Source organism: Gymnoscopelus microlampas, assembly GCF_963454915.1.
Source record: "Gymnoscopelus microlampas genome assembly, chromosome: 17".
Taxonomy (NCBI): Eukaryota; Metazoa; Chordata; class Actinopteri; order Myctophiformes; family Myctophidae; genus Gymnoscopelus; species Gymnoscopelus microlampas.
The window spans coordinates 27,308,097-27,380,185 of record NC_139954.1 but is presented as its reverse complement, the minus strand read 5'-3'; the positions used below and the strand labels follow the sequence as shown (position 1 = coordinate 27,380,185).

The 72,089-nt window shown below is 41.1% G+C and overlaps 3 protein-coding genes across 20 annotated transcripts in view; 1 reads left to right on the top strand and 2 right to left on the bottom strand.

The window, feature by feature from the left end:
* Positions 1-19,968, bottom strand: part of LOC311064980 (leucine-rich repeat flightless-interacting protein 2-like) — a 52,411-nt gene extending 32,443 nt beyond the window's left edge. For all 15 annotated transcript variants that reach the window (XM_084085093.1, XM_084085094.1, XM_084085091.1 and 12 more), the window contains exons 1-2: positions 19,288-19,968; positions 2,867-2,953 (exon numbers count right to left, since the gene is read on the bottom strand). In XM_084085093.1, coding sequence (XP_083941219.1) covers positions 2,867-2,953; positions 19,288-19,380 — 180 coding nt within the window. In that variant the 5' untranslated portion in view covers positions 19,381-19,968. The remainder of the gene's footprint in view (positions 1-2,866; positions 2,954-19,287) is intronic.
* Positions 19,969-26,246: 6,278 nt separating this feature from the next.
* Positions 26,247-29,510, top strand: LOC311065273 (ras-related protein Rab-17-like). Its single transcript, XM_084085530.1, has 5 exons — positions 26,247-26,818; positions 27,612-27,763; positions 28,090-28,215; positions 28,465-28,558; positions 28,933-29,510. The coding sequence occupies exons 1-5, from the start codon at positions 26,545-26,547 to the stop codon at positions 29,064-29,066; spliced, it is 780 nt and encodes a 259-aa protein (XP_083941656.1). The 5' UTR covers positions 26,247-26,544; the 3' UTR covers positions 29,067-29,510.
* Positions 29,511-31,409: 1,899 nt separating this feature from the next.
* mlphb (melanophilin b) lies at positions 31,410-69,694 on the bottom strand. 4 transcript variants are annotated; one of them, XM_084085245.1, is made up of 17 exons: positions 69,560-69,694; positions 66,034-66,204; positions 55,133-55,354; positions 54,417-54,550; positions 51,706-51,747; positions 49,002-49,066; positions 44,238-44,333; positions 43,876-44,047; positions 42,273-42,508; positions 40,426-40,509; positions 40,020-40,064; positions 37,405-37,785; positions 35,956-36,108; positions 34,707-34,775; positions 34,228-34,276; positions 33,687-33,781; positions 31,410-32,218 (listed from the first exon to the last, which is right to left on the bottom strand). In XM_084085245.1, exons 1-17 carry the CDS (start codon positions 69,565-69,567, stop codon positions 32,192-32,194), a joined length of 2,049 nt encoding a protein of 682 aa, XP_083941371.1. In that variant the 5' UTR covers positions 69,568-69,694; the 3' UTR covers positions 31,410-32,191. The 4 variants fall into 4 exon arrangements, with proteins under 4 accessions (XP_083941371.1, XP_083941370.1, XP_083941373.1 ...); XM_084085244.1 differs by lacking the exon at positions 40,020-40,064 and having other exon boundaries at positions 44,238-44,393; positions 69,560-69,693; XM_084085247.1 differs by lacking the exon at positions 44,238-44,333 and having other exon boundaries at positions 69,560-69,691.
* Positions 69,695-72,089: the final 2,395 nt, after the last annotated feature.

Sequence of the window (72,089 nt, the reverse complement as noted above, 5' to 3'; positions counted from 1 at the left end):
ATATTATGTCTGGTCAACCAATTAGTAAATGAACGATAAGCCATGGCATGTTCATCTCTCAGTCTCAACAGGTTTCACAATTGCCCTAAACATGTCCATGTAGGCTACTGCTTAACTCACCGAGACTCCCTTTTTCAGCGGAGGGTTTTGCGGGCACCCATTGAAGGCTGCTCTCCCCCACCTACATCCCCGCCAACTGTCGCCCAGCCTTTGTTGCCCTCACGAGGTGTCTCACCCACGGCCCGAAACACTGTGACTCTCAACCTCAGAGCTTGAGAGGTGAGTGACACCGCTGATGATACTGTCTCAGGTCCTGTCTTCAGCATGCATGCTTACATTAACATCAAGATGATATTTTCTCAGACCCTGTCTTCAGCATGCATGCTTACATTAACATCAAGATGATATTTTCTCAAACCCTGTCTTCAGCATGCATCCTGACATTACCATCCAGATGATACAGTCTCAGATCCTGTCCTCTGCATGCATCCATACGTTAATAATATCAACACAGCATTGAAGCTTGGTGTTGTGAACAGAAGCCTCCCCACTGGTCTATGACACACAGCTGACCAGAGAAAGCTGCCTGCTAAGCTACTTTGGAAGTTAAAACACGCACGCATGCACACGCTCGCACACACACACACACACACACACACACACACACACACAGGCCTGACTCCTGACCAGACTCAGATTAACACTGACCATCCAGTAATCCAGTAAGTATGACACTGTGTGTGTGTGTGTGTGTGTGTGTGTGTGTGTGTGTGTGTGTGTGTGTGTGTGTGTGTGTGTGTGTGTGTGTGTGTGTGTGTGTGTGTGTGTGTGTGCGCGCGCACCTGTGTTTTCATTGTAAAATAATTGTGGCACAGAGAAGGAGGTAATCCTGATTAATCTTAATGAGAGAGTAGTCTGCTATTTTGCCAACAGGCTGATTACAGCAGCTAGAGATCCAGTAGATGAAAACCTCAGATAAACTGTAGGTACTCAGTAGCCTACAATGACAAAGCAACGTCATTGTACGTCCCACTACAGGATAGTATCTATTTTGGCTAGTACACCATTTTCACATGCTGTCCAAAAATAGATCCATACATATGGTAGACTGGAGAGTAATGACTCTTTATCCTATTCTGATCTTCTAGGATCACAGAAACATTGTCCGAGCGCTATGGGTCTGACCTTACTACTTGATGATAGCAGCTTATAATGTTTAATTGATTCTACAGTTGCACCTGTTCCAAGTTAATCTGGATGAGACAACATCAGCTAAATGAAAGAACATGTAAGAGCTCTTAATATCACACAGTACAGTAGTTTGTATGCGTTGTGAGGTTAGTTAGTTTGTACAGTGAGAATCAGACATGTGTTTCTATGTTCAGGATTAAGGCAAGCCAAGAATAGAGAGGTCTGGACACAAGAGACTTCCCGGTGTAGAGAAGATCAGACGTGTTAACCCAGAGAGCACAGGAAAACACAAGCAACACTGCTGACCAGCAGTCCAAACACACACACACACACACACAAGCTGGCTGACACACACGCACGTACACACTTTCACCTCACCACCTGTTTCAACATACTGTAGGCTAGATAAGAATGCAGTGCTGATGCCAGCGGTGTGCTTGCAGCTGTGTGTGTTACAGTTTACCTTGTGATATACCACTGACCTGAACATGAATGATGCCTGGTCACTCACAGTACAGTCACTACTGATTTCAGGCCAGAAACGGGTAAAGTCACTACTGATATTGGGTCAGGGTCAGATACTATAGTCAATACTGACCATGATGACACTTAATGCTATGGGGACTCAATCTAATCCATATCAAACAAATGCATCATGGAGGGCCCCATGGATTGATTACTTACTCTTTGATGATGATTGAAATGTCAGTTTTATAGGTTTCTATTTTTCAGAAATAATGCATCATTTGGCTGAAGAAACACCTGCAGTTCCTCCCTGCCACTGAAATGCCACCAGTGACCCATAACTCATTCTGAGGGAGATCAAAGCCTTCGAGCTTAAGAACATAAAGTAATGTTGACAGGAAATGCCTTTGTTCCTATTAGCCAACACAATGTGACCCCAAGTAAAATCCACCAATTTGTGTTGTATTATTATGTTGTGAAACACTGCAAGTTCACTAGTCTGACAAAAGGAAGTTAATTATGCAAATATCTACTGTAGATATGTAACCGGGAAGCAGAATATCAAAGATTTCAGAAAAAAACTGAGGTATATTCCTGGGCTCTGAAGTTCAGCTGAATTTGTATGTAGTACTGCATGTACGAGGTTCAGAAAATGTGGTTTGCTTTTGCGTGTGTAGAGATAAACGAATAGTAAACAACACTCACAGGACTACCGACAGTATATGGACATAGGTCATTTTCGTTTGTTGATTAGGGTTCTTGCCATTTAAATTGATCTCGCACTTGTACGTTGCTCTGGAGAAGAGCCTCAACTAAATGCCTATATAGTGAATTGTAAACATATACGTTTACACAATGTACTGTATGTTAAAGTTGCTCTGCACATCACTGCTTTAAGTATGAGTGTGTTATAGGGGCCAATTCATACTGTACTTCATCAAATGTTTAGCGTTGACATTTTCTTTTTTCAATTGATGTGTGTGTGTGTGTGTGTGTGTGTGTTTATATATATATATATATATATATATATATATATATATATATATATATATGTATGTGCCCGCCATGGTGGTTGCCCACTTCAAGCCACCGTTGGACCAATGTGGCCCTCAACCCAAAATGAGCCTGACGAGCCTGCTATAGATAGATATATGCAGTAGATAGATAGATAGATAGTTTTTGTAGACGTTTAAGAAGCATTGAGTTGTACCTCTTTCTGTTGTCTCTCCAGTTCCTTCATGCGGATCTCTCTGGCTTCTGCCCTCGCTGCCCTCTTTGCTGCCAGCCTGGCCTCCGCCTGAGAGTGAGAGAGAGGGAATGTGAGAGAAAGTGAGAAGTGTGTGTGTGTGTGTGTGTGTGTGTGTGTGTGTGTGTGTGTGTGTGTGTGTGTGTGTGTGTGTGTGTGTGTGTGTGTGTGTGTGTGTGAGCGAGAGAGAGAGAGAGAGAGAGAGAGAGAGAGAGAGAGAGAGAGAGAGAGAGAGAGAGAGAGAGAGAGAGAGAGATGGGAGAAGTGAGAGAGAGAAGTTAATTTAGTTCAATTCAAGTAACACACATCTATAAATGGTGAAGACACATGTGACCAGAAATCCTGTTCCTATTCCTAGACAGTTACAATGAATGATGGGAAAGTTGCAAGTCAAGAGAGAAGTCAGCAGTTTTGTTTGGTTGTCAACATGACAGCAGTGAAAACGCTGAGTCATTTGAAAGTCGCAGGGTCTCATTGGGTGCATTTCATATCATGGTCAAGGTCCCGAGACAACATGAATCCCTTAGACAAAAATGATCAACACTATCCAAATGACAATCAAACACAGGATAATAATAATTATTAATGTATGTGTACGTGTGTGCGTTTATGCATATAGTATATTTATGAGTATTGACTAGGCTGTACTCAGCAAAAACAGGCCCTTTTCCTTAAAAGGACCTCTCTCAGTGTGTGTGTGTGAGAGAGAGAGAGAGAGAGGGAACTTCCTTCCTGCCTTCTGCATCTGTCAGAATGTGTCTGGGCTGGGGAATGCTGTACTGTGGGTGGGGTCACTGTGCTGTGGGTGGGGTAACTGCTCATGAAACCCCTCCTACTATCATCATTGGTTGAGCTAGAGGAAAAGCCACGGGGCCACCAAAATCACTATGGTTCATCCTAGAATGTGCCTGTAAGATTGTAAGTTTGGTCCGGTGCTACTGGAAAGGCCATAGGGTCACCATCAATAGAGGTCATCCTCTGGGGTTCATGATGTAGCACAGAAAGAATCATGACAATCCAGTAAGTAGTTTTAAAGATATGATGTTTGGGACCAAATTGGAGGACCAGAGGCACCATCCTTAGTGCCATGCCACTGGTAAGGCTAAAATGAACTCGCCTCGCTCAGCAGACCTACTATTAAATACTCTTGGCATTTAACTCCCAACTGCCTCAACTGAGCCGTTATAGTAATACACTCAGAGAGTAGGATCACTGATGGGTTTGACTGTGACTTTGCTACCCAACCTCGAGTTATTTTGTATTATTTCCTCTGCAATCGCACATTCTTTTACATTTCATAAATATCAAGATTAAAAAAACAATACTGAAAATATACAGAAGGAACACAGGAAGTGTATAAAGCCTCACTGATTGTGACTTCCTTTGGCCCATTCACTGATTCATTAAATGGCATTTCCTCTAAGCCAATGACTGGCCATTGTCCTCGGATTGTTAAAGTTTATTCCTAAATGTCTATGTGCTCAGCCAGCATCCTAGTATTCAAACATAATGAATAACCCTGTGTCTGTTTCATGTTATGTCTCGGCTGTAATGGAATGGTAAATGGTGCACTTTTTATCCAAGGCACTTTGCAATGTGCATTACATTCACACACACATTCACGCAATGATAGCGGGGGAAACCATGCAAGGCACCATCCTGCCCATTTGGAGCTGTTAGGGGTTCGTTCATTGTCTTACTCAAGGACACTTTGACACGATGCTAGGAGGAGCCCGGGATTGAACAAGGAACCTTCGGCTCCCATAAGGCTGCTCTACCTCTAGAACCAGCCTGTGCCTACACTAGGGTGGCAGAACGGTGGTGCCTAAACTTCTATTTGATGATCTTCTGTTATGTTGCTGTCCTGTCTGTTGTTGTGTTGCTGTCCTGTCTGTTGTTGTGTTGCTGTCCTGTCTGTTGTTGTGTTGCTGTCCTGTCTGTTGTTGTGTTGCTGTCCTGTCTGTTGTTGTGTTGCTGTCCTGTCTGTTGTTGTGTTTCTGTCCTGTCTGTTGTTGTGTTGCTGTCCTGTCTGTTGTTGTGTTGCTGTCCTGTCTGTTGTTGTGTTACTGTCCTGTCTGTTGTTGTGTTGCTGTCCTGTCTGTTGTGTTGCTGTCCTGTCTGTTGTTGTGTTTCTGTCCTGTCTGTTGTTGTGTTGCTGTCCTGTCTGTTGTGTTGCTGTCCTGTCTGTTGTTGTGTTGCTGTCCTGTCTGTTGTTGTGTTACTGTCCTGTCTGTTGTTGCGTTGCTGTCCTGTCTGATGTTGTGTTACTGTCCTGTCTGTTGTTGTGTTACTGTCCTGTCTGTTGTTGTGTTGCTGTCCTGTCTGTTGTGTTGCTGTCCTGTCGGTGGTTGTGTTTCTGTCCTGTCTGCTGTGTTGCTGTCCGGTCTGTTGTGTTGCTGTCCTGTCTGTTGTTGTGTTGCTGTCCTGTCTGTTGTGTTACTGTTCTGTCTGTTGTTGTGTTTCTGTCCTGTCTGTTGTGTTGCTGTCCTGTCTGTTGTTGTATTACCGTCTTGTCCGTTATTATTCTGTTATCTGTTTGTTGTGGCATTGGGCTGAGTCTTAGAGTGAGAGTCAGTGTGACATGTTCCAGCACTCTGAACAGAACATAACCAGAGGTCCTCAACAACATAATTAATAACATAATATTGATATGTTGAATAAATATAAATGAGTATTTTCAATCTCCAATTCATTCAATAACGTGTAGGCTGTGCACAGGAGACTGAATGCTCTTTCAGCAAATTTAAACTGACTTAAACTTAGGTCAACTCCAGGCATGCTGATGAATTTGCAAAGATGAAATATAAAAGAATGAATTTGTGGCACGGTGCAGTATGGATGGATCAATCAAATATTTAGACAATCAATGCCAACTATGTTGTTATATAAGCCATATTTTGGCTACTACACTGTCGTTGTTGCACTTATTAATGTAGACTATCAGCACGTTTTTGATCTATTGCATAATAGGCCTTGTTGAGATTATTTACCGTAATATCACTATGGTTGGTACATGACTTATTGACTTCAGTGGCTTGCACCCATATGCCAGAAAGGCAAGCTCCGCCCCTGGTGTTCAACCAATCCATTCAATGACATTATGTGTCTCAGGGGTTTCAAATTATGAGCCACAGAGCTTAGCAGCTTGTCACTGGTTTTCATCAAGTTTGTACCTAGCCTGGTTAATAACACAGAGATAAGAACAAAGGCAAGCAGAACACCAGTCCAGTCATCTTAATGTCAAGTGAAAGTGGTTGCATAGAATGACAAGCGGTGTCATTAAATCGAGAGCAGAACTAGGTCACATAACTCTGCTGAGGTGACAGATGGCTGGGTTTGCCACACAAGCCCATGCAGTGAACGGTAGGATATGCAGACAATGACAGGAAACTTTTTTAAAGTAAATGTAGTTTCTGCGTATGATCAAATATAAGACAAACTCTGAATCCTCCTGGTGAATTGAATACCACCCATCTGGTAGGTACTAAACGCAGACAAATATTATGATCAACCAGGCATCTAGGGCATAAAAGTACAAATGTTAAGGCCACGATTCCATTGTGGATCTCAGACTTCATGTCCAGCCTGTGATGTCAGTTATCTATGATATCCGTCGTTTATGTCATAATCGATGACGTATTATTCAAAATTCGTGGAAGGTTTCAGCCTGATCTGATTGACTGCTACTGTAAAATTATTTTCATTTTGGCACTGATCGGACCAGCGGTTTGCTAGATCTCTCACACACACACACACACACACACACACACACACACACACACACACACACACACACACACACACACACACACACACACACACACACACACACACACACACACACACACACACACACACACACACACACACACACACACACACACACTTACAGAGCCACGCCTTAAAAATACATAATTGATAATCATCACCTCAACCTCATAACCCAGAGTTGAGCCCAGTTAACAGAGCAGTTAGTACATACTCACCCTCAACCTTCTAGGAACTTAGGAAGGGTCCATTTACTGAGGCAGGTGCTAAACCGCATGTATAACCGCAAGTTAAACCATGAGGAAGAATGAGGACTCTACTGCTAATTCAACTACGTCCCATTCAGCAATTTGCTACCTGGCATTCACTCTAATGGATTGACAACTAGAAAAAGTGCTCCTCGGAGCACAGGTCTCCGCCAGGTGAGGTACGTTATTCTGGCGGCGCTATAATAGGCTTATGTGAAAAGGGTGCCATTTATTCTTAGGTCTTTCACGGCAATCGGACACTGCATTCATGATTTGAGGCATTTTGTTGCAAAAATGTGTTTTGCTAAATTAGACCTGCTGGTGGCGCTATAACAGGCCAATGTGAAAAGGGTGGCATTTCTTCCTCGGCCTAGTGGGAATGTGCGTGTGAAATTCCACGGAAATCGCAAGCTGCGTGCATAGTTTGAGGCTTTTTGTTCAAAACGGACCAATCCTGCAAACTTTGGAAGCCAACCATAGGCAATGAGGATGGAAATCGGACAGATCCGTGTTGATCACATGACTATCGAGATACTGTGTACCGATTTGCATGACGTTTGGATAAAATCTGTAGGAGTAATGTAAAAAAATGGGTTTTGCACTAATCGGCCTCCTGGTGGCGCTATAACAGGCCCATGTGAAAACATTGGGGCAGAGGTTCTGAATTGGCATCCAGGGAGTGTGTGTGCACAGTTTGGGAGCGAACGGGCCAACGGTGCCAGAGATTAGCTGGTAACACACAGACAGGACGGACGGATGGACACACACACGGACGGACGGACGGGGTGGAAAACATACTCTCTCGCCATGCCTTTCGGCCTGGCGGAGACAACAACTGTTTAATCCAGGGGTATTCAACTAGATTAGGCAGGGGGCCACAACTGCAAAATAATTTGGAGTTGGGGGCCACACAGTGCGCAAACAAATTTTGCGCGTGTGCGCTTTACACGCGGGTCTAATTCGGGTCTAATTCGGGTCTAATTCGGTCTAATTCGGGTCTAATTCGGTTCTATTTGACCAATATAAATCAACCTTTTTTCGGGTCTAATTCGGTCTAATTCGGTTCTATTTAAGGTTCTAAGTTAAGTTCCAATGAAAGATGGCCTTTAAAGAACTAATGAAGGATAAATCATTTGTACTGTTTTAACTTTGATAACATAAATCAAAGTTAAAATAAATAATAATTATGAAAAAAAAAAAAAAGAAAAAAAAAATGTTTTAATATGGCCAGGGTCCACAAGTAAGCTCCTCGCGGGCCGCACGTGGCCCGCGGGCCGCCAGTTGAATATCTATGGTTTAATCTGTGCAGCTCACTGCTGATAGGGGGGTGCCCACCTACCTGTGGTATGGTGGGCATTACATGGGACACAAGGAACCTTTTGAAGGGAAGTGATGTGCTGGACGCACCATGGACGACACTCATGGTGGCAAACCTCGCACCGGAAGTTCAATAAATACATTGCAGTGAATGGAGCCGGGTGGACCAGCTTGTGAACAAACACTATTTCTGAAGGATTGAGACCTTTGTTATATAATCGGTTCAGGAATATAAAAGAGGACATATCACAGGTTGTTTTCTAATCACTTGCTTTTTGATGTGCACAGACTGCACACTGTATAATTTTATTGAGGCATCTAACAGCGGCAACAAAGCAGAGCGGAGAGAAGCAGAGAAAAATGTGTGAAATGTCTTCTTTTATTTTCCTGGGCCGGGTATTTTATAAAGGTCTCAGTCATTCAGAAATAGTGATTATTTATAAGCTGGTCCACCTGGCTCTCATTGACTCCAATGTATTCCTTCGAAGTCCGGCTGCATTTTGCCACCCAGTGCGACAAATCTGCTGACTGGAATTGCTGGATAGAGAAATTGACGTCGACGACCTTTCCTTAATTTAGCTTCCTTGCTGCAGGTGTAATGCAGGTAATCAGCAGTGTTGCCAGATTTTGCATGAGAAACAAGCGGCTTGGGCTATGAAAACAAGCCCAAAAGAAGCGACTAGGCTAAGTTTGACCACTTTACAGCTATTTGAAAATATCAGAACTACAAGCTCACAACGTGTCATGATCTGCTTTTTTTTTTATATATTGAGGAAAAATAAGTGAAATATTTTGAATATTTTTTAACACAAATCTTGTATGGGGGTCCCTGGCACAGTATGTCTCTTGTGAGGACCAGGAAAACTGTCCTCACAATTTCTATTTCTCAAATGCTACTACTGTATACTTCGCCGTACTATGGAGCACTAAGCAGTGGTTCTCCAAACCAATTCTTAACAACAGCATTTATTGTACAACTTCATTTAAAGTGAGTCCTACAGTAGGAGGACAGGATGTTGTCACTAGTCTGAGAACAATAATCAATTTGCACACACTTAAGAGGAAGTGACAGAGCTGAGTCATACACAAGAGGTCACGTAGCCCTGTCGACACGTCTACCCACCCAATTCTTGCGTGAGAGAGCTGTGGGAATAAATGTTATAAGTTCCCACCTTTTGCTTGAGGTTTCCCCACCAATCAATTGCGTTCCAGTCCGTCTACAAAAACCTCTATATTGTTAATGCCCAGAATCAATATTTGAGCATCCACACAGACATGGATCAAACAGTATTACATACTGCTTGCATCAATGAGTGCCTGAAGGTTATCTGAAGGACTGATGACATGGCCAACACCAAACTGTCTGGAAGAAAAAACGTTTTATTCCTCCGACACTATTTCAACCGGATCTGTCACACACACACAATATAAGGTCACAAGCTGTATGCGTCGCCTACCATATTAATTATAAAGCTAATTCTTATAAAACCTTATAAACCGGTTGTCAAAACACACCATGATGTATTGTCGGTCACAGTGAGTATGTGGAATCCTGGGTCGTCTTGCTTTCTCACACATCATGGTGTACCTGTGTTTATGTACGGCACCTCTTCTCAAACACAACCAGCAGCACTCTAAGTGGGCCAAAAGACAGAACCTCACCTCACTTCCTCCTCGGTACGACTATTTATAATGACCTACATGGACTGCACTTCTACCAGAACCGTTCTAATTCTGCACAATTGCAACAGTGTCACCGTCCTCCCGAGAGTGAATGAGCTAGTTCGTTTCAACTGGGGGGGGAAATAAGACAAAAGATGGAAATTGATACAAAAACACAATTTAAACATTGTAAATAAAGTCAGTCTTAGTGCTGTCCAAATTAGGATGGGACAGTGTGTGTGTGTGTGGGTAGAAGGAAAATCCATTGGGACATTGGTTGACAGGAGGCCTCAATGTTGCTATTGTATAGTTTAAAGATTATTTTATTATATTACTAGATGGCTCTATTGTCCACTTATCCAGAAATAACTGACATAAAATAAAAAATAAAAAAAACTGCTCGAATTAAAGAATCTCCGTCAACTGAGAGGTCTCTGGCTAACTATTTCAGTCTTTGAATTTCAGGGGGCAGCCCTACCAAAATCTGTCGGGCCATCCTCTGGGGAGCGTATGAATGTGCAGATTGTGCACAGCATGTTTTCTAACAATTCAACCAATAGTGTCTGATTATGTGAATGGCCTGCATTTATATAAATATACAGCACCTTTCTAGTATTTTCGGCCCTTCAAACCGCTTTACAATGTAGCTTCAATATGTTGGTATTGTACATCACACTAACAGCTCAGAGGTATTGGCATGGTTCCTTAAAAACTGATCCTTTGTCTGCTGCTGACAACTCTCTGAGGACACCAGGTCTTTATCAGAGCTCCCAGCACCACCAGACCTAAATACCAGTCTAGCCTTTCCGTACCACCACTCCCATACCCCACAACGCCTGGATTAAACAACAAAATTTGTCGGCCATTTTAATGAACACAAGTGCTGAAAGACAGGACAAAGAGGGGGGACAGAAATAACTCTGAACTCAGAGCAAGCAGAGGTTAGGTCATTCTTCAGATGAGGTGGAACCATGAAGTGGATTCACACTTCAGGCCATGTTGAGAGAAACATATTGTTAATTTTACTATTACCCAGTCAAAGCCTACTAATCGTTTGCATTATGCATCTTATGAGTAGGCGAAAGTCTAACTGAACTAGTACTGGTATTTCCTCTTTTCATAACCGTCATCAGCTTTTGAATGTGCATGTGTAAACTGTGGCACTGGCCCTGCAGGGCCAACAGACACAGCATCACTTCAAGACACACAAACCACTAAAGCACAGATGCAAACTGTGAAAAGTCAAATAAATAAATCCAGTTTAAACTATAGGTTACCTTTAAAATACAATGAATATGTAAGTGTACAGGTACAGTAAAGAACAGTAGACAATAAAGTCAGTAATAACAGTAATAAACATAAATATTTGTAATAAATACATTAATACAACTTTTTGACATCCTTTAACGCAGAGAGCAGACCACTTCAATGACAGAAAGTGGGAAACAGACAGCTGCCCTCCTTGCCTTCTCTGATGAGGTGTCTGTCACCTGTGCAGGCCAGGAGTGAAATAAATGCTGCTTCAGAATTTCACTGGGGAAAGGCAACTGTTTTAACTGCGAACATCAAACAAACACAAATCCACAAAAGACAATGTATCACTTTGGTATTTTATTGGGAAGAAACTAATTATTCCTGAACTTTTAATTAAATTGCTCCAGCATTCAACCATGATGGAAGCCACATTGGTACCAACAACTTACTATTGTTATACAATGATGGCACACGCATTTTCAATCAGAAAAGCTTAATTTATTTGAGAGGAATGAACCACACAGGCACCACACTGGCATGTTGAATGCTGTGTGGTGATAACTTCACAGACTGTGACGTACACAAGTGTCACTTGGGGAATAAAAATAGTCATGTTGAGGTCACCCAGATGTTTCCCATTGGTTCTGGAAGGACTTCCTTGGTTTGTTTTTTTCAAAGGAAGAAACATGGAGCAGCTTGTGGTCAAAAGACAAGATGTTTCTCTCAGAACAGTTTATGTAGCATGATGCAGCTGTCACTATACCACCACCAACACTACTACTACTACTGCTGCTGCTGCTTCTAGTATTACTACTGTCACTACAACCACTATTATTAACTACTACTGCTGCTGCTGCTTCTTCTAGAAACATCCACTGTCATCTATAACGTTGCCTGGGGTTTGTGCTGATGTCATAACTATGCTTACTCTTTCTTGTTCTGAATCAAGATTGTATTGGGTGTATATGCCTAGGTTTGTATACTTTTTTGTTGTTGGTATTTTCTATGTTACAGTTCCTAGATGATAGATGTTTCTTTCTGTAATTCTAATACTATGTATCTGTAACTGCATCTTAAAACTGCTGTGCTGCCTGATGCCTACATTTCCCTCACAGGATCAATAAAAGGTATCTATCTCTATCTAGTACTACTACTTCTAGTAGTAGTAGTAGTGTCGCTGTTGTTGCTGTATAATGGCAGTAAGTATGTACTCACAGGAAGTTACACAATGTGGTTGTGAGCGTATTGTGAATAACAGGCGGTTAGCTTCAGGAAGGAATTTCTCAGAGGGGCAGTGGTCATGTTTAGTTCCTTTTGTTGATTTATGTCTTATTGGTTCTCTCACTTTAGTCACTTCATCCTTCTACAGTTATTTACCCTTCTAACTGTGCCAGCCAACCTGTGATTCATATACGACGTAGTCGTATACATTACATTTGGGAGTTGTACAGTAAAACCACACATTTATGATGTCACTGGACACTTTCATTCAGGGCTCTTATGTGGAGATCTACTGTACATAGGGAAATATGATTATTATTGTGTGTGTGTGTGTGTGTGTGTGTGTGTGTGTGTGTGTGTGTGTGTGTGTGTGTGTGTGTGTGTGTGTGTGTGTGTGTGTGTGTGTGTGTGTGTGTGTGTGTGTGTGTGTGTGTGTGTGTGTGTGTGTGTGTCTGTCTCTGTGCGCGTGTGTTAAAAGGGCTTCCAAACGCCTGTGTTTAGCTCTCAGCAAGCAGAGAAAAACACCACATCTACTAGACTAGACGTACAGCTACTTTTGTTCAACATTATTAAAGGTAGACGTGCTCATTCTAATCTATTCACTAAAATGAAACAAGGACACATTCCTTCGGGTAACAAATAAAGGTCTTCAACAGAATGTTTGTATAGTTCTCTTTCTTCCAGTGTGGCTGTCTGTAATTATTGGTAAGAACATAACGAATTCCTGTGCAGTGGTAGAGCAGGTACAACACTTGAAAAGCATTAAATTGTGTCCTACTCTGTGACTTGTTTACAGGATCCAGTAATCAACACCAAATCATTACATTTGATTTAATATACAGTATATCTCAATAGGAGTCCCAATTCAGGGGCTTCAGCCTACATAGGCTGCATAGCCTGGTCCTACGAAGGACACATAGGCCGGAACAGCCTTGTGAAATGGGAAAGGCCTTGGCGTACCGCTGGGATGTAATCAGCCTTCAAATGCACAATTAAAAGTGTGTGCATGGCCCCTGAATTTGAAGCGTTGTTTCTTCCAACAGGATAAATGGGCATTCTAAGCATTCTGTGAAAGGACTCTTATCACCATGGCAACACTGTGACCTTGCACACTGTGATGGCATGACGAGGATTTGCTTTCTTTTTCGTTTTTATTTGAGAGATTCACATTCACTGTACATAAGACACACCTAACCTTGAACAGGACTACTTGAATCCTTATTCTAAACACTGAGTTCACACCCTGCATATCTGAAGCCATCCAGATATTGCAGAAGCAATAAATTAATCTTGAATTGATTAGACATCATCGCCAGCCTGACTTTACTGTCTCCAGCCCTCAAGTAAAGTTACATAAGCACTGCAAGACCTTTGGGACACATTGTGTATCACTGTTGCTTTAATCACAAAATGACCTAAGGTCTCACTTTGTTGCCCTCTACACAAAATTCCCATACACAGCAGCATATCACAGTCCTAACTGGACCTCATTTGGTAACATTGAATATCAGCTCACGCCTCAAACTCCACCCATCACTGTTCCTATGCTCCGCTGCATGGAGCTCCACACTGGTGAATAAACAGGAAGGCGTTTGTGATAACAATCTCTACTGGTCTTGCATGGGATGATGTCATCACCCACACACACACCCCCACCCACACAGTCCTCATGTCCTTTTATGGAGACTTGTCTTGTACAGGGGGTCTAGGGAGGGATATTAACTGAATCCAGTGGGCTGTGCATTTCCACATGTGTTTACATGTGGAAATATGAGGATATGTTGGGATTATTAATGTTTGTTTAAGAGTATAATCAGTGTTTCCTGGAGTATGTCAACCTGATATTGAACTCAGGGTTATTTAGCCTCTGGACTGGTCTTAATAGAAGTCTAAAAACGCGGGGCAAACTGGGAAAGTCAGGCGTAAAATATAGTGTATTGGTGACATACTGTACTGAAGGTATGAAATCAAGATTTTATTGGTGAACAAACCAGTCAATTAGAACTATATATATTCTATATTGAGTTTTTTTTATTCTCTACCCTTTATTTTTTATTGTGTATTTATTTTATGTTAATCAAGTTACATTTTAAGTGTAATGTAATAGTGAGGTTCTCTTATATGCCCACCTAGGGTTTCTTACCTCACCTGCACAACACTTATACTGTGTAGTACAGTACACTGTGCGCGTGCGTGCGTGCGTGCGTGCAGACACACACTGTATGCCAGTCACATATAATTTGACAGTAGGTGGTTGAAGTTTATCTATTGAAAGTTATTATTGTGACTTCATGTGGCCCCTTGGAGAAGACAAGACTGTGTGGTTTTAACCACAGCAGACTGTCTGTCTCCAAGCTGCAGACTAATCCTCACAACTTGATTCTCCACAATGCTCCTCTGACTATCAACCTGCCTCAGAGGGGACAATGACCTAGTCGGGGTTCTGGGTTGGATGCTGCCGACGTCATGAGCTTTTCTCAACCAGCGGGGTTGGGACGTATGCATGGGTCGAGGGGCCCTTCAAGATGCCAACCAAGATGTCATGCTATTACAGGTTTATAGATTTGGTTGATAAATTATGGAGGTTCAGGGTAACACAGGGTGTTATCAAGTGATCTCAAAGTTCAGTCTGCACCTATGCTCAAAGCACCTAGGATAGATAGAACAGGACAATCCCAGATCTCACTGCATAGTTTATTAAAATGGAGAAATACTTTTAATAAGGTCAGCAAGCAGTAGCGCCCCTATTCCGGGGCAAGCAGTCGCCGAAAATAGCCAATCTACAAGCTCTAATGCGTTGTACCTCAATGTGTTGAGAGCTTGTGGATCGACTATTTTCGGCGAAGAGATTGAAATAATAGCAGACCTAGTATAGAGCCCTGGGGGACCCCGGTCCACAAAGTATACTATACAGTGTTCATGTTGTTAAAAGGGGAAATAGTAACAACACAGAATGAACAGTTAAAACAAGCAGCCATACGGTCCCTGGTGAAGCTGCTCTGTTGACTGCACATGGCTGCTGAGCGACAAGGACTATGCACTGCATGTTGTTCCACTTCAACGTAACAGCATTCACACAGGTCAAATGTGTGTTCACAAACAGATGCAGCTGGAACTGTAACATCAACATGACACTTAAATCCACAGGATGATCTTTCACTACATAGTGGGACTTGCAGTTACTCTTTAACCAGAACCTTCCAAGAAAGCCACTGTGTTTGCTTCAGGACAAATTCCAGGCCTGTCGTCATTATGGTGGCGGTTGATATCCAACACCATCCTGGAGGTCAAACTGGTGTTCTGTTCACAGAGCCGGAAGGCCACAACACAGCCACATACAACTGGTGACACTCAAGTAGACTAGACACAAGGTGACTTAACAAGAATTCCATTGTGGCGCAGAACATGTGATTATGTACAGTTCAATGGAATGGATAGAGCATTGCAACAACAATGCCAGCCAGGGTTGTGGGTTCCATTCCTTGTGTAGCTCAATGGGTAAAACATGGCAACAATACTGCCAGCCAAGGGAGTTAATGTTCAACTATGGTGACAAATATTATAGTACTATGGACGCTGTCGCTGCGGTTTCGGACCGTTATAGAAAGTTATAGAAAGACGGCAGATTTGAAATGGCTGAAAAATAGGCTTCATTTACGGTCTGTAGAAACCAATGGCATCACTGTCCTTTCATTTTCACAGTCTATGGCTTAATCTCAATAATCTGGGGGCAGCAGCAGGATTTAAACTAAAGAGTATGGCAGATGTTTGGAAACAGTACGCAGAATCCCAAACGTTCTTGTTTCCAGAGCTGCAATTCTATCCAGTGTGTGTGGTCTTCTTCCATTTGGTTCATACACTATATTGAACGCTTCCCTGAACTCCTTTGAACCAGCTCCAGAAAATACATGTACAGTAACGTGACACTAATAGACCACCTCAGCAGTTCAGTGTCCCACCGTGGCTCCTGTACAGTTGCTCCCAAAAAGCCCCATTAAAGAGAGAAAAAAACAAATATGCCCTCTACGGACCAACTGGCCTTTTCCACATTTTCAAGTTGGCAGGTTGGCCAGTTAGTGCAGATCATCTGTCATTTATAACCCCACCTACCCTCTACCTACCCCACCACCCACCCTCTGAACACAGGAGGGGGGTGTGTACTGTGTAGACAGTAACAGCTGATATGTCAGTAGGGTCTATTTTTGAAGCTCTCGTTGCAGAGAGGGCCAGCTCATCAGACCTGACATACCGTCCTGTCAGAGGGACTGCCAGTGAGGGATTTGACCCAGCCGTCACTTAAAGGCACAGGGCACCAGACCCCAACTGATGCCAGATTTTTGGGTGCGATGCCTATCCTGATTCCTAGACCACCGATTACCAAAGTTTTGACCAATATTTTGTAATATAACAAATGCAAAATCTTGACATCAATTAGGAAAACTTGACTTATAAGTTAACAAAACATAAAGACAAATAAATACATGTTTTAAAGATAAAACAATGTGTTAAGAAAATGTATTTGTGTAAACTTCAATATATGAAAAGAATATTTCACTTTAATTATAACATGAATGAACAAGCAAACAAGCAAATAATAATAATTAATAATAATGATAAAATACACATAAACTGAACTTAATTTTATTTATCCACTATCCGCTTTATTCAAAAGATTCAATCTACAAACTCAAAACACGTTGCATCGCATCATCGGGAGCTTGTAGATCTGCTATTTTTGAACATTTTTGAAAACTTTTGAAAATTCTCACCTACTGTACAATGACATGCCCAAAATAGGGACATGAGGTTGAAAGTGGTTATAAATGCATACAGTAATTGCTGATGTCGGCAAAGAAACGTCTAAAAATGACCGATATATCGGTCAGACTTTACAGGTCACATCTCTTTGCCTCACAGAGGTTCACGGAATAAGCTGACTGTGAAGATGTTCTCTGGCTGTCCAGGGCGGGTGCCAAGATACTGTTAGAAAAGAATGATTCAGAGGAAAACGTATGGGAAGAGTTGAGTGGCTGCTGGTTCAGCTACTGCTGACCAATTCTGCAAGAACTACTTTCTCAAAAGCATAATGTATCTCAGCAAACTTTGGTCAGAGAACATTCCAGCCACATTTTACCATCAATAGGAATGTGCAATGTCAGACAAACTGCAGTCAACCCACAGTTCAAACAAGATAACATTTAAATATCCACGCTCTGTCTGCAGGTTTGAATCAGGAAGCAGGAAGGGGTGTGTGTGTGTGTGTGTGTGTGTGTGTGTGTGTGTGTGTGTGTGTGTGTGTGTGTGTGTGTGTGTGTGTGTGTGTGTGTGTGTGTGTGTGTGTGTGTGTGTGTGTGTGTGTGTGTGTGCTTGCGTGTATGTAGTGATGCAAATTGAATGCAACATCCGGCTTGGGTCTTTGCACACACCAAACTTCCCGTCAACTAACTTTTTATACCCGGAATGATGCGGGGACAACATGACTCAAGGTATGACTGCAGAACACGTGTGTTGAGTGCAGCTTTTTCTTCACGTCACTGTATCACACTGAGCTGTGTCCACATATTCACTATTCACCATGATAAAAAGTAAGGTCTCACTTTGAAGCAGAACTTCATCTTGTGTCAGATGAGTGTCCATCATTCATATCTGATGTCATTATTCAAAATGTCATGACTATTAGCTGATTAAATCCACTAGATATTTACATCAATTAGATTTGAGTAATTTTCCGGTCTGGATAAGTATGGAAAAAAGAATTGCCCCATTCTGTTTTCTAAAATGTTACTTCAGTCTCTAATAACTGAGTGTGAAAACAGAACGCTGTCATTTTCATCTCAGTGTGTTCACACTTCAAGTACAAGCTAAACCCTAAAAACCAGCACTCCTCAACACCTTTCTGACAGGGACGTGAAATGTCAATGAAAATGAAGCTGAAACCCAATATCTTCTATTCATCAAGTTCTTTGTCCACAACCTGGTTAGGACATCTCTTGGCACAGTTTCAGCCCCTGACCCACTGATTGAGAAACTCAACCGCTCTCTACACACACAAGACATTGTTCTTAATGCAAAACAGCCATTTATGCTGCAAGTGTCTCATCACAACAGTTAATTACAGGAATTGGACACTGTGAGGAGGCACACAACCAACATAAAGAGATTAGGGTGGGTGCGGGGTCTCCCTTGAAGGAGTGTGAACCAGTCAAAACACGACTTCACCACCTGTTGGAAGCAAACACCTGTGACTCAGTTAATGTCCCTCCTGCCAACTCCAGCCCTCCATTGTTAGGCGAGTAAAACATCTTTGCAAGTTTGCACATGAAGGGAATTACAATGAATTTTGCTGTTTTTTTTTTCAACTAGCCAGGAGGCATGAATCTTAGCAGTTAATACACCACACTCTGTCAATGCAGTACAGCATGGTTTGACTGAGATTATTTTGGGAAGGTGGTAGGGTAGATGCTTTGGCCTGCATCCAACTGGGCCATATGGCCTGGTGGTTAATAATATAAGGTGTGTGCACTGGGCACAGTCTCTGTGCAGCTAAGGAATGTCTTAAATGATCATGGTGAAGAAGATGATGATGGTGGTGGGCGTATGCAGGTTTTGGGGTCACATCTTGGCTGGTAGGGTGCATTCAGGGGGTGTGCAATTAATTCCCTTACATCCTCTGTACCTCATGGAGGGGGGGGGGTGATGTTGAGGGAGGAGAGGACTAGACAATTAAGTGGTAATGGAGGGGGGGGGGGGGTCGTGATGGTAAGGCGGAGAAGAATAGTCAGTGAAGTGGTCATGGACTCTTCCAGAGTCAGTCAGTCAGTCAGTCAGTCATTCACAGACAGACAGACAGACAGACAGACAGACAATGAGTTAATGTTGATCAAACAGTACTATAGTAGGTGAAAGTCAACTCACCTCTCTTGCGATGAGGTTCAAGGCATCATCCTCGGCCGTAGATTTCTCCTTGTTGCTGCCTCTCTTCCGTCCTGTGCCCCCCTGGGTGCCCATGATGTCTTTAAAACTAAAGTCACTGTCTGTCACACACCGACCGACGGGATCGAGCAGCAGTAAAGAACCCCGGCACTCTAGAAACGGTTCTTCTAGAGAAGCGCGTGTGTTGACAACATGACAAAGTGTTTTACAACACGAGGGTGATGATGGTACTGTAGATAAACTTACATCCGTCTTCACACGTCTTCCTCTTGTGTGTGTTTTCTAGCGACGCACTAACGCAACTCGGCAAAAAAAAAAAAAAAGATCTTTATAAAAAAAAAAGTATTACCTATGAATTTTTAACTGTGCTGGCACAAACAAACAAAAAGACTGACCTTTGTCCCAACTTCTGTAATTCTAAGCCGCAGCAATAAGTGGCAACAATGTGACATGTGCGTCCTTTAGTGCGCTCTGACAAATACACAAGTCTACAGCATAGGTCGTTAAATTACCTCTCTGTCACGTTTAAACGGCAGAATATGATATGTTAAATCAAAATATCCCATAATATCATGTTGAGGTTGCGTGCAACTATCTCCACCTGGTAATAACGCACAAACGGACGGACTAACAACTGGCAGGGAAGAAGTTTGGGACCATGGGACCCACTATTGAGCTCTTAGGGTAATCTTTTGCCTCGAACTGTCTGTTGTTGGAGGCAGTGGTGGAAAAAGTACTACTTTTTTTTTTACTTAAGTAAAAGTATCAAGTAAAAGTATTCTACAATGTAGAAATACATACTCTGTTACGAGTAAAAGTCCGGAATTCAAAATGTACTTGAGTAAAAGTAGGCTACGAAAGTATTGGCATCAAAAAGTACCAAAAGTAGAAAGTAGGCCTACTTATGTCCCATTACACTTTACAAATGTATAAACATCTTTTGATAATAGAACATCTACAAGCCCACATTGTGAGCTTGTAGATCTGCTATTTTCAAATGGCCAAAATGTTGAGTGGTCAATGTATGTTTTGTAATAATAATCAACATCTACAAAGTAACTAGTGACTAAGTTTTCAAATCATTGTAGTGGATTAAAAGTACAATATTTGCCTCTGCGATGTATTGGAGTAGATCGTAAAAGTACTGAAAATTGGAAATACTATAACTCCAGTAGGCCTAAAGTAAAACAAAGTACATTACGGTAAAAAATACATTACGGTATTGATACTTTTACTTATTGTAACAAATGTGAGTACTTTTTCCACCAACAACGTGATTTACAAATTCCTACAACTCCATGTAAGGCACAAAATTACCTTAGGCCATAGTCTCGAATGTGGGACTGTATACATGTTCCGGGGTTCAGCCTGTCTCTATTTATAATGATGACCAGCGGCTCTAAAAACAGATCTTATCATTCACGTCTTAAAGCTACATGGACAAAGTATCAAAAACTACACCCCTTTATAATTAGACGAACCACACGTGTTGTTTTAGACTGAAGTAGGAGGTTCATGTTTAAAATAGTTCAAGGTATTCTTACAGGACCTTTTAAGGCAAAAGGTTGCAGCTTATAACTTTCTCCCTTTCAACTAAATGGAAATGTTTCAAATGCGTTTTATTTGATATTTTAAGTGTTGCATTGCATTCACTGAGTTCAGAAAATAATGAGAATCATCATTGCCCCTAAAATAATGTAGGACCCCAACGGAAACAAGTCCGCAAGGACGTTTTTGGTCGGACCTTTTAGACATAACATAAGTATTATAAATATAAATGTGTTGTTTTACATTCTTTTGCCTAATAAACATTTCAATCAATCAATCAATCAATCAATTGTGCAAAAAAAATATTGATTGTTGTGGGGGGTTATTCTAGAGAAATTAAACAACAGACGCCAAGTAAAAACATACCGGAATTTGAGTTTTATAGACTTTTTAATGTATTGTTTATAGGACAATAAATCAGCAGTAGGCTGCCATGCATGGCATTTGTTAACATACAGTACAATGTCTCCTCCCTGTGGTTGTATAGTGCAGTTCAGTACAGTACAATACAATACAATACAATACAATACAAGACAGTACAGTACAGGTGGTGTGATGACCATGCTTATGGTTCTGCATGCTGGTCCATATGTGACATGCATGGCGGTCACTGTGGGGTCTGTGGCCCCTGGGAGCCCTGATTTTATACTCCATAGCAGTGGTTCTCAATTCTCAAAGTGGGGTCCGGCAACCCCCAGGGGTCCTTGAGGGGTTTCCTGCGGGGGGGCTGCAAAATTGGTTAATACAGCATGAAAATCAGTTCAACCGCTTAATCCTATTTAATACTTCAGCTATTTGAAAATAGCAGATACACAAGATCACGATGCATCGCGATGTGACACAAATCTCATACGGGGGTACCTAGCACAATCTTTCAGATGGGGGTCAGCGGTCAAATACAGTGCAAAATAATGTGTGGGTCCTTGAAAAGGTTTGAGGACCACTGCACCATAGTGTGACGATGTGTCAGGAGGATGATGATCTGTGTGTGTGTGTGTGTGTGTGTGTGTGTGTGTGTGTGTGTGTGTGTGTGTGTGTGCGCGCGCGCGCGCGCGTGCGTGCGTGCGTGCGTGCGTGTGTGTGTGTGAGAGAGCGTGCGTGTGTACGTGCGTGCGTGCGTGTGTACAGTGGTCACCTATTCACATACGCACCAGAGTCTCTGAAAGGTACCCACCATAACCCACCATAACCTTAGGTTGTGAAAGGTTGGGGGTGTGGCTATGCCTTGGGGGTGTGTTTTAAGTTTTTCATTTTAGGTGGACAGTAGGTGGCAGAAGAGAGCAGAGGAAAGCAATTACTCTACTTGCAGTTTATTTCTTAAAAGCAGAAGTCATTAGAGAACTTATGAATGCAGACAATTTATCATTGAATTCATAAAACAAACTTATGTACTAGAGTATTTCCAATTTCCAGTACTTTTACTTTATTTTATACATAGGCTATTTGAAAATAGCTGATCTACAAGCTCACAATTTTCACAATGCTATTTTGAAACATTTTACACAACAGTGTATTTTCAAACATTTTACAGTGGTGTAAAGTAACAAATTACATTACACAAGTACTGTACATAAGTAAAGATTTTAGGGTTTTTTTTTTCTTTACTGGACTATTTCCCTCTCTCTCTCTTTCTCTTGTTATGCAGAAAGTCCTCTTTCACACGTTATGTCAAAATCGTCACCTTATTAAACTAATGGCCTAAGTCATTTTTTGAGGAAATTATATTTTTGCCTAAGTCAGGTCCTCATGACACTAGCCTTATATAAACGTTGGCTATTTAAAAATAGCCATGTGATGCGTTGTGAGCTTATAGATCTGCTATTTTCAAAGGATTTTTATATATTTTGATAACCTGTGAAACGGGACATTCTACATGTATTTTTATGTGGTATATGTGGTGGCTTTTACTTTAAGTAAAATATCTGAGTACTTCTTCCACCACTGAAGAACAACAATTAAAGAACAGAGGATAAGCCAGTGTTTTTCTCATTCTTTTTTTTTCTCTCTCTCTCAGTCATAGGAGACAGCTGTTGCGACCAGTGTTGCCAGAGTTTACGAGAGAAATAAGCAAACAGGTCTATGAAAACAAGCCCAAAAGAGATTGATTATTATAGGCCACATGAGCACATTAAACCTATATGCACCTCAAGTTCTCAAATAAAAAGCAGCAAGCTTCTACCAATATTTACAAGCAACTTTACAGAAAAACAGGTTGCTTATAATAAGCAAACATGGCAACGCTGGTCGCGACCCCTTCCTTTCATTCAGTGAGAGAGGATCATGGTTAACATATGCTAATAGACAGACAGTGGCTTCAAGCTTGGCCATTGTTGTCACAAAACAAGTTTGGCCACCTTCACACACAGTTAGGTAGGCTACAGTCAGCAGGGAGAGGGGGTTGGGGGAGAATTTAGCTTTTTTTGAAATCATGTTCTCAGTGGTGGAAAAAATGCTCACATTAGCTCAAGCACCCCTCTCTCTCTGTCTTCAGTATTAACTGGGTATCAACTGCCTTTTAAGGTCAACCCTAAATGCATCAAATGTTCTCTGATGTGATGTTTTAAGTTGTATGTATCTTTCTGATGCTTAAGTAAGAGTCCCTCTTGTGGTTAAAGCTGATGTCCAGTGATTTTGCGGCCCGGGTTTAAATCCCACGCTATGAGCTTGCAAATTCCATGCGGAATGTCCAGTTTTTGTTACCACAATATAAAAATACTCTGTTACAAGTAAAAGGCCTGTGTTAAAAATGTTACTGAGTAAAACTACAAAGTACTGGCATCAAAATATTTTCAAACATTTTACACAACAATGAATTTTCAAACATTTTACTGTGGTGTAAAGTAACACATTACATTACACAAGTACTGTACATAAGTAAAGATTTTAGGTTTTTTTTTTTCTTTACTGGACTATTTCCCTCTCTCTCTCTTTCTCTCTACTTGTTATGCAGAAAGTCCTCTTTCAACGTTATGTCAAAATCGTCACCTTATTAAACTAATGGCCTAAGTCATTTTTTGAGGAAATTATATTTTTGCCTAAGTCAGGTCCTCATGACACTGGCCACCTCTGGTAAAATCGCCTATCTCCTAATTGAAAAGGATCATGCTGTTCACGCCCCTTTTAGTATAATGGCCTAACTCCCTAGTGTGACTTAGGACAAAATAGGCCTTTTGTTTGGCCTAAGTCACATGTTTTTGTGACTTAAGCCAAATTATTTACTGATTTAGGCCATTTTGTAATTTGTTTTGCTTTTTATTTTGGCCTAAGTCAGATTTAATCCTATTTAAACCTATTTAAATCTCTTATGTTACATAACTGACAGACAGTGTTATTTCTATTTAAATAGTCATAATTTGTTATAAACATTTTGGGTGAAATGATTAAGAAATATCATATAGTTTTGTTCTGGATCAGTTTTTTATTTTTCCTGAAAACCTTGAAAAAATGACTTAGGCCATTAGTTTAATAAGGTGACGAAATGTAAAATAGCAGATCTACAAGCTCACAACGTGTAGCTTAGTTCTGCTATTTTTAAATAGACAACTTTATATAAGGTTAATGGTTAATGTATGTTTTGTAATAATAATCAAAATCTACAAAGTAACTAAAGTTTTCAAACACTTGCACATCGTGTGTGTGTGTGTGTGTGTGTGTGTGTGTGTGTGTGTGTGTGTGTGTGTGTGTGTGTGTGTGTGTGTGTGTGTGTGTGTGTGTGTGTGTGTGTGTGTGTGTGTGTGTGTGTGTGTGTGTGTGTGTGTGTGTGTGTGTGTGTGTGTCTGACTGTGCAGTGTGTGGGCACAGACAGAGAGACAGACAGTAGGGGGAGGTAGGTAGCAGATAGCAAAACCGGTTATGTTAATGATATACTGTGTAGCCTACACTACAGTATTCCAAATAAGCTGAGGAACTCTGCTATCAGGTTCCCCTCCCCCCTACAGTACCTCTGTCCCCACCACACCGTGGAACCACACATTACTGCCGGACCCCCGGCAGTAACTCTGAGGACCCTCTAGGGGTCTCGGACCTCCTGTCGAAGACCCCTGATTTAACACTCTCTCTCTCTCTCTCTCTCTCTCTCTCTCTCTCTCTCTCTCTCTCTCTCTCTCTCTCTCTCTCTCTCTCTCTCTCTCTCAAAATGGGGGTCCGCGGGCTAATAAGTGTCAATTTGGAGGTCCTTCACATGAAAAAGTTTGAGAACCACTGCTCTATATCTCCCCCCCTTGCACTTTGGCTAATTAATATTGACTGTTGTAAGTGAAAAGGTTAAGAAATGTTCAAAAAGTTTACTTTATTGTTTCAGTTTCTGAGAGGCTGCAGCCAGTGTGTGCAGTTCAGATTTATGTTGTTCCTGTAAGGATAATTATTGTTCCAATTCCAAATATGGAATCTGTAGCAGCAAAATACTTAAAAAGATAAAAACTGTTTTCTATTGTTCCATTAAATTGGATTCAGTTCTAAAAGGCTAAAAACTGTACACGTCTTTTTTTTGAGGGGGGGGGGCACAGGGAAAGTAATATAAAGTAATATGTAATATATTACTCTTGATTCCAAGTAATACGTTATATAATATTATTACTTTTCAAAGGAGTAATAAGTAATACAAGTAGGTAACATATTACTCTCCTAAGTAATATAGCCCAACACTGATTATAAAACATATACATTAACCACTTTAGCCCTATATTATACCACGGCCATTAGAAAATAGACGATCTACAAGCTCGTAGATCGGCTACTTTCAAACATTTCAGTACTTTTACTTTTGGTACTTTAAGTATATTTTGATGCCAATACTTTGTACTTTTACTCAAGTAACATTTTGAACACATGCCTTACTTACTTTTTTAAAATACATTTTGATACCAAGCGCCATCTCGTGGCTGGACGGCCACACTACACTTTCTAATCATTTCAATGGGAGGTGCCAAGAATCTGTGGGCGTCAACTTTGAAAGGAACCTAAAGAAACCTTTGAAAACCTCTGATGTCCAATAGGTGGCCGTTTGAAGATCGTGCATGAATGAACAGGTGACCACTGTACGTGCGTGCATGTGTATGTGCGTGTGTGCGTATGTACGTGTGTTTGTTCTGCTTTCACACCATGACCACAATGCAGAACAGATCCTTGAATGGAGACATACGGTTGCGTAGTGTCACAGCAAAGGAAGTCGTCCTCCTTGCACTTAACTGTGACTTAGTAATAAAAACATAAAACCGTAACCCAGCTTCAGGTCCACACACTCACAGCCATTAGGAGCAGCAAAACAAGAGAGTTGTATCGGTAGGGAGGCGTCAAAGACATTCAATCAGAGCAAACATTGTCGACATTTACTTCTAGTTTCTGTTTGAAACACTGTAAAATCCCCCTGTTCTTCTACTGTAAATGTGAACCAGAACAGTGACACATGCATTGTTGGAAGTGTTGGTTTGACCAGATTGCATACAGTCAGGAGTGCATCCTCCTTGTGCATGTGATTTCTGGGTTATATGAGCACTTTATAGGTTGGCAGCATGGGGGTGTAAATGAGGAAGTGATATTGTTTTCTCACTTCTCACTCATTTACAATTCAGGTTTGGACTTTGCTTGGATCTTTTAGTTTGGATTTCTTCAAACAAATGTCAAACAGGGACAACTATCGCTTGGACTTGAGCTTCTAACAACAAATACAAAAATCATTTTAAGCACTATGGAATGCATGACACTTCTCAATGGACACACTGCTGTGAGATTTGGACTGTAGAGAGCTTTTACTTTGGAGGTTTGCAGAGTTTATTTACACTTTTCATGGGTGAACGGTCTTCAGGGGCTCCAGCAGGGGCCCAAGTCCACGGAGACACTCTGAGGAGAGATTTCAGGACCCTGAGGGTGAAGATGGTGCTTCTTGGGAGCTCAGGGGTTGGAAAATCTAGCCTGGCTCTGAGATTTAGCAAGGATGAATTCAAGAACACATCACCTACTGTTGGCTGTAAGTTCACAATACTTTCTGTATAGCCAGGGTTTACTGTTGTATATACAGGAGTAAAACTATACCCCTTTTAACCACATTAACAATAGTGTTCCTATTCTTTGGTAAATATTTAGCAAAAATAGCTAATCTACAAGCTCATAACGCATCGCAATGTGAGCCGGTATGAGCTTGTAGTTCCATTTTTTTTTTTCAACAAAGATTATTTAGTGTTGAGGGAAAACAGGAGAGGGCCTAGCATAGAGCCCTGGGAGACTTCGGCCAATGAAGTATAGGGTTTAAGTGGTTAACTCTTGACTTGTTGTATGTGTTCACTTATATCTGATCTTCTGGGATCACAAACATCCTCTAACCCCTATCTGTCTGACATGGCAGTAGGCTACTTGTAATGATTGGGGTCAAAGAAATGCAGCTTGTTCTACAGTTACACTTGAGAGTTGCTCTGTCAGCTAAATGCCTACACTTTGAATGTCTACACTTTGACTTTGTAAATGTAGTTATTATCATGAATAATGAGCCATAAGATACTCATTACACCTTACAAAAATCAATGTAACATCTGTCTTACCTGGTTTAACTATGGTGTAGCATCTGTCTTACCTGGTTTTCACTGTAATGTTACATCTGTCTCACCTGGTTTAACTGTAGCATAACATCTGTCTCACCTGGTCTCAATGTAGTGTGACATCTGTCTCACCTGGTTTCAATGTAGCATCTGTCTTGCCTGGTTTTCACTGTAATGTTACATCTGTCTCACCTGGTTTAACTGTAGTGTAACATCTGTGTGTACCAGGTGCCTACCTGACCCAGGTGGTCTACCTGGGTGATGTCACTCTTCGTTTTGAGATCTGGGACACAGCAGGACAGGAAAAGTACCACAGTGTCACCCCACTGTACTACAGAGGTGCCCACGCGGCACTGGTCGTCTATGACATCACTAAGAGAGTAAAGTCAACGCATCACACATTTACATAAATAGACACAATAGTGCACAGGCACAAGCACATGTACACACTCATATACGCTGTGAATGTGTCTATGAATGCAAAGTATATACCATATAATTACACACAGTATGCATCTCTGTGTTCAATAATCTCTATCTGCACTGTGTGTGTGTGTGTGTGTGTGTGTGTGTGTGTGTGTGTGTGTGTGTGTGTGTGTGTGTGTGTGTGTGTGTGTGTGTGTGTGTGTGTGTGTGTGTGTGTGTGTGTGTGTGTGTGTGTGCGTGCGTGCGTGCGTGCGTGTGTGTGGGGGGCGTGTGTGTTAAGGACACGTTTATGAGAGCTCAGCTGTGGCTCAGGGAGCTGCAGAAACAATATATCCCAGGATCTACTGTGATCGTCCTGGTTGCTAACAAAGGAGACCTCGATGACGAGAGACAAGTCTCCAAGGAGGTACTTCAACACACACACACACACACACACACACACACACACACACACACACACACACACACACACACACACACACACACACACACACACACACACACACACACACACACTGCTATCATGGTGCACATAACTGACTGTAAATCAGGCATAAATCTGACCCCAACTCCTAACCAACCTCTAAATGTAGCCCATATTATAAACCTAAATCTATAACTCCAATTTAAACCTTGCCACCATGCCACCATACAGGAGGGACAGAGTTTATCTGTGGACAAGGGTCTGCTTTTCATGGAGACATCAGCCCTGTCAGGACACCAAGTCAGTGAGCTGCTACTGGTAATAGGTATAAAACATGACTTCAATGTTTTATCAGTTGGAAATATTTACCACTGTCATATTTTGTTGTTGCATTTTTTTTGTATGTGTAACAGGTTCTCTTGTGAACAAAATAAACCAAAGTAAACCATCCTGTAACGAAGGATCCGATGCCCATCTATCGTTACTTACAACATAATCCTTCTTTACACATCCAGTTCATTTGCGGTTGAATAAGTGATTCTTTGAAACTTCTAAATCTAAACGTCTAAAACAGGGTCATCTTCTGACCACTAGAGGGCAGCAAATATCAGTGCAGAGAGCAACGGCGTTACAGTTTATTTAATTTCTCCTTCTCACCATAGAGTTAGGTTCTCACTTCTCACCCAGAACATCTCTCAGCCCACAGAGTGAAGCAGAGCGTTGGTGAACAGCAGGGGGCGCTGACGGAGTGGAACGACACATCACTGGTGGACCTTAACAGAAGAACCTTCAACAACCCCTTTACATCCTGCTGCTTCAACGCTCCACCCTGATCTCTCTCTCTCTCTCTCTCTCTCTCTCTCTCTCTCTCTCTCTCTCTCTCTCTCTCTCTCACATGCTGTATGTAGGCCGCATAAAAAACATGCAAATATGCTTTCACTTGTTTTATATCAAATTGTAAGTCACTTTTCCTTTTACTATAAGAATCAATCAACCTGTCTGTCTGACCAAATGGATGCGTACGGTCAGTATAATGCAAATATAGACCAATGTAAGAGTTTAATAAAATGCTTATGATTATGTGCGTTCAGTGCATGTTGTGCTAGACCTAGATCCCATACATTTCATGTATGGAATACATGAAAAGTATGGAACATCACAGCCATTATAGGGCTATGCAAGTGCATGTTTGGTATTTTGTTTGTATGGAATACATGAAATGTAGGTAACATCACAGCCATTCTAGAGCCGTGCGTGTTTGATATTTTGTTGGAAAATAAATGCTTGACTTAACCACACCATCAATTTAGATTAATCATGGATGAAAATGACAAGCATCTCCCAGAATATTTATGCTTCCATAAACCACAGCAGTCCACTCTGCTTAGATTATGTACAGTACACATGACACAGGCTTTCTGTAAATGTTTGTATTTGGCCCACTACACTGTGCATCTAACCTCTAATGTTTACCTCGCCACATTCTCTTTATGTCTCTTGGACACACACAGGCTGTTACTCTGCATCAGCATGTTCCACTTACTGATTGAAAACACACGTAGCAGAGAGCCTGGCTCATTTACTATCAATGGAAACGATGCTTAGACTGATGATTGGAGCCGAGCTTCTGAAGATTGTTTGAATACATCTACTGTTGGACACTAGACAATATATACAGTAGGTATGAGAGGGAGGGAGAGAGACAGAGAGAGAGAGAGAGAGAGAGAGAGAGAGAGAATAATACTGTGTACTTGAAGGCAAGGATAAAGGGGGAAATAGTGGATTGTTTGTAATGATGGGTAAAAAAAACCCGAAACATTCTTCAGTGTTTGCAGATGTAGACTGAAGCTCTTGGGTGATCACTGCACTGTTCTTACTTAGGAACCGTTAAACTGTCTCAGAGCATTTGAAGACATTAAATACATGTACAAATAAGTTTCAACATTCACATGTAAGGAAACCTGTAGTGTAGACAATCTAAAATCTGTGGTGACAAGACTCATAAATAGCCGTTTATTATTCAAATGGAGTGAGAACTCGAGAACAGCCAGATACAGTATTCAGTGTATGATATCTGATAGCACAGCAGAGAAGACATTCGGTAGACATATAATAAGATTCTGGATTTTGAACCTGGGATTACAGGACGTGATCAGTACATTCACCACCTGAGCCAGGGGTGCCACAAATACATTATTCATCTGAACAATGTAGGTCAATGCAAAGGTGCATTTCAAATACTCCTGCTCCCTTCTCATATACATTGTATGCAATCATGCAAAAATGTTTTCACAGTAGATTAATAGACACTCTCTGAATATTATCCAGCGTTCCAAGCCCCTGAAAACATGAAATATGACATTTCTTTACGTAGACTACATAAAAGGATCCTATTGAGCTCAACTCTGAACATATTATACATAAACAGTACCATACTGTAAGTATACCAACACAAATGTTGGTAAAGAGATGACAATAGCATATAACAATGGTTCTCAAACTGTTCTGGACCAGGGCCCAGTTGAAATTTGCAAAAGTGTTGCGTGCATTGGGCCTGTCGTGGATTCTGGATCAATCAGTAAAAAAAGAAAGGGCCTTTCTGTGTGGAGTTTGCATGTTCTCCCTGTGTCCCCTAGGGTAGGTACCCTCACAAAAACATGCAGTAATCCTGGCCTCTGTACTGCCTCCCCCTGGTCAGCCGGGGCCCCTGATGGAGGGGAAAGGAATAACGTGTTCCTTCCATGCGCTACGTCCTACCGGGGAAACTCCCCCCTGTCAGGTAATAAGAAGTGGCCTGCTCACTGCTCACGCATTGAAGGAGGCATGAGCTCAGTTCGGGGCTCTCCCCAGGCTGGCAGAGGCAGAGTAGCACCCAGGATTAGGCATTGGCACTCGGTGAAAAAATGGGTTACAAAATTGTGGGATAAAAATTTAAGTAAAAAAGGAGTCGAGACAATATTCGAGGTGGTGATGGTTATGCTTTAATGTATATATGATATCATGGGGAGAAGTGCACACTCAGGTTGGTGGTACGGTAGCTCTGCCAACGAGCACAGGGATCAGACAATACTAGCTGCTAAACTACTAAATACCTGTAACATTAGTTGTGTCACAAGTTCACAGCACTACATTAGTAGTTGAATGCTAAATAAAAAAAGACAAACTGACCATCATAATGTAGTTTGTAAACAATTTAATGAGCATGACAACTTGACAATGATCTATGTGATATTACATTATTAAAATGAAAATCATACAGTAGATGAAGAGATTTGAAGCAGTTAGTGGTGGGAAATGGACATGCTTGGCTCCTATTGACTCTTTAATGGCTAAAAACACAGTTCAACTGGTTAATTACAAATGAAGGTTATAAAAGCAAAAAAAAACTAAACACAACCTCGAATAAATTAATGACATCTTTCATGCAGAATTATGAAATGACTGAAGATTCATAGTTCGGATATACATTATCAATGTGGGATAATATTGAAGAAAACCACTCTTTCAGATGGACATGCTAAAAATATATAAAAGATATATTTTTTAACATTAGCAAGGCCTGCTTATTAAGATCTGTGCATTTATCCACATAACAAATGACCAAAATATTGTATTGCAGCAGAAAATGAATCTCTGCCTGAAAATAAAGGCTGAGTAAATTCCATAATGTCAATAGTTTCACATAGAGATATGGTTATGGCCCTATGGCATAATATATGATAATAACACCAAATGTTACCATGACATTAAGTTAGTCACATTCCAGGTGACAGCCACTGAAAATCCTATAGTCTCCTGTCTTGGAATTGGATTACAATCTATGTCAAGAAACTGAGTGCACATCAGTTGATACTATTGGTCCAGAAGCTGCCATTACATGCTTTAATAAAGTGAGATGAAAGGATAAAAGCTCTTGACACAGAACATGCTGCCTCTCAGATAATGCTCAACTTCCTCCTCATGGGAACTGTGTCATTACTGGCTTCTGCAGAGACAGACAGACAGATAGACAGACAGGTAGACAGACAGGTAGAGAGAAACAGATAGACAGACAGATAAATAAATGGTCAAATGATAGACAGACAAAAGGATGGATGGACATAGAGACAATGACAAAGTGTTTGTTAATTGATTGAATGAGTGGGTGAATAAAATCATGTGCAGAGTGAACAGAGAATGACAGGATGAATCTGGAATTCATTAAATTGGAAAAACAAAGTTGAATTGACGTGACAGATCAATGTGAAGTATGACATGCTGAGGACGAGGAATTCGTCTATCAATTGTTAGCCCATAAGAAGTCGAAGAGAAAATGTGCAGAATTAAATTGAGATCATTTCATCAGAATGAATATAAGATAGAACAATCATGAATTGAAGCATATTATTGATCTTTCAAACGGCACAGCAGTGTGCGTCAGCACACTGTTTGGCATCCACTGCCCTAGAGGAGAGAGTGACTAATGATCCTATGCAACCCTTTGGTTGGAAAACCTTGGAAACCAGAAAGCAGAAGCATGTTTATCATGTGAGTGGCCTCACCTCTAATGAAGCATCCCTGGAGGTCATAGAACATAATTACTTGATAGCTTTCCAGAGACCTTTATACAAACTCATGAAATATACAGTGAAATATTTGGCACTGTGGTACAGTAAGATAATCTTCCAATAATGACACCCTCCTATATGAAACAGCTCTGTGTGATGCAATCACATGTGTTTCAAATCCTCAGAAACAAGAAACACATTGGGGTGTTTAAGATCACCAAACAAATATATTTTTATTATTTTCTTCTCATTCTCCTCTCTTTCCTCATCTTTCCTCTCTGTTTCGTTTTTCTCACAGTTCTCTTTCCAGCTTCCAAATATTTTGTATTTTTATGGTGGCACTACAAAAAACACATCATTCATAATGATGTAGCCAAAATGCTTGCACACATTGAATCTGCTTTGAATTCTATGTTCCCACCCAGGCACCATAACATAGTGGATAATGAATTATATTTATTAAACTATAGAGCTTATTAACTGTGGCATCTTAGGACCCATGGCAGCCCCAGGGCCCCTGGTATCTCACTAACCTTGAATACCCGGGCCTATTCCAATGTCTAAATGAGCCAGGAGGGACATCTTTAGATTGGGAGCTAACTCTGCTGAGCTACGCAAGAACCACACAGTGTGCTGGTTCTGATGTGCAAGAACCACACACTGTACTGGTCCTGACCTTCTCAAAAACCACACAGCGTACTGGTTCTGATGTGCAAGAACCATACAGCGTACTGGTTCTGACCACATTGGCCAGTTTCCTTGAAATATTGAAAAGTTCCTAAATAAAAGAACGGAGACTCAAAGGGAGCCCCAAACCACCGTGACGTCAAACCAGGAGCCCACCACCAGACAAACTACACCGTTAATTTACCCAGCACCCAACACCACAGGATGGGGAGGTCATACCGCACACGGTGCCCGTTTTTTGGGCTTGGCGACTGGGTTCCTCTGGGTTAGTGAACCCCTGTAAAGAGAGTTCCTCACAAAGCTGTCCACCTGACCTGGAAGTAATATGCGATAGCCACAATGTACAGTACATTCATGCTCCATCAGCTTAGTGAAACAAAGTTGCTGCGAGGCTAGCTATGGTTTCAGCTAACTCCCTCCCGCCACACACTGGGGCAGTTCCTCGTTGACAGGATTGTAAATCTAAAGTGTCACACAATTTTTTCGTTGTCTTTCGGAATAAATGAGGCTATTGTTATATTATAAACAAATTATCGTCCAGCATTTGTTGGTCCCCTTGTGTGCAACTTTGGGCATGGCTGCTAACCCAGTGAGAAAATAGGAACGGTAACACAATCCAGCACACCACTCGTCGTTTGACGTAATTACGGCCAGAGATGACATCATTGTGTTCTCTAAGTGTAACAAGGTTAAGATGTTTGATTCCAGCAGTCAGGAGCCCCCCAGGGGGAATTGCTCAAAGGCAGCAGTTTGTTCTTACTTGTGGGAAAGTCATGGGAGAGCCTTCGCGCTTGGATCGGAATAGCAGACTAGGAATAGAGAAAAGAGAAAATACAAAGAAGAGAATCATGTCAACAACAAATGCCGCAAGCGGCACCTCAAACTGACCACCAAGAGCAGAGGATGTCAAATGATCATGGGAGGAAATAACAAATGCAGTTAATATGTCTAAGACTGGTCAGGCACAGCGTGTCTTCAAAATATCAAACACACTCAGGTGAACAAAAAATGCCACTTGGCCTCTGGAAATTGTCAATTCACCTGTTTACTGCATGCCTCATGCCAATGCACCTGCCCCAAAATAGGACCCCATATGTCAGATATGGAGATCCAATACATGAAGTTTAATGGCCTTGTGTGGTGGTTTGATGATGCTACAGTGTGTTACAGTGAGTTATTGCAGACAGACTTATCATTACAATAGTGGCTCAACTAATAACTCAACTAAATGGACCTCACCTTTCTTCCTTTATTTAATGACATCCCTGCTGCATTCAGAGCTGTGATACGATTTTGTATGTAAGAAACCTTGGAGGAGAGAAAATTAGTATTTATTTATTTATTTTCTAAGACGAAAAACCTTGTGGGCACATAAAGCATTTAAGTCAAACCTTGATGTTAACAACCTGCATTGCTTTGGTTCTGCTATGTTTATACCTGTATGCCATGCCATGCCAAGTGTTGGCTCTCTGATGAAAGTGTTGCACTAAAGCAAAATTACACTTTGGTAGCGTTTGGGTTGTGTAAGGCAAACCACGAAAATAGCAAATATGTAACATCTCAGAATAAGAAATTATTATAAAACTCAGCATGGCATTACATTTTTTTAAAAGGTCATCTTCCTGTTGATTTTATTATGTAAAATCAACACAAAGTTGACATTTTTATAAACAAGCAAACAAAAAAAACAAAAAAGCAATGTTACATACCGTCAGAATATGCTTTGTTTGCGATTGTAAACATTGATCTGTCACGCCAATTAAACTTTGTTGTTTCCAATTTAATGAATTCCAGATCTAAATCTGTCTTGAGAGATTTGCGATTGTGTAATGTGATAAAACAGTTACATTGAGACCTGTTTCAGTCAATGAGGAGAATATTTTTGAATATCAACTTCTAATCAGTGGAGCAACTATTGAAAATATCTCACCAATATTTGGAGTTACATCATGACAAGATAACTACACAATCCAAATCTCTACCAAAGTGTTGAGAGCTTTGGATCTTTAAATCTAGAATGTGAATGTGGAAACATGTAACTGCCAGGGTCAGACTTTGTTGATCATAGCTGAAAAGTGAAAACAATGCAATAATGTTCTGAAAGCAATTTTTCCACTTGTGGTTCAAGTGAAACAGAGCCTGGCTCATGAGGCATGATTTATCCAAACTGTACTTATAACAGGGTTATAACTAGTAGTGTTAGGGTTAATTTAACAGCTCATTTAACAGTTGTATTACTGTACTTCACAATGATATTATGTAAGAGTTAGCTACTGTATGTTAAAGTTGCAGGATAATAGATTAAGATTTTGTATGACAAGTAGCCTACAGTATGCATGTTCTATTATGATTTTGAGCAACATCTCCAACATTTTAAACTATGTTCAAACAGACAAGACCTCACACTCCCGTGTGGTCTTTGGCGCCCCCCCAAGGGGGCCCAGACCCCAGGTTGGGAAACATTGATCAAGGGGAAGGTCATAATTACCTCACTCTTTGTGTTTTGGACACTGGCAGTTGCTTGAGCTATCTTGTTCTCCAACTCACTCAGTAGGGCTGTTGAACCCCGGCGGATACTTTTCTGAGGTCCCTCCTCTGCGGTGCGCCATTTCCCGTCCGGGCTCTCCGTTGAATAGTTGACCTATGACAGAAGTGTTATCTGGGCTGACTAATTCAATATATTTCCAAATAAATTCAGAGCCAAACTGGAACAAAGAAGATTGTTTGAACATAAGTAACCAATATCGTATTGATACCCCAAACAATCAGTTCGGTTAGAGACTACAATAGCAGCCTCATCTAAGGAGATGCGTAATGCTTTCCAGGGAAGCCAAAGGGCATAGAGGAAACAGGAATCAGTGTGTGAGAATCACATCAGTTTGATTTATTTGATGACATCGGTATTGGCAATTATGCAGCAGATGTGCCCCAATTGTAATCACTATATCTGCTAAGGGTTTAAGTGGCTAATTAAAATTATCATCAGTTTACAGTATACAGTATGTGTATTTGTGAACAATGGCTTTTTCATTGTATAGTTATTTGTGTACATTATTTATTTATTTATATTTATTTGTTTGCTTATAAGTTAAAAGTGTTAGAAATAGAATAGAAAGTAAACTTGTATTTAATCAAATTTAAGTTTTTCAAATTGATAAGATGACAAAATATTGGTCAGAAAAACAGTAATCAGTGGTCTAAGACTCTCCAAAATCAGGATCAGCACTGGACCTAAAAATCTGGCATCAGTCGGGCTATAAAAACGACCCAAACCGTACATTGGCATTTTGCCATTCATCGCTCACTATTAATCAAGTTCAACATGTGAAAATAATGGTGGCTGGATAAGGACAAAAAATGTATTAAAACTTGACCTTTGACTAGTATATACCTACAGAGAACAAACACAGTGTAATTTCCTGACAGTAGACACCAGGTTTTATTCAAGTCCTCAGGGACTGTCCATTCAGGTGACTGAGCAGGGAAACCAAGCAGGAATTATTTTTCTAGCCTGTTCTCCGTCTCAAGAAATCTGGAACTCAAGAAACGGTCAAAAAGGGAGTATAAACAATAAGGCTGAGTGATGTGATTTATTACTTTGCGCTTGAGCTGGGTTCCAACTGAAGTGGCAGAAATAAAGCTTTGGTGAGCCAGGGGAAGCTTTTTTTCTTTCTCTGTGTTACAGTATGTGCAGTAGGGCGGAGAGGATTGTGAGAAACTCGCTGGCAAGTAAGCAAATACATTATAGATTGAAGTACAGTATGCTTGTGTGTTAAGCTCTATTCAGAACGTTTCATCCTGACGACAAAACTATATAGTTAATAATGTTATCATCATAATTGAATGTGTCGTTGTTCTGCAGATTATGAATTTGGTCTGGTTGAGTTGACTTTGCTTTGCTTTGCTTTACTTTACTTTTTGATGGGGAAAGACAGACCTGTACCATCTGGTTTTCAGGTTGCTCCAGCACATCTTCTAGTGGTGCGGTGGCCAAGGGGCCTGGCCTGGTGGAGGGTCTGGAGGGGGATTTGGTGGGGCTGGTGTCCCCCTCATGGCTGCTCCAGCCTGTAGCCTTCCGGGATGAGTTGGGTTCATCCTCGTCAGAGGTGAGGCCGTGGTCACTGATGTTTCCTGTCAGTTCATCCAGTTTCTGTCTCAGCTGCATCACCTCCAGATCCATCACACTGGTCTGGGGCGGATTCACCTCATCGCTTTGGGGCAGATTCATCACATTGCTCTGGGGATTGTTCACCCCATCGCTCAGGGGCAGGCCCACCCCATCACTCGGGGGCAAGTCCACCCCATCGCTCTGGGACACCTGAAATAATAAAGAGGAGAGGTTATGGGCTGCAGAAAAACAAATAATCAAATGAATAATGATAAACTATTTATGGAGCCCTTTTCTTCATGATGAATACAAACATACAAAGATGAATAAAAACTCACTGACACATTTTCTTGTTATAAAAATACAGACATGTTTTGTATGCATTTATTCAGATCACCCTTTGACAAAAACCTTCAAAACATTTGACACAGTAGACGTAAAATAGTTCACCACAAGAGAGCCAAAACATGAGTCAATGAAATATTGTCCTCATTTGAAAACCAACAGTCACTAATTACCAATCAAGCTTAAAACTTCTGCTGATAACATGGATTGCAGATCTGTCTCTGTTATTGTTGTTGCTGTGGTTCTCTGCTCGATATCAACTCGATATCATTGGTGAGAGAAGGCTACAACTTAAGACCTGATTGTTGTGATAAGAAATACACTGGCTAGCAAGCTGATTTTATTGACTTTATTATGACCCTTAATATAATGAAAGCACTAACACACACGCACGCATGCACGCACACATACACCACACAACACATTTTATTTTATCACAGAGCCAATTTTAAGCTTTGCCAACTAAAAAAGCTCAGTCTCAAACTCAAACAAGCTTGGTTTCCACAGACTGCTCTTCATATGATAGCAAATAGGTCCCTGAAGAAGCTGCTCCAGCAGGTACATGAAGATACATGCCGTAGTTGGGTGTGTAGAGGCCATATTATGGGAATTGGAACTGCCTAGTAGGGCTGGGCAATTAGCCGAAAATATATCTTAACTGATACTTAGAATCAATAATGACCTAATCTTGCTCATGTAGGTTAATCGAGTAACAGAGAAGTAGGCTTAAAAAAGAAAAAACCTTTAGAATTGACGAAATTGATTAGTCTGATTAACCACTTAAGGCTTAAGCCCTGTAATATGACAATAGCCGATCTACAAGCTCACAACTCTTGTTTTTAAAATGATCGTTCATTAATCATAATCGAGGCATAATCGAAGCGTCCCTGAGCAAGACACTTAACCACTAACTGCTCCCCGGGTGCTCTTCCCCACGGCTCCTAATAGTTAGGATGGCTAAACGGAACGCTAAACATTTCATGTACAGTGCAAATATTCAATGACAAATAACCCAGTACTCTCCAAAATCGGGAACGGCATCTGGAATCAATCAGGCTCTTATAACAGTTCTCAAATCAATGATAAAACAAAATAAAGATGTGCTGAGAGAGTGTGCATTAATGGTGAGAGCTTCATTATCTGCTATTTGCACAAATGTTCCAGATGAGACCCTCAAGATGAACATCATTTGTGCGTTTGTGTCATAGAGATGCTTTAGGACAAATAGCGACTTACAGTATTCTTACAGTGCTAATAATTATGCTAAAACAATACTGTCCTTGTGAATTATTTATGACCTGGTAATACTCCAGATATACTCAGCAAATAGCTGTCCAGTAACCTTGTAGACAATGTTGGTAACATCCAGTATGACAACTATTACGTATCTGTGACACTGGAATACATTTCTAGTTAGAGAGTTCTAATTAATGCACCATCCCAGTTATTGTCATCTACTGCCCAATTGATATTCCCTTTTTGTTTCTTTTTAAATCAGTACTGGCTTCTGTGTCAACTAGAAAAAGTTTTTTTTTTTTTTGATTTTCGGACAGATCCGTGTTAATCTCATACTATAAAGATTAGCGCATACGATTTGCGTAATGTTTCGACAAAAACTGTAGGAGTTATATAAAAAATGTGTTTTGCAAAAATCGTCCTCCTGGTGGCGCTATAACAGGCCAATCTGAAAAATGGAGGGCAGAGGTTCTGCTCTGGCATCCAGGGAGTGTCCGTGCACAGGATGGACGGACAGACAGGGTGCAAAACATAGTCTCTGCCACGCCTTCGGCCTGGCGGAAACAATTATGGTGTACTGTACTTTTTGTAATGAGGCTTTTCTGATTCATGGAAATGTCCAAGATTGTGTCAATTACCGAGTTTGGAAGAATATTGTGGAAGGAGTTATTGTTGAGTTTAACAAAGTTAATGGACCCGGAAGTAATATAGATTTTGGACGATTACATTTCACTGAAAATACAGAAGACATTGCCAATATAAATGTCCATTAGCCTGACAAGGCCTGACCTATTTCATTAGAAAATACTATATCAGTGGTGGGTGGAGACAGAGATGGTTATTGTTAATGGGACTGTGCTTACGCAATCGCTGGAGTCCAAAAGAAAGTCTGAATTGGGACCAGATTCCTAAAGTGGAAACAACATTTGGGTTACATAAAAATTGGGTTGGCAGAAGGAACAGTTTAGATGAAAGCAAAGCCAAAAATGAAGTAGAAAGGCATGTTTTGGCTTCAAATTCACACCGGCTCAATGTCGGTTAACTATTAGATAGAGTGCAAACTCCACCCAGCCGGTATGTCAATGCATGTTCAGGAGTGCATGGTGCACCCATTCATCTAACAACACCCACAGCGACCTGCCACGTACAAACCCACTTTTCCAAAGATTGATGTGACAGTGACAGGGAGGTCCATGCAGTCATCATTCTGACTCTACTGTGCAAAAGGATGATGATATTTAGAGGATGCGTTGTGTGACAATGACATACCTGTGTTAATGGAGACGTGACCTTCTGTTCCAAACGGTTCAACAGTTTCTCAATAGCTGACATACGTCTGTTCAGTTCATTGATCTGGAGATTTTCATATATATATACCGGTATATATATATATATATGTATATATAGACACACACACACAAATAGCATAAGGGAGTGGTCAAACATATAGTTCATATGATAGCCCTGAAATCAATCAAGCTGTGGTATCAGTTTATCAGTATCTTTCATCCATCATGATGAGCTGATCAACAGTCTAATTAGTACAGAGTTTCTGTCAAATACAAATGGTCTGCAATTTATTTTTTACTTGATAAACTTCATGCTGTTCTCCATGATACAAGACCTAATCTGTATGTGGACGCTCTGAGCTCACAGCTGAACGCAATTTCACAATAATTGAGAGTTTCCTGTGGAAAATGAACCTGGCCAAGTCATAACAGCTTCCTGGTATCAGATTATAATGTTTACAAGAAGCAAGAACATACTTTATTGTTCTTCTCTGGGGTTTTTTTCATTTCATATTCAACATGTTTATATTTCTTAAGTGTGGATACAAAATAGATGCTTCTGTCTGGAAATGCTTCATAATACAGTGGATATTAGATTTGTTGGGAAACAATAGTTTCCTTGCTTACACAGAGATAACAGAATCGCTCCGATTTCACACCTGCTCGCTTCCTTGCCTCAACAGGTTTCGAAGAAGATCCTACAGTACATGCAGGTGGACATACTGTAAACACACTTCTGAGACAGAAGACCACAAGCAAGCAGCCTTGCAGAGCACATCCCCATATGTCACAGCTATCCTTGATGTCAGACAAGTCATGTCTGTCTGGTCTGTCCACACTATTATTTTTGTTACCATCTAGTGGTGGATAGTAACAAAGTACCTTTACTTCAATATTTGAATTTTACTCCACTACATTTCAAAGACATTATGAATGAACCTTTTTCAAATAGTAAAAAAAAGCGAATCTACACACTCACAATGTGTCGCATAGCAACGTGTTGTGAGCTTGTAGATCTGCTATTTTCACTTATATTATTCCAAAAATTATGGAAAATTTGGTGAGAATTGGCAGTACAGCATTGATGTAGGGAAAATGTACTTTGTAATTTATTCTTTTGAATACTTAAGTATTTTTAAAAGCATGACCTAAGGGTACTTTAACTCAAGTACAACTTTCACTTGTAGTGGAGTAATATATGACTAGAGGAGTATACTTTGACTCAAGTACTGGGGTTGAGTACTTTGTCCACCACTGTCCACTTCACCCCCGCTGTCACCCAGCTGGTGTGAGACAAATTTAGCACAGCACTCAATATTGACAGGTGGCAGGCAGCCGGGAGCCAGCTGGGAGCGATAATATCAGGGCTTTGATGCCATGACAGGCGAAAATCATCTGGCCAAATCACTTCCTGTGTTTTCATTGGGTCTTATCTTGAGGAAGTACAAAGGGTGTGTTTTTAGATTGTTATTTAACGTTATCCAAAATGAAATGATTGAAGATTAGCCAAACTGTGGAAATCACACACTGTGCATTTCACATTATGTACTTGACGTCACTGGGATGACGTTAAGAAAGGACATTTAGTTGTTAAAATGACACCTGGAGGTTCTGCAAGTGAGTCAGACTTAATGGCGTAATGAATGAAGTGAAACCAAAGTGATGGTACTGTACACAGCAAGCACAGCAAGGCCTCTGAACTGCCAGCACTGTACTCGTTCCATAACTCAGTAAGGTAACTCACAGCAACTATTGTGTGAGGTTAACTTGTGCGTGTGTAGTGTACACGTGGGTGTGTATGTACAGGTATGTGTGTATATACTCTACCTCTGGTGGTTGCAGGGCCTGTGCGTTGAGACTCTCGTGGCTCTGCAGGCGAGAGTGGTTCTGATACAGTGGGTAGCGAAGATACTCGTCCTCTTCCATCTCAAAGTCATCTGGGCCCGGCAGGTAGCTGCTGTGGCGGAGACCCCCGGCGCTCCCGCTGCCACATGAGGAGTGACTGAGCCGGGAGAGCGAGCGAGACCTCATATATGGTTTGTCTGTGTACAGCATTATATCGTCTGTGTAGAGACAGAATCAGAACCACTTTTACAGGTGTAATTCCCCCCGCACCAAAAAAATATTTCTGCGCTCACTCCATCGTTTTGTAGTATTCCGTGAGAAGGATAAATAGACAATGCATCGCTGATAAATTGTCAGACCTCCAGAATTATGCCATGTACCTGGTAGGGATGTTTGCACTATCATTTGGAATCAGGTCAGCATGTTTAAAATTAGCGTCAGTGAAAGAACTAGATCAATACATGAGCCTTTTCAGGCTGAGAGAAGCACTTTGGTGACATTTGGCTCTAACTTGTTCCCAGTACATTCTGAGTGGCTGCTGGCTGTGTGACTTGGCTAAAAGTGCCCAAATAGAAGCCCAATCCACAATATATGAGCCCAGAGAGCTTCCTTATGACTAAACTGACACCCACTTTCTTAAAAATATCTTGGGTCTAAATAGCCTTTTCAGGCTGAGAGAAGCACTTTGGTGACATGTGGCTGTAACTTGTTCCCAGTACATTCTGAGTGGCTGCTTGCTGTGTGACTTGGCTAAAAGTGCCCAAATAGAAGCCCAATCCACAATACATGAGCCCAGAGGCCTTCCTTATGACTAAACTGACACCCACTTTCTTGAAAAAATCCTGGGTCAAAATAGCCTTTTCAGGCTGAGAGAAGCACTTTGGTGACATTTGGCTGTAACTGGTTCCCAGTACATTCTGAGTGGCTGCTGGCTGTGTGACTTGGCTAAAAGTGCCCAAATAGAAGCCCAATCCACAATACACGAGCCCAGAGGCCTTCCTTATGACTAAACTGACACCCACTTTCTCAAAATGTTATTCATTCTGTTTAACCATTGCGTACCATGCCCTGACATTAACTTGAAATCTAATGCTGTCTGTTGTGTTTAGTTGTTTATTGTTGTGTTAAACAGTATGGAAGGAGGATATCTCAGTTGGTTAGAGCCATTGTTATGTGCTAATATGTATTGCTGTCACCGTAAATACACAACACCCCAAGAGGGGTGTTCATAGGTGAAAGTAAGGTGACCATTGCAGTCCTGATGTATCCGAATATACAATAGAGAGTCGCGCACATGCGTGCATGCGTGGCTGTCTGCCTCTCCAAGCTGTTTATGTGTCTGGGTTCATACCGGTCCTCATGCTCTCTCTCTCAGTACAAACTGATGGTCACTCGACCAGGCTCTCTCCGTCAAGACAACATTACGTTTCGCTTTCGTTTCCGCCTAGATGGAAGGTCCGTGTAGCGGCCCTTCCGTCTAGGCGGAAACCTCTAGTGTTACAATCTAGGCGAACCTCTAGTGTTACAATCTGTGTTCTATGCATGTGTGTGACGATAGTTCTCATAGCCACGTGTCTTTTTTTACCAGTGCGTGGAGCCATGCCAAGGCTCATTCTGTGGTTGTAGTGGATATTGGGGTTGAACTCTGACTCTCCATGTTGCCCCTCTAGGATCTGGTTGAACATGGTTGCCATTTCAGCCTCGGTCATCAGCGACTCACTCACATCTCCCTCAATCAGGTCATGGTAGCCTGGAACCTATGGAGGAAAGAAGGATCCATCAGCACTGCTGACAGATCAGAACAACACCCCTAAAGCTGGAACTATACGCACGCTGGTGTAGTGCACCAAAAATAGCTGAGCTTAGTGTTATGTCACACCGCTACTAACACAATAGAGCAGAATTATTTGGCGTTTCTTGGTTTGGATACTCAATGGTGTTTTCTACCTGATAGGAACGTCTCCTCAACTCCACAGTTGAGTCGTCAGGTTCCAGATCGAAATCAAAAGGATGGACCGTGAGCAACCTTCTGGACTTTTTCATCTTCAGAGAGCAGAGAGACAGAAACACCGTCACCAAAAAAGAGAAGGAGAGAGAGAAACACTGTGACCAAGAGAGAGTATAAGAAACACCATCACCAAGAGAGAGAAAGAGAGGAGGGGAACAAGAAGAGAGGTAATTAGAGGGAAGGAGAAGGACAGAAACAGAACGGAGGAAAGGGGAGGTGAAGACACAGAAGAGAAATAATACAAAATGAAAGTAGAAGATACCACCAGCCTTAATCACTTATCCCAGAATCTATATTCTGGGGAAAACCTTTGCAGTAAATGGCTACAAGTTCACAACACACGTTGTGAACGAGAGAGCGAAAACAGAAAAGTTACTAGTATCTCTTAAGACAGATTCAGCTCAATTTGTTTCCTCTTTTTTCTTTTTCTTTTTTTACCAAATGGGTTCCCAGATTGCTAGTATAGAGCCCTGATGGACTCCGGTCAACCAAGTATAGGGTTTAAGTAGTTAAAGAAACCACAGTAGTTCTAGATGGTTTCGGGAATAAATCTGAATAATAAAACATGCATTCAGTCCTGTCAAGGTCATTGAAGGTCATTGAATACTGAACATCTTTTCAAACAGCATTGTGTAGGGTCGACACACACATATTTTCATTAAATATTAATTCTATTAAATTGGAGACCTGTAACTGTACTATGAGGTCACCGAGTCTGGTTCTCCAGATGTTACAGATGGTATTGTTGATTTTCTATTTTCAGAGTTAATTGCATTCACCTGGTGTCTTGAGCTGGAACACCAGGCTAAAGATGGGAGATTACAGAAGATGACGCATATCACCAAAGGGAAAATGTTGGTCGTAGTGTGGTCTGCATAAATGTGCATTGTCCACATAATTGTGGATAAAGGTTTCCTTCGTTTCCTTCCTAGTTTTTCAAAAGACTGCACATGTAGCTCACAGCTGTTTTCATAGCAACTTGCATCGACCACGAAAAAACTATTTTATATTAAGCACATTAATAACAGATACTTTGAATTTCACGTCAAAATGACCAGAATTATATTGAATGTAGGTAATCCATGATAGAAGAACAATACATATTACGTGTTATGAGTTTGTTGTGTCTGATGGATCTCCTGTTGATAACAAGACATTGAAATCAGTCTCTGGTCTCCTTAATGTTTTCCCCACCAACCAACCTATGACCAGGAAGTAGGTTATTAAGCATGCTCTGGGTTTCCAGACTGTCTTTGACCAGTGTTAGTGACTGCTGCACTACTGTATTATAAACACTAGAGGGCACTGTGTCTAAGTGGAACTATAAAAGTGGATGAAGGTAGCCCAATTTATGGCTTCCTGGTAATCCTTTCTGTCTTAACCCTGATGAAGGCAGCATGGGCGGCTTTAACGTAGGCCTTTTCTAAATAAATTAGTGTCGGAACGATGAGTGTGCAGCAACACTTTTTTTTCTTTCTAGTGGAATTCTTTCCTGTAAATCCACCAATGTAAAAGTTTTCAAAGTCACAAAGCGACACAAAGGGAAAGTCTTTGGAACACAGCAGAACTCAGAAGTCCACACTATATTATCCCCCTTCAACAGACATGACATTGACTGAATATAAACATACAGTACAACGTTGCAGTCTGTGGTGTAAACAATAGTAGTCCAACTTTTATGACGAATTCCAGTGGACCGTTCTTGGCTCTTTAAAAAGCTCGTGACCATAACCAGAGTCTCATTCAGCTCCTGCTCAGATGCTTTCATGTGTTGTGATGTATGACAACCTGGTATTTACCCAGGATGCACTGGGATGGGGTGCGTGTCCGCCAAGCCTAACCTTAACCCTGACCAGCTGTGTGTGGAGTCATTCCAACTGTTGACGAAAGTCGGCCTGAGCCTGATACCAGAACAGAGATTGATCTTTGACCTGCTGAGACGTGAATCACAATTACAGGGGTGAATCAAAGAAACGCAGAACAATCCTATATATAAATATGAATATAAATATAAATTTAACCAATTACGTGTTTTATACTCAGATTTAAACACTCATGATAGTGTGTAGTTAGTGGCCAAGTATGTTTGCACTGTTTTCTCTCTCACTCACTCACTCACGCACGCACGCACGCGCGCGCACGCACGCACGCACGCACGCACACACACACACACACACACACACACACACACACACACACACACACACACACACACACACACACACACACACACACACACAGACACAGACACACACACACACACACACACACACACACACACACACACACACACACACACAATTTATGTGGTACAGTAGTACACATCACAGTCAAATAAATGAGAAATATGAACATAAATCTAATTGTAAGTGCTGACCACAGGGGACCGTTTGTACATTTTATAGCAATAAGTTAAATAATATAAAGTTTTACCTGCAGGGAAGATAAGACAATTCAACTAAAAGCCACCCATTAGTTATGATTTCCTCTTGATATATGATTTCTTAATTGATATAAGTAGTTTTACTGCTGGTGACACAACCAGGTAATGTTTACAATGTTTCCATGTGTGTATCAGCATGAATTATCCATGAAGAGGTCCAGAGCTGCTACAGTTCTCCTGTCGGGCTGTAAATCTGCTTCTTGTTCTGTAGATGTGTGTACATGGAATGTCTTAGATCTAAAGACTTTAGGCACTTAGAAAATACTAACAGAATTCTCCATAAACGTTTGCTCAGTAAACAAAGACTGCTGGGATCGGAGAACGATTGTGCAGGGTCCAATTTGAGAGGGAGCGGGCATTTTCTTAACCATTTAAGCACTATATACTCACTCACTTTATATAAGATACATTTAAAAAAATATGTCATGTCTACATTTCCCAAAAGGAGATGCATGTATTTAAATCAGTCCGACCAGAAGCATGCAAATATATCCCCACTGGCCATAAAAAAGAATGATAGGGGTGATATCAAAAGCAGATGCACCCACCCCCCCCCAGCAAATCCAACTCAGGTTATGTATGTAATTCTCTTTGTCCACTCAATGTTGAAAGCTAACAGGAAAGAATGCTCATGTGAACGCATCACATGCACTACAGTACATGCTTGGCTTAGAGATCTGGGCACCATGACAACCAATCACACTCACTAGATCTCTGAGGTTCACTACACACTGTTCAGGATGAGGACACTGTCAACAGCTTTCATTCCCTTCTTGGCATCAGTCCGTGCATTCTGTTAATTCTTGATAGCAGACAGACTGCTGCTCTGCCTCCGTTTACGTGGCTATGGAAGTGGAAACTTCTAACCTAATAAATTATTCTAAAATCAATATATTGTGTCAAATCCAGAAAATTACCCGCCCAAATTTAAAAAAAATGCCAGTAAATGTAACTTAAAAAAATAGAAAAATCTACAAGCTCATAATGACATTGTGATGCATTGGGAGATTGTAGATCTGCAAATTTCGCTATTTGTCATATGATGAAGTAGGCTACAGTATAGGGCTTAAGTTCACAGTTTTTCATCTTTATCTCTAAGTATTTATCGCCAGGTGTAAAGATCAATACATGATCAATACATTGTGCTGCCTCCATCTGTATCACAGAGGCAGGCGGCAGCCAATTGAAAGGACCATCAATTATCCACACAGTAGAGGTCTTCATGGGTCCACCCAAAAATACCAAACAACACCCGAGACACAAGGTCAGTTTTTTATTATGGTCAATTCGGTCCAGGTCGGTTCAGATTCTATTACCTTGGGTCCCGGGTCTGTTTATCATTATGTGTAAAATCCGAGTGGATCCGAGAAGACCCATACTCAGCGTTAATCAGGGGTGAAAAGCATGAAGTGCTGTGTATGATGATTAGGCTGACCTACAATCAGATTACTGCAGCAAAATAAGGGCGGAATGTTGGGCTGTGCATCCGTGCCAGGCTGCCAGCCCTGCTGAATTGGGAGACAACAAACATGCACAATCATGCATTCCTTCTTCAGCGAGCTGAAAACATTACATGTACAGTAAGTTGTCTCTCATTGTATGCAGCTATGTACTGTAGCTGCTAGATTCCATGGAGTAGTCAATCATTGGCATATTGGTAGAATAGCATTACTGGTAGAATGGTAAGGCATTTTAACCCATTTAGGGCAGCAACTCCTATTTGTAACTATACCTTTCAAGACGGGAACCCATTTTGCGGTTGTTGTTGCTATGTACAGTATATAGCAATGTAATATTTTGGTAATTTTGGAATAAATATTTGAAGTTTTTCAGAAAACTTAGGTCAGGATTAAGAAGCCGTTTTTAGAATCCGCCTCCGGTCTCAATGGGTTAAAAGCAATTGTATGTTTTTGGCATGTCAGTAATACTTGACTGCCGGGGTCGTTTCTGTAATATCTCTTTTCACCTCTGAATTTCACGGTTCCAGTTCATGTCTGCGTATGTTGGACCTGTGATGACAACTACCACAGTGTGGTAGTGCACGCAAACATCAAAAACTACAGCTATTCTCCCCTCTGCCACTAGGGGCCACTAGGCGCAATGCCCTCAAGAACTATTCGAGAACCAAGCCTGCAGTGAATTCTGGGTACTGTAGGCTCAGACAGCAAAGTATTGCAAGGTTTTTGCGTTGATCGACAAAGTTAATGTCACATAGTGACAAAAAAATCTCAAACATTCTTTAGGGTGTGCAGTGCAGTACCCCTTTGTAGTGTTGTCCATCTGTGGCATCCATGCTGCTGTAGTTTGGGTCCTCATATCCATCCACTGAGGAAGAAAACAAACATGCTGCTGTTAATGGGAAAGACATAAAAAAAAGAAAAAGACATATAATAATAATTATTATTATTATTATTATTAATTAACCCTACTGATTTAGGTGACCCCATGGCCTTTCCTCTAGCACCTCCTTCAGTGAATATAACATTCTGGCAATTCTGTCACTATTAATATATATATTTTGTACAAATATAGTCCCACTAGTGTGTGCATGGGGCGCTAACAAAGGCAGTGTCAGTGGGTTCAATCCACGTTGGTCCTGTTGGGTGTAAGGAGCAGCACAGCCTCTGCTTACGGGTATTTTAGGCGCTTGCTTACAGAATAGCTTCCATAACAAGAAGCATCAAATCAAATGTTTTATATTTCTATCTGGCATGGCTACACATACCACAAGAGATAGGGAACAGAAACACAGTGTGTTTGTCAGTCCACTTTTATGGCCGTGTTTATGAGCCAGCCTCATTTCTCCACTACATTCTGATCCACTTTATTGAGTTAAGGAGACACACAGGATGGGAGGGCGAGCAAAGGACGACTGGAAGTGAGAACGACAGATAAGAGAGAGAAAGAGAGACAAAGAGAGAGAGGGAGAGAAAGAGAGAGAGATCAGAGACAGAAAAACCTAAGGAACAGCGTTTCAGAAGAGTCGTAGGGTTGAAATCTGAGGGATAACAGAACCGTGTTTCTCAGCGGTTGGGCTGTGACCCAAGACTGGGTTGCAGGACATTCATGGATGTGAACAGCTGGTATTCTGGTCTGTTGAGTGTCTAATAACACACACTCAGACGGCTACATTCTTACCATTAAACAGGAGATACAAGGTTCCACGATTTAATAAGGTTAGACTAAAGCACTCTTTTGTACACCAAATGCATGTTGAAGGGCCTCATTGTGTATTAAGTGATTATGATGATTATGTTAACTGTATGTATCGTTCACTACACAACACTCTGGCTCTACTAATGATGCACAACCCATTTCAGAGCAATATGACAATAAAGTATCAATCAATCAATCAATCAATCCACACACACACACACACACACACACACACACACACACACACACACACACACACACACACACACACACACACACACACACACACACACACACACACACACACACACACACACACACACACACAAGCAAATGCTGACGAATAGCAAATCTCACTGACTCAGTGACTAAAACTTCCCTAGCCTTCTTTTACTACCCCTCCCCCGCGTGGCATGCCTCCAGGCCCCGGCTAAGCATGCCAAGCTAATGCCAGCCTAGCCACAGCCTCCTGGCAGGGTCCAAAACCTCCGTACCCACCAGAGCTACAAACATTCTAGAGGTTTAATGTTCTCATTAATGAAAGGCTTCAGTAATGGGGACAACTAACTCCAATAATCATGGATCATAAGTCATCGTAATCAAACCAGCATCATAATAAACATTTGAGACTAATGTGACTCCAAGATCTTCTAAAAACAAAGATAAAAATGATCTCAGAGTCTCAGTGGAATAGTAATAGTAATATAATCAGTGCACACAGAGTACAATATAATATTTGATCTGTCTCAAATGCTGTAGTATACTATGTTAATAACAAAGGCATCTTAGTATTATCTACATAGAGATACATAATATGAAGCAGAGTTAGGGGGGGAAAGTGTTGAGAAACAATTTAATGGGTTTTCTTTTACATCCTATTGGCACCAGCTGGGTGCGGGAGGGGATATTGTATACAAAGAGACGCAGAATGTTGCAACATACACAGGAAAATAAATGAACGCCAGTTAACATTCCAGGGGTTTGATCCAGAGTTGCAATGAATTTGCAGGATTGATTGATTGATTGATTGATTGACCGTGGGATCACGAAACATATTTACACATACTGTTTGACCTAGGACTTACATGACAGTACACTGTAAAATACTGTGAATTGAACTCTGCAAGTGTAAAAATAGACACAAATGGACCCGTATTTTTACATTAACACTGTAATATTAACACTGAGGAGTAAAATCCTGAGGGTTAATTTAAGTCTAATGCTGTGTTCACACTGGCAGCTACAAAGCGATGCAGGCGCAGCATGTCTGTCGCTGAGTCGCTGTTGAAGCATTGATCAACACGCTCATTGACGTCAAGCACTCGTCCGACGGGCGAGAATTATATTGTTCAAAAATAGCAAATGTACAAGCTCGCAGCACGGCACAAAGTGAACACAAAAATCTAAAACGACACAGATGCTTTCCCGGTTTTAATGGGTTAAGGAAAATATAAAGCAAGGGGTTAAAAAGAACAGGGAATTTGCTGATGAGAATAATTAGTTTTACCCCATTACAAGCAGGAATTGTGTAAAGAGAGAAGGTGAGTGGAAATGGTAAAACAATGCTTGGTCGTTTTGTGGCTTTGTAGCTGCAGTTGAAGCCAGCTCAACTTGGATTGTAGCTTTGTAGATTTTGTAGCAGCTATGCAACAACAGCGTGTTGATCAGAAGCGACATACACTGCGTCGCTTTGTATCTTTGAATCTTTTGTGGTTGCCAGTGTGAACGCAGCATATGAGTTTACAAATGGAACCAAATGGACTTTTGGAGTTGAATGAACAGTGGAGTAGAGATGGTTGTGAGCCTACCTCTGGTCTCTGGGATGCTCTGTGTATCATATTCATTGGGTTCTGTAAAACACAGAGGAGACATCATGAGACCAATGACACCCTCAATACTCTGAGGGCTCAGTGGCGCACAGTCACATCCTATAGAAGGCTATGTGTGCAGGGCCGGACTGGGACCAAAATTCAGCCCTGGCATTTTGGTCCGAACCGGCCCCCCCCGCCCCCCCCCCCCCCCCCCCCCCCCCGCCCCCCCACCCCCCTGTTTTGTCAACGGGGGGGGAGGCGTTTCACTGCTTCAGTCCAGCCCTGCACATGAACTCTGCAGCCGCACTGAGGCCCCTGCTGGAAAGCATCCCAGCCCAAACATTAACGTAACTAATAATTGGGCCGCGCGACCCGGAAATTAGCGTAATAATCCTAAAACGGGAGCAATTTTTTTTTTTTTTTAACATTTTTTTTTTTTTTTTTTTTGGGCCCAGTGGCCCACCGGGCATTTGCCCGGTACGCCAAATGGCCAGTCCGCCGCTGTGTGTGTGTGTGTGTGTGTGTGTGTGTGTGTGTGTGTGTGTGTGTGTGTGCGTGTGTGTGTGTGTGTGTGTGTCCAAGGCCTAATTTTTGTCCCAGTCCAGCCATGTGTGTGTTGTGATCTGTCGTTGACTGTTTTGAACCTGAGCACACTGTATCTCTGTTAACGTGTATTTATGAGGATGTCACAAGTATGTCTCACATACATCTATTCAACACATTTGAACCACATACTACATAATATCATATACAGATGTATCACATGTGAGGTTTACAAATGAACCTCTGCACTCTCTCACTTTTTTCCACTCTCGCTCCTCCCCCCTCCCTCTCTCATTTTCTCCCTGTCCTTCTGCCTTATCAGTCTCTCTCTCTCTCTCTCTCTCTCTCTCTCTCTCTCTCTGTCTCTCCCCCCTCTATCTCCATAGCAGAGAATTAGAGACATGTGATTGGATGATCACATGGCCCCGCGGGCCCAAGCAAACCACCCGTCTCACTCTGCGTCCCTTCCCACAATCCTCCTGGGTGACTCAGTGTAAACGGTACCAGGAGCCTCTTATAAACTCATTGATCTCATGATGTATGTGACCTCACTTGGCAACCCGCTGTGTTATGCTGAAGCTGCATAGTTACTGATATACTGTATATCGTCGTTGTCAGGCAGAAACCTCTTATGTCCATATTTTAACTTTTTATGTCTTTTCATAAATGAATGTCCTACTTTGTCATGCTACAGTGTAACACAACAGTTACACTGTAAAGCTATTTTTGAAAAGTAACAGTTTTGGACATATGAGGCTTCCACCTGAAGGTTTTCAGCCAGGGGTTTAGAAATATGTTATCACTTGTGTTTGAGCTCATGAGACAGGGAGAGGAGATGATGCTAACGAGACTTTGATACATCCTGATAGTCCATCGTCACCACGTTAGACTTCAAACACACGCAACAAACACAAATAGAGCTTTTCATCACAGCATCAATAATAACTCAGTTAATGACGGTGTTCATCTCGACACATGAGTTCCTGAGTATACTGCCGGTCACTTGAGGATAGAAGACGGATGACATTCAGAGTCGAGACGTGGACTGTTCTCTCAAAGTGCTCAGTGTACACAGCTGGGGGAGGCCAGAGCCGGAAAATCAGAGAAGATGGAGGAGATTAAAATCCCTCTGTTAGATTTGGCAACGTGCTGCGGTGGGCTTACTGTCTGAAAAAAAAGTGAATACTTCACTTTTGAGAAGTCACTGAGACTGTGACGCATAATGCTCTAAGTTTAACCCTGCATATCTGCAGCATCTGTATAATGTCTTTGTGCTCCATATATGAACTTGGAATGTTTTAATTATTTATATTATTTCTCAGTTTTATTTATTGCGATTATATATTATGTTGCTAGAATAACAATACATGTTATGTAGCCCTGCTGCAGCCTGGTCCTGCAGCCTGGTCAGGACTTGAATGTTCATACAAATTTCACACACTGATGATGCATAATTCTTATCAAAATATTGTCAGTGAATCAGCTATAATGTCAAGATGTTACAACTTGATTGATAGTGCGTATAAGTCACTGCCAAGCAGTTAGGGTACACTACACTACATAACAATACTGCTTCTCCATGAAGCTTTTCATTTACTGGGGATTTGAGGATATGAGGAAAAGCTCCAACAGATTTCCAGCAGATCTGAGTCCACTGTGGGGCTGGCAGGCTGTTGCTCCCTTCTGACCGGTGGTGTCTCCTCTGGGCTAGCAGTGGAATGAGAGGAACAGATGGAAGTTTGAAAGAGCTGGCCTCTGCAGCTTCACATTCTGACCTTGATCTGTAAACCTAAAATTCTAGCAAATGTCACTAGAGGACATTGGCTGAGACCGCGTCAAATTCATACAGTTCCATTAAGACCAAGAGCCAAGGGAATGTTTTAGTTGACTAAACAGGAAAGTGTTTTGTCACATCCCACACAGACTTAACCAATTAGTTCAGGGTTTCAGACCAGCAGCCTTCTGGTTTGGACTCAAGCTTCTCTTCATAGCACATTTTACACCATAACCACTAAAGGATAAACATTTACGCTCTAAACACAACAACACATAGATGCAAATAATAATATCAAATAATATATGAAGAAGAAGAAGACAAAGTAAAGAAGAAGAAGAAGAAGAAGAAGAAGAAGAAGTAGTAGTATTAGTAGTTTTGGTCTTCCCACCGTCACGCTGGGAGGTACTGTGTTCTCCATTCAGCCTCTTGAAGAGCGATCGCATAACCTTAGCACTGCCGAAGCGTTTGAAACGTGCACGCACATTCTCGTGGTACCACTCCAATGTGCCGATCTTCAGGACCCTGTAGAGAGGAGAGGTGATCAAAAGGTGTAGTGATACAGAGTGGCAGACGAACTGTAACTTAGATGTCACAGGTTTGATCTTTATTGCCAAATAGATGTCTTGTCAACATCTTTGAGTAATAAATGAAACACTTACAGTACAGTACACTATACAGTATGTACTTGAGTACATTATGATCTGTATGTGTAAGAAGAAGTCAGCTAAAATGCCTAAAATGTTAGACAACTGCTCATACTGGGAACACAAACAGCCGTTGAACAATTTTTCCTGAACATCTGCTTTTGCGTGCAGCCAGAGCCACATTCTCTAGGGCTGGATGATGATCAGACAGACAGACAGTGTATTGTAGATTACATGCATCAGATTCAACTATGCAAGTCAATAGCAGATCTGTCAGAGTGTCACATTGCAGTGAATGGGAGCCTTCGACACCCATCCAAAAGACAATTGAAACAATCATTACAACTTTAAATCTTATATTACCCATCAGTCATAACACACATGCAGCTGACATAGACCAGTAAATGAGTTTAGCTGTGTGCCTCCATAACTAGAGGCACCTGAAAGTGGTTTGTCTTACCTTGCCATGCGACAGGGGTCACACACCCAACCTAATTCCTTCTTGTTGTAGCGGCTGCAGGACTTGCAGGTGTACAAGTTGCAGTCCAGACACTGGCGTTTGCTGTTGACCAGGAACTTGAAGGGCTGCAGACAGCGGATACAGTGTGACTCTGCGAGACTGCTCTGCTTGCCCAACAACTCTCTCTTCGTGTCTTCCTTCTCAATCTGGGTCTTCAGGTCCCTGAATAAAAACATGGAGGGAGAGAAAAAAGGCATGGAACAGTTGGAGGATGATTTGACATACAGTACAGTAGAAAGACTCCCATTGGAGGTCACATTCAAATAATGATTTGAGTTAAAGATCTTTTGTCATTTTTGTTGAGTTACGTTTGCACAGGTCCTGTTCTGGAGTGGACCCATTGTACAAAGTAAACGTTCAGCTCACTCACTCACTTGTACATGTACACAGTATACATAATTGACTTACAGTATACTAAATAAATACACACATGCACGCGTGCGCACACACACACACACACACACACACACACACACACACACACACACACACACACACACACACACACACACACACACACACACACACACACACACACACACACACACACACACGCGCACGCGCGCACACACAAAAATGTGTGTGAAGCAGAATATTTTACAGTTGAATAATAAATAAAATGTTTCAGTGCACTGACTGAAACTGTAAACTTCACTGGGAATGATATAATTATAAATAAACATAGATAGATTAAAAACACAAATAGAACAATTTCTAAATTACCCCAAGCCAATATCGGCAGTCCGGCTATATCCATAATAATCCATAATGTTTATAGAGGCAGTACAGGCTCTGACTACTTCACAGTTAGAGCCTGTACGGAACACCACAATGTACCAACAACAAAAGAAATTCAAAAGAACAAAGACTCTCCATGCCTGTAGTCATTTTGTTTTCACATCTGGGAAGTGGGAACATTATCTGTATAAGCTGCAAAACTGGACCCCAGGCAACAAAAGGCCTCCCTCTCCCTCTCCAGGGAATACAAAACTGATATGAAAAGACCAAAGGCAAATGCCATCATTGTGGCTATATGCCCTGGAGAATTTCATTTTATATTGTAATGTTAATGCTCCTCTCCAATCTGTAAGGAGCATCATAATTCATACTGAATGTTTTATATACAATTTGAAATTTGAAAAATATGTGAAAACATCAAAGCTATGCCTGAAAAAAAGATTGGTAAGAACATGGGATTAATGTGTCTATTGATGGATGATGATTGTTCTCACTCCTTATGCAACATGTGGAAGAAGTTCATGTGTACTAAGCCTCTTTAATCACTTTAACTGCATGTTTGCTACAGTACGGTATGTTTTACCAGACCCCATTTATAAAAAGTTATTTTAATTCATGATTTTTATTGAAAATGTGTTATCCCAAAGTGGATTAATTTAATTGTATCCTTTGCTGCCACTTAATTTAAGAAAACCAATGGACCACTTGTACAAAATCAGCTCCCTGGCTATACGCAAATTATGTTTGTTTTATAATGCTTTATAAAGTATATATATATTTTATAATGTATCATTCATTTGTTTTAATAAAGTTTGTTTTAATGCATGCAGGTGGGGTTACCAGACCATGGCAGTTCAGATAAACTGTAAACGACGAGGAGGAGAGACCACTCAGCTGGCTGTCATTTACAACACATTACATTTTCAGTGTATTTACCTTAAACATTTATATGGAAACTGTAACTGAGCCAGCTCTCTGTATGTCATCCAGTTAAATAATATACTAGTTGTCTACTTCACGTCATACTTAGACTTGTCACGGTGCGAGACAGGAGAAGGTAGGACCCAAATTGCAGGACAGACAGGCAGAGGCGATTTTATCACAAAAAAGGACTCACTAGGTACCTGGCTGGAACCCACCCAAAGCAAACACAAGGGAAATGCACTGGGTAAGTTACATGAGGGAAATACCTGGAGTATCAAATACTAGGAACTAGAGATTCAAAATACAAGGAATACAAGGAACAAGAGACACAGGTGACTTACAAGGAACACAACAAGAAAACACAACAGGAAGAGAGAACATGGCACGGATCGCGACGAGTCTACACACAAAGCAAAGCCCACCATTACATGCATAATGGTCTGCCTGCAGTGCTCTGACATGTTTTAATATACAGTAAATGACAATAATGTATGTGTAATCACATTATGTGACGTATTGTGATGTTTGATGTTATTGTGATGTTTGATGTTATTAAACATTAAACGTGTTGTTTTCTGTTGTCTTCATATCATGTTGCTATGGCAACCATCTCTGTCCCAGAACATGGCTCATAATAAAAGTGAAAAATAACTCACAGTTTATAATGAATCACACACACACACAACAATCTGAATCAGAATGATTTCATCACCAAATATGAGGATCATAAAATGATTTTTCGTAGGCCTTTTGTACCCTGACAATTCAATGGAGCATTTACCAACAAGGGACATGGGCATTTTGTTAAAACACACAGCTCACTGCTGAGAAACTATAGGCTATGTATACACATAATATGGCAATTGTAATGGTGAAATCCTGAGTGACTGAACGCTTTATGAGAAGAAGTCACACGTGTACAGTTGTAACAGTTGTAGCCATACTGTGTGATTTGTTGTGAGTTGTTGCAATACACTATATCCACTTAATGGAAATTTCAACCTTGTTCTTACTCCTCCCTGAGGTGTTCTGTTTATATGCAGAAAGATTTCTTCCAGGTTCTTACAGACATGGCACAAAACCCTGACAGAGAATCAGTCAAACATGCTGGTGTTCTACTTTCATATGGAAACTCAAATGCAAGGGTTTTTATTGCATATAAAACATAAAGCAGCCAGCAGGATTCTTTCACTAGATGTTGCTCGTCCCCTAATCCCCTAACCTAGTCTTTCTTCCAAGGATCTTGAGATGGAAAGGGTCCTTTCTTTTGGTGTGACAAGGACCAAGACTGAACTCCTCAATGGATAGTTGAACACCATAATCAGCAAATAATAACCCTGTATGATACAACCAGCACAGATTCAACCACACTCAAACTGTAGTTGACATGCTTTTAAAACGCCAAGCCAAGAACTCTTTCCAGACCCTCAGTGCCGTGTGGCACCAAAACTCTTGGCAGCTACGTACGCTTATAGAATTTCACAAATGACATTATGACTTTTGAGTCATTTCCATTTTGGTTGGATAAAACGTTTGAGACGGGGTTTAGAAAAAGCTCAAGTTGAGACTCTGAACAGTGAAAGCCTCAGTCGGTCTGTGCTGCAAAATGCTGACAGCAGCAAAAGAGATGTTTGCAATAACAAGCCCCCAAAAAAACGAGTTTGACTAGAGGCCTGTTCAGAATGAGAGGACTGTCATTGTTTATCAAAGTCTCTTCAGGTCATGCTTCTCCAATCATGCCCAGCTCTACGGGATAAAAGGGAGACTTAGTAAGCATCCTCCTCTCTCTTACGTAGAAGGATTCGGCAGCTGCTGGATATCAGCAGTGAGATTTAGATGTACAGTATAAATCTGCCAGGCTCTGAAATAGCAAATGGCAATGACTTGAGTGTATCATCGCTGCTGGGTGGAAACCTTGTATGTCCAAAACCGTTTGGTTTTCAGGAAATGGAAAAAAGAAGTGGCCCTAGAGCTGAAGCTGGCTGTCCACGGCTCCTAATAGTTAGGATGGTTCAAGTGCAGTATGTGCTGACGGTCAGCCTCATGGCAGGCACCCGTGTTCATAATCAAAGGAATGACTTCAGACGGAATCCCAAATATAGCACTTAAAGTATGACTCAGCAATTTGAAACAATTTGTGCTGTGAGATTGCTGGAGGGAAAATGACTCAGCAATTTCAAACTGGGAAAGAACTACAGTATATACACTGTATAATGTAGGCTGGGAAGGGGCATGGGTATTACAGTAAGACAAACCAATACACACATTATGATGACCAAATCAGCACCTATTTAGAGATCCTGGGGAGCCGGTCAGAGCGATGTGTTATTATTGTGAATTGTCCTCCTCTGTTCACAGATGTTTCACAGATGTTATGGTCAAATGGAGAGCTAGTAATTAACTCCAAACGTTAATTCTAGTTACTGAGCAACAAGACCACAAACTAAGGCAGCAAACAACAGCTGAAATGGCTCAGTCTCACCATGGATCAGATGAGGAATTCAGCTAATTTAACAGAATTATTTCTGTTGGCGTTTCAACGTCCTATAGAGCCACATTGTGCACTCATAAAATCTTCACAAAAAAATTCTTAGGGTTAATTGGTCCACTTGTACAAGTGACAAATGCTTGTACATTCTCACATACAAATGTAACCAAATGGAACATTGTGAGTCCATTTGGTTACATTAACACTCTCAGTTACTGTGCAACATCTTGTGTTTGAATTTGTCTCACTCTACTGTACACAATGTATCCTTTATTTAAACCTTTACTGTACAACAAAATGACATACTGTATGTCTTGCACATATTATCCAATATGGTAGAAATGCCATAACCATAGTCTTGCAAGAGGAACATTTTGGTTGCAGGATACTGCAGCAGTCAGATCCTCTTCATAATGTGATTAAGAGCAGGAATTGTGGTGTTTAGCTGAAGAATCCTGCAGGAGCCAGACGTTCACCCAGACTGCTGCTGTCTGCTCCCATACATGGAGATCTGCTCTGAATGAACTCGCACGCACGCACGCACGCACGCACGCACGCACGCACGCACGCACGCACGCACGCACGCACGTACGCACGCACGCACGCACACACACACACACACACACACCTCAATCACTGCATTCTGGATTCACCTCTTTACTCCTATGTCTCTCACATTCATCTCCTTACTCAAGTCTTTCTTTTCTTTTAACTCTGCAATCTCTCTTACTCATTCAACTCCTTTACTCGCATAAGGATTTGTATTATATGGATTTCAAGCAAATATCTGACCATTTCACAGCATAGACTCCAATGATCTTATAGACACGCACGCAGGCAGGCACGCACGCACGCACACACAGGCAGGCACGCACACACGCACGCAGGCACGCACGCACGCAGGCACGCACGCACGCACAGAAGGGGAGACATACTGTACAGAGAGAGGCACACAGACAGAGCAAGATGCGAGTGAGAGATAGAGATAGAGATAGAGAGAGAGAGAGAGAGAAAGAGAGAGAGAGAGAGAGAGAGAGAGAGAGAGAGAGAGAGAGAGAGAGAGAGAGAGACTTATAAAACCGAAAACCATATAATAAAGATAATGGCTTCCAGAGGCCCACAGTTCTGTAACATTAAGCACAGTTGAGGTTAAGTTAAGGCTGCTTGGTTAAATCTTTGGCCGTTTTTAGAGAGACATTTACATAAAGCAGGTTTATCCTCATGTGTAGGAAGCAATTAACTAATATGACTTGAATAGATGCCTAGCACAGACAGATATCTGATATCCGGTATCTTACTCTATGCTTTTTCAACCAGGCCATCTTATTGCTGTGTGTTGCCTTTGGAGGAGACCATGTTTTCTTACTAAAACTCTCATTCACGTTCAGTGACTCCAAAGCTATTCGGTAATGTGTAGCGCAGCTCATATAAACAATAATTTGTAAAGGTAACGCCATCATCCTGTCATAAATAACAGTCAGAGAGACTCTCCAAACAAACAGCTCTCACACTGTCAGGTCTAACACAACCTCCTCCAAGTCTCTCTTAATCACATACTGTAATAATAAAAAACACATACTGTACACATCTCCAACTCTTGATTTACTTTGCTGAATCATACTGTACTTGGTAAGACTCGCTGTGCTTTTAAAAACACATTAGTTACGAATGTTTACAGTTATAATTGTTGTGTGATTTTGAGGCTGAATAATGACCTCTGAAATCATAGCGGGTAGTGTTTCACCCTGAGGGAATGTAGGCAGAACATGAGGGACTGATATAAAGAGTACAGACACTTGTGGATCATGATCCAAGCAAATAAGTGAAAGCAGGGTTTGTGGTCTGAATGTCTGAAACACATTTTCCCAATAGATGTAGAGCGGTCCAGATCACTTCAAAACTCAACATTAATGATGTTTTTCAAAAGGCCAGACAACAGAAATGACTACTGCACACAGGTACATGTTGGACACATATTGTACGTCACTCAACTCACATAAGAATATCCTTATATTCTATAGGCATTACCGGGATCCCCCAAGGGTCAATACTTGGTCCCCTCCTTTTCCGTCCACAAAATCTCTTCGGTGTCCAGATTAGGGACACTATTGGTTCAAGTGGTTAAGAACCTCAACTACAAAGTAAATGAATATGACTTCAAACAATTGCATCACCTAGTAGAGAGGCCAAGAGAACCCAAGACACCCTGGAGCTATGAGTAATCAAAGTACAAGATGTCATCTTTGAGTAATTTCCCACATAGTCTAATATCTAAATGTAAGCATGCAAGCATTTAAGTTTCATGTTACACTGTAAGCTGAGTCCTGTGTCCATGTGCTTTACTGTTCCTCCTGTGTTCATGTTGGACTGACATCGCACCGTGTGCCAAGGTAAAAGTTGCTGATTGGAAATGATGCACAGGAACATGATCCCACAGAGTTATTCTACTGAGGTTAGGAGAGGAAAACTATGTCCCAAATCATTTTCAAAATAAGTTGTTTTGTCTCCTACCATCCAACATATCTGTGGCTTGACAGCATCAAGGCGTGACAGTTTTTAAACATAAAACCACATGAGTTAAAAGTCTACATGATCTATTTATAGATTCCAGAGGCCTTGGTCAAAGACAACAGCGACACTGGCCAAGCAACAAACAATGGTCCTCCTCTGAAACAGAACACAAACAGCTGGATAAGAACTTTGACCTGGAACAAAGGCCTAGAATGGCTGAAGTTGTCACGATCTGTAGCTGTCTCTCCTCTCCAGCCACATCTGTCTCTCTGTCTCTCTTCTCCTGCCACATCTGTCTCTCCTCTCCAGCAATACATCTGTCTCTCTGTCTCTCGTTCAGTCTCTCATCTCCAGTCACATCTGACTCTCTGTCTCTCCTATCCAGCTACATCTGTCTCTGCCTTTCTTTCTGTGTATTCTCTCTAGCCACATTCGTCTCTCTGTCTCTCCTCTCTAACGACATGTCTCTCTGTCTCTCTCTTTATGTTTCTCCTATCCACTTTTCATTGAACTCATAAGATGTGCTGTTCTCCACTTATCCGCAAGATTTTAATTTGTTCGTCTGTGCTTTCCTAGTCTCAAGGGAGAGAGAGAGCAAGAGGGAGGGAGAGAGAAAACAAAATGAGAGAAATGGGAGAAAGAGAGAGAGGCTACTGCATTTGTTCTGATCACAAACCGTTAATTATCATCTTGATAGTTTTATTAAAACATTCCTGGCTGTCACAGTACCTGATTACAACTTTTAAGTTGTGTGCATGTATGAAGCACTTATCAAAACATTAAACAATACCATTTAAAAAGAAATATGGAAAGGCCTTAACGTAAGCTTTAAGATGGGATTTAAAAGAAAATAATGATTGATCAAGCAGGTTGTTCCAAAGTCAAGGAGTCACGGTCACACTTTCTCTTCAGCTTCGACTCTGGAACCACCAGCAAGTTCCTGCCTGGAGCTCATGCTGTACACAGGCTCATAAAGGGTTAATAACTCAAAATGTAATTAGGGGCCAGGCCATGAAGTGCAAATGTAATCAGTAATGGGCGCCCCAGTGGCTCACCTGTTAGGAGTGCATACCACATAAATTAAGCTACAACCCTTCCCTTTCCACAGCTGGTTCTCCCAAATAGTCTAACCTGCTAGGAATGGATACCTTTTTCTAAGTCTTGTTTGGCCATTAATCCTCTGATTCTTGCTTAAGATGGTAATACTATAGGTTGATATTGATATTGACTTGATGTAGCAATTTAAATGTAGATATGAATCTATAATTACACCAGGATTTCTGGCTTGTACTGTAAACACAACCAAACGAGATACAAAGAAGGAAATTCCCTCCCTCATCTGTCCATCTCTTCCACTCCAACAGACTCTGTCTCCCATGGGAGAACGTGTCTCCCATGGGTGACACGTGCGGTTGGCTGTCTGAGTCATCTGCTGTTGGTTTGTTACAGCGGTCTGGTATGGTCCAATCATGTGCCTCGGAGTGCATGCACATTTTCTCACAGATGAAATCAACTGACACACTTTCAACAAGAGGGTTGTTCAAATAAACTGGGTTGCAGGTTGAGTTATACAGTTGTTCTCAACTCTATCATGGGAACCGAAAGCACTGCAGGTTTCCACTCTATTTCTAATCATGAGCTGTCGGTCATAGTACACCTGAATGCAATTATTTACCAGGTAGAACAGCAGAAGTCTGTTCAATATAATAAAAACATCAGCAAAACATACTGTACAAACCATGGATACATGTTCGGTTAGGACTTTATAGAAAGAGCTCAAGTAATGTAGTTGATTAAAAAAGTAGTTCAATTTTAGAGCACATATTTATTTATATATTTATATTTTTTGCCCCACTTGCGGTGCAGGGCTTTAAGGATGATCATGTCGATTGGTTGGTTGGTTGGTTGGTTGGTTGGTCGTTCGGTTGGTTAGTCCAACACTGGTCCCAAACAAAAAATCAGAGACTTCTTTCTAGATAAATTGTCATGGAATTGGCTGTGCACCTTAATTCTACTCAGAAGATGAACCCTGCATGAACGCACCTTTAGTCTTGGTGATTAAATCTCTACAAGAGACTGAGGTCCTATTTCTTTCTCTTCATTATGAAGTAAATATTCTGCTGACAAATTATGACTTTCTTTCTTTTACCCTAGTTCCCACCATAATTCACCATGAATAAAGATAATTGGGTCAACATACAGCACACAGCATCTAGACTGTACAGTATCAATATGCTGAAAAAGTGAAACAGATTATTGTGAAAGGGGAAAAAGGGAAAAAACCCAGCAGATTCCTGGGACTGAACCAATTATGTGGCATTACACGCACAGCTTCCAAGGCTCATGTGATTCCTGTATCACCGTTTAATGTGAGCGAGTGGTCAGACTCAGAATAGGCTGAGTTCTTATGGTTCACTGAACCAGTATGTAAAACTTAACTTTACTAATTACTTGTAAACTGCATGTCTCAGTGACACAGTACGCAGTCAAATCCTCAGCGTTAATGTATTTATCTGACTGAGACTGTAAAAAAGCACTGAAAAGTAACAAATACATTTGTACACTCAGTTAACACATGATTTTACTGTCTATGTACAGTATGTCTGGAATGACTCAGTACAATATACGGTATCATCATCACATCACACACCAAAGGCACAACATTTTATATAGGACATCTATGGATATACTGACATACTTTATGGTGCAATTTGGTGAAGAAGTTTTCATCTCCCTGCATAAGGCTTTCTAGATGATGCAAAATGACATTCAAGTATGACATTTAGCAGCTCAACTATGAACATTTCACAGTTGTTCTGTTTCTTTGAGTGTTTGTCTGTGGGTTAACCACTAGCAGAGGTGGGAAAAGTAAAAAAAAAAAAAAAAAAAAAACTTAAGTAATAGTATCAATACCACAATGTAGAAATACTCCATTACAGGACACTTTAAGTACAAGTCCGGAATTCAAAATATGCTTGAGTAAAAGTACAAAAGTATTGGCATGAAAATATACTTAAAGTACCAAAAGCAAAAGGACTCATTACGCAGAATGTCCCATTTCACAAGTTTTCAAAATGTATAGAAATCTTTAGAAAATAGCAGATCTACAAGCTATGGGGCATTTTCAAATAGCCAAAGTATATAAAGTGGTTAATGTATGTTTTGTAATAATAATCAAAATCTGCAAAGTAACTCAAGTTTTCGAATAAATGTAGTGGAGTAAAAGTACAATATTTGGATCTGAGATGTAATGGAGTAGAAGTAAAAGTATTGAAAATTGGAAGTACTCCAGTAAAGTAAAAATACTTTAAAATTGTACTTGAGTACATGTACTTAGTTACTTTACACAACTGTCCAATTCTGATTCTGTCATCAAGCAGTCATACAGTATTATTGTATAATACTTATATAATACCCAATAAACAAAAAATGCACTCAGATAATGTAGATGCTACACATTTGCCAAATGCTGTGTTAGGGTCATTATTAATACTAGACCATACCCGTCGGGTGATATATGCGCCATGGTCCACTTGTAGAAGAGATTTTGGGGAGGCACAGATCTTTTTAGAATTATAGGATGATGACCCCATAGGTCTAAACTGTGACCTTGTGCTGTGATCTTGATGCTTGACTCATTATAAAAACAAGCCAAAAGCCCTATCCCCTAGTCATCTGCCAAGACTAATCTAAATTGGATTAAAAACTGTTCTTGATATGACAGATGAACACGCAGAGATACACAGCATTGCACTCTCGACTCTCCCAGACTCCCAATGCAAACCTAAAGATTTATCCCAGCTACTTTCCAGTTGGATCCAACCTATTATCATCTTGTTTGAGAAAGGGTTTGAAGACTTTTATGTTTTCCAACAGGAGCTGTTGTCATGACGTAACAATTCAATTTTAAAAATGTGTTCCGTTCCGTTTTACCTTGGGTCAAAATAACAGTAAAGCTTACGGAATAATAGTCAGCATAAAGCCTAATTTATAAACGAAATGTCCGATCTATAAACTTGTTGTGGATGAGATGCGTTGTGAGCTCATAGATCTTCTATTTTTGGCGTGTGATACTGTCGTATGACGATGCATACATTAGGCATTAGAATATATATTTTCTGACAGACAGATCTTTATGTAAAATAAATATCAAACGATGAGTGTTTTGGATTCATCTTACCCAAGTCTGTCTTCCTCTTTCTTCCTCAAGTCAAAGTCTCGCTGCACGACATCCCAGACATGTTGGACCTCCTCGTCTGTGAGCTTGGACAGGTCCAACTTCTTAGCCACGCTGTCACGCATCATCATGAGATCAGGAGGACCAGAACCTGCTACACGGCCTGCTGCTGGGCTACAGTTACAGAGAGAGAAAAAAACTGTATTTCTTTTTTTTTATCACTACTTTGTGACCCAAATCATTGTGATGATGATGGTCATTTACATTAGGTAACATGTTGACCACTTGAACACTGCCCTTTCCTGGTGTGAATATTGCCAAAAATTGCAGATCTACAAGCAGACAATGTTGTAAGCTTGTAGATCAGCTATTTTTGGTGAAGAGATTTAGTGTAGAGGGGCAAAGAAGTAGTAGACCAAGTACAGAGCCAAACCCAGTCAAATTTACATATAGAGGGGTTAACTGATTAACTTTAAACTGACATTTAAAAAGTAATGTTCCCATATCAAATGTTTTATAAAACTATCATGTACAGAGGTACAGGAGTTGACTGGTGACCTGAAGAACATGGTCAGGATTGCACACTATTTACAGAACAGGACCTGAAGGTCCGGAGGGCACTTGCCTGGCATGGCCAGACTAATATCACTGCGTAGATATTAGTCTGGAATCTCTGTATGGAACGTGCATTTCCAAAGAGGCGGATACAAAAAATGCCTCTGGTGATATTTGCATACTGGGCCCTGATTGGTCCCTCACAACTTCAGAGGGAGTGAAATCCAATCACAACTGAGCGGTGCCAGGGATGCAATGGCAGATTCGCCTGGTTTCCAGCGAGGCGGCTGTTTGTAGCTATAGTGGAGTCAGTACTGCTGTATGGGGCTGAGACATGGACCCTCACAGCACAACAGGAAAGGGCCCTGGATGGAGTCTACACAAGAATGCTACGAATGGCACTAGGAGTCACATGGACGGACCACATCAGAAATGTGGTCCTCTACGGGGAACTACTGTACCATGGGTCACAGACAAAGTCAGAAAGAGAAAGATGAGGCTGGCAGGGCACTGCGTCAGCCGGCTCACGGAACTAGCTTCAAGCAAGCTTACTCTGTGTGAGCCAACCCAGGGCAAAGTCAGGAAAGGCAAGAAGCGCTCAACCTACAGTATGCAGATACACTGCGGTGCGACAGTCACATCTACAATGCACCGCTGATCCAATCGATATGTCTGGGTCATAGTGTCAGTATCTATTGTACCCATCTGTCTGTGTCCCTTTTGCGCCCATGTAGGGAGATCTCTGTATCTGTCTGTCTACCTGTGTCCATTGTATGTCCATATATGGAGGTATCTGTATCTGTCTGTCTACCTGTGTCCCTTTTATGCCCATATATGGAGATCCCTGATGTCATCAGTATGCCCATATATTGAACGACAGCAGGCACCGCACTCCCTCGAGTGAAGTCGATCGGTCCTATATATGCACATCTCCATATATGCCTATATATGGGCATATCGGGTTTGTTTATGGTTATGTCTGAGTCATAGTGACATGCCTATATAGGGGCCTATCGGTTTTGTTTATAGTTATGTCTGAGTCATAGTGACATGCCTGTATATGGGCGTATCAGGTTTGTTTATGGTTATATCTGAGTCAGAGTGATGTCAGAGGTCCACCGGCACCCTCCCATTATCCAATTTTAATATAGGATACAGTAAGACCATCCTTCCTTCCTTCCCATTCTGTCGTTCACACAGTAAGGCATACCATCAGGCATTATCCCCCCCCCCCCCCCCCCCCCCCACATCAGGCAGTGCCTCTCAGCAGCATCCACCCACCACTAGACAGGTAATGGTCCCATTATGTGATAAAGGCAGCAAGCATTAACCTGCTTGTTAAACAAACATCCTGAATGTTTGTTTAACAACTAGGAAGGTTTAAGGTTGTTCAGGGTTACCATGACATCCAAGGAATTAATTCCAGCAGCACTAAAACTTTATTTACCTTAATGACATACATGACTTTATTATGTCAGATGATGAAAGAGAACAGAACATTATCTAGTGGTACAGTGTTTACCAGACAATGTGTGTTTTATTCACCGACAGACAGACTTTTCTGCATCTCTATCTGCATGCTCTTACTCACTATATGGCAAGATGAATCACTTCCAATCTAGTGTCCTTATTTTGCTCATCAAGCAAAAATGTTAAAGCTAAATATTATTTTAGCTTTGCTTGCCTGTGTCTCTACACAATAAGTCTGCATCAGCACCCAGACTCACAGTTATTGTATAACAGGTGTCAAGTAAACCCTACTGGAAACTCGTATTGCAATATCAGTATCGACTGATTTGATCATGCAATCATCAAATTTCGCTTACATTTCTATATTGTCCATCCCTAAAATCAAGCAAAACTGCCCAAAAATAATCCGAATATCGTGTGCCTCCTCATCAGACAGCGACAAGTTTCAAGTGTCTGCAACTGAGTTATGACAGTCTGCAGTCTGGGACATTTAACCATCAGGACAAAACATCTATTTAGGAGGAGAAGATGATGAGGTCACTGCTACCCATGTAGACAGACAAACACAAACTCCTCGCCACCGCACGCACGCACGCACGCACGCACGCACGCACGCACGCACGCACGCACGCACGCACGCACGCACACGCACGCGCACACACACACACACACACACACACACACACACACACACACACACACACACACACACTTCAATGATCGCATAGTGAACATATAACGGTCTAACGATGCAGTAGTCTCATTTTTATTTCTGCAACTGGCAGCTAACGCCAATTTGGCTACACATCAACATGGTACTGTATAGTCAAACATATTGTATTCATCCAACAATGTAATATTATTGCAAGCAGTGTTCCCAAGTTCACACACCCAAGGAGGGAAGTGCATTGCCAGGCGCACATTGGTCTCATTAAGTATTTGCACAGAGGGTGTGTACTGTTTGTCATCTCATTCTGGTACGGGACAACTGAGGTATGTGCAATTGCTTTAAATAGCCCATGTCCTTATTTCAAAAGGGAATCTATCTAAAAATGACCTTATCTTGGAAAAAGATTGTCATTGATTGTCTACCATGCTCTATGTTCAACAGAACTTCATCATATCTCCATTTTATTTAGCAAACTACAGACTCAAACTCCTGACGTTTCAGAGAGCCACCAAAGCCTAACAACACATACGTAATAGACCTGAAACTATACAGGTATACAGTAGATTTATACCAAAGTCTCCTAAGTCCATATACTGTCATTCACATGAGAAGTGGGTGCTTCTCACAGCTGAAATTGCGCAAACAACACAAGCTGGAGCTCTTTGAACACAACTGACAGTACAGTAGCTGTAGCAGTTGTACTTATGTCCTTCTTAATCATAAAATATTCAATCAATCAAAGCCAAGGCTTTCAGACTTGAGCATACTGTATATAATTTATATACGGTTGACATAACCTTCCAACATAGTCTAGAGGTCAGTTTATTAACTTACCTTGACATGGCTTCTGGCAGTCCAGCTCCTGGGCACTATTCCCCTGAGAGACTGACAGAGTGACTGCAGGGCAGCTAAGTAGCCAACAGCAAAGCTAATCACATGTCTAGTTAACCAGGAGGCAAAGAGCCTCATCTCCGCCTCTCTGCTGCTGCCCTCTCTTCAGAGGTTCAGGCCATATGCTTCAGGCTGGCTAGTCCTTTAGAAATGGACGGGGGTGGGGGTGGGGCCCGTGAGGTCAGTCATAGGCCATCATACAGACAGAGGTTTATGTCTTGACCACTTCGCCATTATGTAGCGTCTGCCTCATAGAAATGCCGACATTTAAATAAATAAATAAAAAGTTTTTTCTTTGAGTGCCACAGTTATATCATCATTTGAAAACACGAACAAGTAGTAAACAACTTCCTATCACAAATTCCTGTTCAAACAAGCCGTTAAGCCCCTTTGAAGACCAAATGTATAATTAAAAAACGTAACTCCAGACACTATATGAATTCAAATCAGGGCAGATTCAAAATCACCACAAAGAATCTCTTGTCAGTTCATTCCACTCTCTTCTTTCACAAACGTTCAATTTCCATCCATCACAGTACTTCAGTACTTCCTGTTTTCCAAAGTGTCTGATTGGAGCCATGTGAAGTTTCCAGCAATCCAATTTTCTTGTTTTCGCCACCGTTCTTCACTTACTTCTGAGAGCAAACAGGATGAAGATATAAAACTTGTGGGAGGTATCATGTTCTGATGCTTAAGGTTCAAGTTGTCAAGCTCAAACTAATTCAGCTCTCAGCAAATTGTTGGTGTATATTATATGTAGCGGTAGTGGCTCATAGCCTCAGCCTGATGACCAAAAGCCTAATATCGCCCCTACTAGTTATTAAGATGTTGGCTTTCCACGAGGGAGACCCGGATTTGATTCCCGGACGTTACATATTCATGACCTTTGAGTTAATGGTTTGTCTAGACATGATACTGTAGCTCTATTTTCACAAGAATTATCACTATAAAATCAAAATTATAATAATTCAGATGGGAATTCAACAATAACAATGATTCAGCCTAAAATAATACACTGAACCAACATGAACTCACGTTGTCATAAGTAGAAGGTAGAGGAAATAGTAGGACATACAGGAAATGATACGTACGACATATAGGAAATATGTTGGACATACAGTACAGGAAATGGCTCTGGTCAAGGTGTCACATGAAACATGGCTATAACAGTTTACAACACAGCCCAGCTGTCTATGGTTCAGTACATTAAATTATATAACAAGGCAGTTTGATTTAATTTAGGGGCTGAAATTCAGCAATCAAAGCAGAGTGGAGAAATGCTTTTTCAGTTGATTGAATCACAGTCTGGTCAACGCAGGTAACTTTGCACTAAACACGTCCTGTTTACCTCCTGGAACAGAGATATAATTCATCCATGGTCATTTCTAAATATGGAGCTGCTCCATGACGCATGTACTCATTTATATAATCTCTGTTCAGCGTTGTCACTTCAAGGGGAACACCAGTCCAGTTTTAGGGTTCTCATAGATTCAGGCCTATCCCATCTAAATGTGTGAACATGATAACTCACATTTTAAGTCAGGAACCACAGAAGTGACTTTTAAGTGGACCTGTAATGTTTCATCCAAAATATTCTACAATCCAAATCAGTATAAACTATACATTGCATGTGCATACAGCAGGTTATTTAACCTTACATTGCAAATACAATTTCAGTATGATTATTCCTGTAGTATTAAAACAGCATTACTGTGTGTTTAAAAGATCTTGCCATAGATCACTACATTATAATACTTCATTAGTACACAAATAAATGAATGAACAAATAAAGTATTTCGTTATCACACAACATAGTATGCAGGCATTAACAATAAAGTTGAATTTGATATGACTCCAAAGTTGTTACCAATCCAATGTATTAGTCAGCTGTTTTGAATAGTTTTGAATTTCTTTGATTCACTGACTACCACTGTCCACTTCAGTGTTAATAATACAGTTAGCCATCCAAAAGTCTGTGCTGTACTGTATGTTCTCCACTGTAAATGCATCATTATGCAATGGCATTACTGCTGGCAGATGTAACCTACTGCAAGGGAATTTGTGGGAAATGGGTTGCTTATAGAAAAGAGGATCGATGTACAGTCAGTATAGCATAACTAGCAACATGAGCTAAAATATATGGAAAAGGCATCTGGGCATTTCATTAAAAACATCGGTATAAATGTTTGACTACATTTTGACTTGAATAAAAGCTTGACTTCATTACATATTGTTACACTATCTACTCACATCGTGTATGCATGGATTGAAACATTCTCATATTGGCTGACACCCAGCACAAACAAACATTCATCCATGAAAAACCTGCAGAGCACATGACCCTCCTGGGTGAAACTGCTCGAGCATTGATGTATTTCATGTGGATCAGATAGCTGTGTTTTGGCCTGGATTCAGAATCAGCTCCTGAACTGATGTCTCTTATCTTGTCTTAATGTTTAGCTCCTACCTCCAG

Bases quoted from the DNA above. Each gene is read 5' to 3' on its own strand.
- LOC311065273 (XM_084085530.1), top strand. From the start codon at position 26,545: ATGCATGACACTTCTCAATGGACACACTGCTGTGAGATTTGGACTGTA. The intron at 26,819-27,611 runs GTAAGTTCACAA...TGTGTGTACCAG, and splicing joins CACATCACCTACTGTTGGCT to GTGCCTACCTGACCCAGGTG. The intron at 27,764-28,089 runs GTAAAGTCAACG...GTGTGTGTTAAG, and splicing joins TCTATGACATCACTAAGAGA to GACACGTTTATGAGAGCTCA.
- mlphb (XM_084085244.1), bottom strand. The intron at 37,786-40,425 runs GTATGTCATTGT...TTATTATTTCAG, and splicing joins TCACGTCTCCATTAACACAG to GTGTCCCAGAGCGATGGGGT. The intron at 32,219-33,686 runs GTATGACCTCCC...CTGTCTCTGCAG, and splicing joins AAAAACGGGCACCGTGTGCG to AAGCCAGTAATGACACAGTT.